General features: G+C 32.9%; 3 protein-coding genes, 1 non-coding gene and 1 pseudogene across 7 annotated transcripts; 2 read left to right on the top strand and 3 right to left on the bottom strand.

The window, feature by feature from the left end:
• The first annotated feature begins 1,789 nt into the window (after positions 1-1,789).
• LOC126709312 (DNA-directed RNA polymerase II subunit RPB7) lies at positions 1,790-6,276 on the top strand. Its single transcript, XM_050409506.1, has 6 exons — positions 1,790-2,183; positions 2,305-2,470; positions 2,555-2,605; positions 2,993-3,058; positions 3,159-3,227; positions 5,799-6,276. The coding sequence occupies exons 1-6, from the start codon at positions 2,068-2,070 to the stop codon at positions 5,859-5,861; spliced, it is 531 nt and encodes a 176-aa protein (XP_050265463.1). The 5' UTR covers positions 1,790-2,067; the 3' UTR covers positions 5,862-6,276.
• Positions 6,277-9,285: 3,009 nt separating this feature from the next.
• On the bottom strand, positions 9,286-14,545 carry LOC126709096 (uncharacterized). 4 transcript variants are annotated; one of them, XR_007649315.1, is made up of 5 exons: positions 13,553-14,545; positions 12,561-13,400; positions 12,143-12,475; positions 11,856-12,018; positions 9,286-9,821 (listed from the first exon to the last, which is right to left on the bottom strand). XR_007649315.1 is itself a non-coding variant. In XM_050409184.1 (4 exons), the coding sequence occupies exons 1-3, from the start codon at positions 14,471-14,473 to the stop codon at positions 12,173-12,175; spliced, it is 2,064 nt and encodes a 687-aa protein (XP_050265141.1). In that variant the 5' UTR covers positions 14,474-14,545; the 3' UTR covers positions 11,679-12,018; positions 12,143-12,172. The 4 variants fall into 4 exon arrangements, 1 of the variants encoding a protein (XP_050265141.1); XR_007649313.1 differs by lacking the exon at positions 9,286-9,821 and adding an exon at positions 10,713-11,168; XR_007649314.1 differs by lacking the exon at positions 9,286-9,821 and adding an exon at positions 10,713-11,161.
• Positions 14,546-23,729: 9,184 nt separating this feature from the next.
• Positions 23,730-23,802, bottom strand: TRNAE-CUC (transfer RNA glutamic acid (anticodon CUC)). The gene has a single exon. It is a non-coding gene; the product is annotated as a tRNA-Glu (tRNA).
• A 5,896-nt stretch (positions 23,803-29,698) lies between these two features.
• LOC126710383 (RGG repeats nuclear RNA binding protein A) lies at positions 29,699-36,136 on the bottom strand. The gene is made up of 7 exons (XM_050410808.1): positions 35,717-36,136; positions 33,157-33,475; positions 32,975-33,040; positions 32,719-32,854; positions 31,688-31,846; positions 31,541-31,597; positions 29,699-30,196 (listed from the first exon to the last, which is right to left on the bottom strand). The coding sequence occupies exons 1-7, from the start codon at positions 35,898-35,900 to the stop codon at positions 30,017-30,019; spliced, it is 1,101 nt and encodes a 366-aa protein (XP_050266765.1). The 5' UTR covers positions 35,901-36,136; the 3' UTR covers positions 29,699-30,016.
• A 16,521-nt stretch (positions 36,137-52,657) lies between these two features.
• LOC126710076 (gibberellin 20 oxidase 1-like) lies at positions 52,658-58,161 on the top strand (annotated as a pseudogene).
• Positions 58,162-72,089: the final 13,928 nt, after the last annotated feature.

The following is a 72,089-nucleotide window of genomic DNA, read 5'->3' as shown; positions in this document are numbered from 1 at the left end:
AAAAGACAACTAGCCTAATTCTCCAATATCTCACAGCCTAATGCTCAAATCATGTTAAAAAACCACTTTTTCAAATAATTTATCTTAATTTTAGGAAAGGATTTTTACTAAACTAGAGTATTAACACTCTATTTGTTTTGCTGGAAAACTTTCTATAAAGATAGTTTTCCACATTTTACAGTATTTGGTAGCATAATAAAATAAAATAAAATAACTGGTCAATGGAAAACCCTAATAAAAATAAGGCTTATTTTCTATAGATTGTCTTTCAAAAAAAAAATTTGGAAAACAATCTATTTCTCACGCATTGCATCTCCTATAAATATTATATTCGTCTGTAACCATGGGAAATATAATTTTTTAGTGTCTTCTCTCTCTCATGGTAAGTTTTCTCATTTTTTTCTCTCTTCTCTTTGCCTTTCAGCCTTTTCTCTTCACTTTTTCTCTTCTCACACCCTCACTGTCACTAACTTTGGTCTCTCCTCTTCCCATAGATCTCTCTCTCTAACTGTCTCTCTTCTCTCTTTTCTCCATGTTTCTCTTCCCCTCTGTAACACAATTCTCTGATTAGATTTTTTTTTTCCTTCATTGATCAATCAATAGCTCCGACTTGCAAAGGAGAAAAAATTTGCAGCAATAATTATTTCATTCCTCTCTACCAATATCCCAATTCTTTGCTTTGAATTTCAAGCTTGATTTTCTTTTTTCTCTAAGAATTTTTTGGTTTGATGGATTCCAGGTAGAAGTTATTTCTTTTTCGTACATAAAGTGCAAAAAAAAAAATAATAATAAAAAAAGAAGAAGAAGAAAGAATGAATGAAGTAAAAGATGAAAAATTTTAACATAGTACCTATATTGCACTAAATTGCTTTTACATGGGACAATCTTTACCGTGGACTAATAATATTATTATATATTTAATGATAATTATTTAGGGGAATTGCATTTGTTGGCAAATACTTTATGCAAATACTATGCAGTGATGATATAATATGCAAATATATTATGTAAATACATAATTTAGAGTAATATTGAAGACTTGTGATTGATTATAGTAGACAATTAGTATACCAACAAAAAAAGTAGACAATTAAAAGTTATTGTTATTTATACTTATTGAAAATGTATTCCCCTATCAAATTTATATATGTATTTGACGATTTTCAAATTTATAGGATTTCTATAGACTTATGGTATTATGTATTTGACGATTTTCAAAGGAAAAAAAAAAAATCTGGAAAAATATGGTATTGGGTTCAAGTGATAGTCCAAATTATAGTGATATTCTTTGTAATGCATGATATTTGTCGCTTGAACTTTGAACCTCATCTCTCCCCCTCCCTAGTCCCTATCTATAAAATAACATTAATAATAATAATAATAATAGGACATTTGTTTACAACTCTAGTTTACCTTTTTTTTCCCCTCCTTTATTAACTCTAGTTCTATTAGTATGAGTTTCAATTAGTTTAACTAGTAAAGTTTTTTATAATTGAATAAGAAATTTAAGGTTCAATCTCTACTTATACCAAAAACGGATCTGATTGGTACCTTAATTTGATGATAAAGAACTATTATCAGAAGCGGACGTCATTAGTTGAAATTTTCTAAAAAAAAATAAAAAAATAAAAAAATAAAAAACTCTAGTTCTGTTAAGGCTGGACCAAGAATTGGGCCCAGTTAACATCTTGGGCCATCAAGTCAGAAAGACAAGACATGGATACTGTCCACGCAGTGAATTTCAAACAAAAAGCAGCCGAAGCCCCAACCCGTCTCCTCTTCCAACCTTTTCGTCTATTTATATACGAAGCAGAGGATTTTTATTAAGCAAAAGAAAGCGATACAGAACTAAGCTTCGGTCAACAAAACAAAACTCCAAGGGATTGGAGTTAAAAACCAACCCAGTTGAAGGAGATTGAAGTAAACGACCCTAATCTGGGATTACAGTTGTAAAAGCAACATAACCCAGAAAGAAAGAAAGAAAGAAAAACCCTTGAATCCAGTAACCAAGAAAGCCCTCAATTTTGGAAAAAAGTTTTGAACTTTACAAAGAGAAAGAGAAAAAAGATGTTCTTCCACATAGTACTGGAGCGGAACATGCAGCTCCACCCTCGCCACTTCGGCCGCAACCTCCGTGACAACATTGTCGCCAAGCTCATGAAAGATGTCGAGGGCACCTGCAGGTTCTCTCTTTTTTCATTCTTAAATCCCAATTTCTTTATTTTGGTTTTTGGGTTTTCTCTGTTTTGGTTCCATGGTCTAAAATTTTGTTACTTTTTTAAAATTATAATTATATATATGCAGTGGTCGACATGGGTTTGTAGTGGCAATAACTGGAATAGAGAATATTGGGAAAGGGTTGATTCGTGATGGAACTGGGTTTGTGTCCTTTCCAGTGAAGTACCAATGTGTTGTTTTCAGACCCTTTAAAGGCGAGATTTTAGAGGCTGTTGTTACTATGGTCAACAAGGTATCTATATTAGAATTGCAAGTTTTATTTATTTATTTTTTAATAACTTTAGCATATATTTTGAACTATATTGAAATCTTACAGATGGGATTTTTTGCTGAAGCTGGGCCTGTTCAAATTTTTGTTTCAAACCATGTAAGTTTTGCTCTCCATTTATGTGACTAGGATGTGTATTCTGACAATCACCCTCTAAACCAGAGGACTTGATGTCGAATTTGTATTGGAGTGATGCTAGAGATACTACAAATTTACTACATAATCCAAAAATAATAACTAAAACTTCCATTTATTATTATGTTGAAGTGGCAACCAATAGTTTGTAAGCTTTAGTAGTAGCTCTAGCATTTTCCTTTGTATTGTATACGTGTGAATTTTCAAGATGTTCACAGTCTCTCTTCTTGTGTAAATTCTTGTTTGTTGGTTCCTAAAGCTCATTAGAGTTCCTGTTTCCATCATTTTTGAAAGTTTAATTATATCTGCTTTGGTTGTTGCACATATATAAATTATTACTTTTCATTTTAGTTGATACCGGATGATATGGAATTCCAATCTGGAGATATGCCAAATTATACAACTTCAGATGGATCAGTAAGTCTTAGTTCTAACTTCTTCTTCTTTTTCAGAAGAAATTTGATAAATTTCTAGTTTAAAATTGTATGCTTGAAATTGATATCTTGGTCTACTTCAGGTTAAGATACAAAAGGATAGTGAAGTCCGGCTGAAGATAATTGGAACTCGAGTTGATGCTACAGAAATTGTATGTCATTATTCCATTTTGTTACCACTATTTGAAAGCTTAACATAATGTTATCTTGTAATTGAATTGAAGTGAAATTCAGCTCAGTTAAATTTTGACCACAAATTTATTTTCAGAAAACACAATCTTAAAATAGAAGGCATGTAGTAGCTAGCATGGATACAAATTTGGTTAAACAATTAAGTAGGTGAAAAGGGTGGAGCCAATCAGGATGGTGGGTTATCAATTTGCTACAGAAGATTTCCTCTTTGTTTCAGGGCTGGGGTTGGATCCACTTAGGTTGTGTAATATATGCCATGACTGTGAACATTTTATGGCTACCTTTTATATATTGTGGATAGGATTAAAAAATCAAGTATAATTAGGACTACCATTCCATTATTTTTAAGAAGGTCTAGGGATTCTGAAGATAATTTTTTTAGTTGGTTTTTTGACCTTTAGCCATTCCTCATGTAGTTCAGTGACTTAAGTCCCCAATTAAGAGTATATCTTATGAATTCCTGTATTTGTTTTATATCCTTCTCTGTCGATACTTATATGAGCACATCCGTTCCTTCGTCCATCACCCGGCTCCTTCTCATCTTAAGTTGGCCTAAATAAAGGGATTTTGATTGGTTTGTGAAATTGCAAGCAGCCCCAGAGGATATCATGAATGAGATATAGTATAGGGTGATGATGGTTCCTATTTTAAATTTTCACTTTTTACTGTCAATAAGTGACCTTGGGTTCACTTTCACCTGCAATTCAAATAGAACAAAAGCACAGTCTAAACAGTTTAATACGAGTTGATTTAAGAAACCAACTCTAGAGTGGAACTCCTACAAGGAAAATCATCTAGGCGCACCTTCTTTAGAACCCCCATCTGTATGCATCTCAATTTGAGCCATGCAGAATAAACTGCTGAGGTTATATAGGCGTTGTTCAATATGGATCTTTCTATTTAGGCCCAAGGTTGGTTTTGATTTGTTGGTGTTTGGTTTTTTGAATTTGAGGGTTCACTGTCATTGAATTTGTAGGCTATTAGTAGCTTAGATTGATTTTTAAAAATATTAAAACAGTATTTTTTTTTTAATAGTCAACAAAAATTTTATGATGGAATGATTAACGGTGACAACAAATGTGTAAACTTCAATGACTAAACCAACAAAAACAAAACTTACATGACGTAAACGACAATGGACCAAACTTAAAGGGTGTAATTTGTGATTTTTGTCTCTTCTTTGTTTGTTTTTATGTTTTCTTCTTCCTAGGTGGATTCCTTATATGTATTATTGTTAATATATTTTTCAGCATAAATATTTAATGTGTCATAATTAATTAAGAGAATAGAAAGGTAAAAATAAAAATCTTTTCCTATTTCATCAATGTCTTCTAGGATTCAAAACGTATGAAAGGAAAGCAAAGGAAAGGGTAAAGGAAAGTAAGATAGCAATAGCTCAATTGGTTGGCATCTCCTAGTTTTTCCAATGAAGACATCTAGGGTTCAAATCCTCTCTTCCCCAACTATCGAATTATAAAAATAAGAAAAAAAGTTATCAGTAATTTTGATCTAAAAATAAAATAAGATACAGAATAAAGAATAGTACAGTTAGCTTTGAGAAATGATAAAATTTGTTTTTCTTCATGAAAATTTTTGTATAAACAATTATATGTAATTTACTATTATATATGTTTATTAATTTAGTTCTTTTTTATTTCTGTATATTAATGATCTTTGAATTTTATTTTATTTTTCTCATAATTTGATAGTTACAACAATTGGGGGAGGGGGATTTGAACCCTAGTTATCCTCATAAATGAGAACAGACAATGCCACTGAGTTACAAGACTTTTGGCAATTATTTTTAAATTCTTATATTGTGTGTATTTATGTCTACGTGTCCATATGTATAATACATGCATGTGTATGTATTATAAATTTTTCCCTCTCTAGAGTCAAATTCTAGCTCTGCCACTGTGTGTCTTATGGTTGTCTGGTCTGCATTAGTGTTGATGCAAGAAACTTTTCAAAGCATGCGCCATGAAGCATAAGTTTAGTTGTTTTTCAAAACAGCTTTTCATGAAAATTTATGTTTGCATGAATGAAAGTATTTCCTTGATTTTACATACCTGCCATAGTAATGTTTGCCCTATGGATTCTCATCATGAGGGAACTCTTATAATTTAATTTTTGGAGGAAGGAGGATCTTGTCATGCCTTAGGGCATAAGTTCCTGTGGTAAAAAAGCCTGAGGTAGGTTGGACCAGAGCATTTCTTCTCAAAAAAAAAAAAAAAAAGTTGGACCTGAGGATCACATATTGCCTATAAAAGCAAGGCTCTTGTCATTTTCATTTAGACTCACCTGTTTTCTTTTAGTTTTGGCATTGAAGTAAGTCTTGTTTCAGTCAAATTAGGTCTGAATTTGAATGTCATTGGTTATCGAGTATTTCTCATTGGACTTTGAAGTGGTTAAAGCTAATTATTTTTTAAGAGAACAAGACTTTAAATCTTTGGTGACTTTCTGAGCATATTATGAATCTGAAATTTAGCTTTTTATTTGTTTCTTATCTAATATATTTCTCTTTTTTACAGTTCTGCATTGGTACCATAAAAGATGATTTCTTGGGTGTGATCAATGATCCTGCAGCGGCTTAGCGAAGTGGCTAGATGATGTTTTCTTTGCTTGTGTTACCTGCTTGTCTTGTATTTTTAAAAATTCCTGTTGTATAATATTAATCAGGATTATTCGTACTACACTCTAGGGGGCTACTTAGTGATGCTGAATCATTGTTGGATAGAATTTTTTGTGTCTGCATTGCTGAATCGCTGAATTGGTTTTAGTTTCTGGTTTACTGAATTTAGAAATTTGTCAAAGGCTAGCGCCCTTAATTATGGACTCAGATCCTTTGGATGTACTACCTGCTTGACCTCAATGGCAACTGGGTAATGTTGCTTTGATGGTATAATCTGGTACCAAAAAAGAGAAAAACTACACCCAAATTCTGACTTTAATAGAGATTTCTCTATGTTGTGCTATATTTCCTCAATCAAAATGTACCCTTTGCTTTCCTGGCTATTGAGTATTGACTGATGATTGGGTAAGCACCAAAACTTGGGTTTTATTGTTTGTCATCCCACGAATTTGTGTCCATGAGGCCTATGTGCTTCGCAAGGAATGAAGTTACAATAAGCAGTTCAAAGAAATTAGTCATCCTCAATTAAGGTAGACACAGAATCTTACATCATTTTCTTGAGATTTGAGAGTGGTTATATATATATATTTATCATCACACAGAACAGCTATTATTCAAATCCCACATAGGAAAAAAAGTGTAAATTACATCAACTTTCCTTCAGGTTTTCTGAAATGACTCTCCCCTTAGTTTTTTTTAAAATTACTTGTAGCTTCACACTTGGAACAAGACCATAGAATACTTAAATAGCGTAAATATGTATCACTAAATAATTAGAATCAAAGAATTTGCAGAATAGAGTAACTGTACTTAGATTAAATTATGTCTAAAAAATACAAAAAGTAATTTACTCAAAATTTATTTTTGGTTTATTTTAGTAGAATAATTAGTTCTAATCAATTTTTTTTTTTTTAAATACATATTTTATTAGTATAATAAAATGTGAAAAAATGTTCAAGAACTTCAAATTTTCCCATCTTCCCCTAGATTCGTGAAAGTTGTAAGATTATATTCATGTACTTAACAGGAAGTTTGAAGTGTATAATGTTATGCTCGATGAATTCATAATCATAGTCTTAAAAAAAATGCTCAATTCTAGATTTGCAGAAGCAAATTTATGAATACCTCCACCTTGACAAGTTCTTTTTTTTTTTTTAGGCTACCCTTCTAATAATACTTTTTCCTTAAAACTGAATGTTACTCGAAAATTCAATTTGTTAAAAGCATAGTTAGTGCCGATTCTAATACAAATTTTTTATTTCTATTTTTTTAATGACGGGGAACCTCTTCAAGGTCCCTTTGAACCTACCCTTATTGAGAAAACCCTAGATACACGACTCGCCTGCAAAAACCTTTCATCGGGTTATCCCAAGCCTTTATCCCAGGACCTTGAGGGAGCATGCCCTAAGGCCTATAATCGAGCTAACCCGTGTGGGCTACTATTTAACACATTCTTATATGTATAGAAATGAATGTCACTTGAAAGAAAAGAGGAAAGGGAGAAGAAATTTGAGAATAAAAAAGGAGAATGATTTAGGATTACAAGAACATTTTCACCAAAACTTTAGTTGTATTATTATGTCTGTGACAAAGGTTAATTCAAATAGCATAAGACAAGGGCTTAGCCGCATGAGTTGTGATATTCAGATGTGATAAGGCTTGGCTTGGCTTGCAGAGCAAATGTGAAATCTGATATCCTCAAGAACAAAGGGTGGAGATTTTGGAAAGAATGTCAGAGAATTTCAACCACCAAATGTTAGACACTCTCAAGGCGGCAATGATGCAAGATTAGTAGGATCAAATTTCAGAGATCCTCAAGACCTTGATTGAAGAAAAAATACATATTCTAGAGTCAACAGTAACCAAGAAACAACGAATGAAATTTGGGAGATCAAAGAGTAGCCAAAAGTTCAAGAATCCTATGGAATTTTAATTCACATCAATTTGAATCCGACTAAAATATATTAGCATCAAGAGTTATGTAACTCAACTAGTTGGCACTTTTGGTATTTCCAAAAAATTCACAGTTCAAATCTGCCCTCATATTGTATTGAATTATCCAAAAAAAATAAAAGAAAACCTCGTATTAGCACGCTAAATCTCAAGTCCGGTTGTTACTCCAATTTCATGTTTTGGTCTTAAAATAAGCGCTTGCCAAACTCCGTCGAACCAAACAGGATTATCAAAAAGTGAAACGCCATATCTTATAACAAGTAGTGACTATACAAGAAGGAAACATGAGTCTAGCTCAACTACGTAAAATGCATGCAAAAGGTTAAGCTAATTCACTAACAATTGAAGGCTTGACAGTAGAAAAAGACTTCCCAATCTAGCAGGTCTGGGTTTCTTTTTAAATGTTCTCAAGAGTCAAGACAACAAATTGTCTTTACTGACAATGCAACAAGCTCTAAGCTCTTACTATGAAACGCATGAAGCTAAAAACTGAGAGCTCAACTCATACATAATTTTTTTTTAACATACCAAAAACAAAGTTCTAATACACGCCTAGAAAAGTCTTCATACAAAATTTAAGCACGCAATGGCAATTACATAGGGTATAGTGTGTCCACCTTGTCTACACAGGGAATAACATGTCAAACATAGAGTCAACTAGCTCCAATTAATAATCTTTAAAAGCTCTTGCTCTCATAAATCTGATATTCTATTAACAACTTTAGAGGTCTGAAGCAAGAGTATACCAGAAAACATCATCCTAAAGACACTAAACGAAAAAATCTCATAGACTGATTCTATAACCGACTGCTGTGAGAATCAACAAAAGACCCACACACCCAAACACAACCTTAAATCCTTAATTGTTATTCACTTACTGATTTAGTTCTGGTCAAGAATAAATTGCTACACCATTACTAGAACAATCAGCATAAAGCCGCAGAATGACAGATTTTTTTTTTTTTTTTTTGATGAGTGCCACAGAATGACAGTCAATATCAAATAAATCATCAAATTCTTATCAATGTTAATCTCCTTAAACCAAATCCTTCTTTTCAAGTTCAATTTATGCATTCCTTGGACTCCTAAACTTCTGCTTAGTAAATCAAAATGGGCATTAAACCTAGCATAACAAAAAGAAACAAAAATCCGAATATGATAAAAAAAAAGAAACGAAAGAAACAAACTATAAATTGAAATGAAAGATATTCATATATCCACTTCTGTTTCTACTTAAGCACAGATCAGTCATCAAGAAACTTAAGCAACGATAAGCCATTAAAATATCAAGAATTTTATATTGAATAACACTAAATTTCCATATAATTATGAGAAACCATGTACAAGAAATGTATAAATTTAATAAAAACAACAACAAAATAAAGAACAATACCATTTTGACCAAGATTGATCAGATCAGAAACTCGGGTTGCTTATGGATCAACTTCCACTTCATCAATGAATATTCAATTCAGATACAAGGTTTTTTTTTTAAAAATGAAAAATCCTTTATGACGCTACCAAATTCACATTTAAACACATTTAATAAATAAAACTCACATGCAAAGCTCAAATTTTGCATCGAACACAACCATTGTGCACCATATACCATTCCAAGGAAATTGCCTACCATTGGAACCTCAGCCTCACCATTCGAGAAGTTCGGAGAATAACATGTCAAACATAGAGTCAACTACTCCAATTAGTAATCTTTAAAAGCTGTTGCTCTCATAGATCTTTCATTAAGTGGTCCTTAGCAAGGGTGTACTGAAGCCCCGTTTCAATTGCAATTAAATGCAAGACTGGGAATAGTTTTTTCAAAAGAGTGAGCCTTGCACCATACCGCATGCTAGAATCATACTCTTTTACCATACCTAATAACATGGCCAATATATCTATCCCATATGAAGCTTCCCTATCCATTCCAATTAAGCACAAGTATGGGAATAACTCTTTCAAAACATGACTCCTGCATCAAACAATAGGGCAGAATCTTTCAACATAAAATTGAAAAAGGGCTCAAGGATTTATAAGCCCAACCTATTGAGGATTTGCTGAATCATACTCAACCTTAGTCATTAAGAGAGAGAAAATAATAACCTGCTATATTGATCAGTAAGTGTTTCTTCTTTTTTTCCCCCAAACATCAAATCCCCCTATTCTCCCACACTTCCACACCCTTTCTCACTCTCCATTAGACCTCTAATGCGCTCAACTTTATAACATTACTAAATCAAGTTTAACTGAAGCCTGGCTCACCTTGTATCAGTCAAATTCTCAAAACAAATACATCATACACAGAAGATAAAAGAACCCTTACATATAGCAAATACAACACACACAAAAAACAGCAACAAGGCTGCAAACATGCAACAATAAAAAATAAAAATAAAAACTTACATCAGTTTCTTGCAGGAATTACTTTATATGATTGCAATTTAAGAACAAAATTACTAAATTTCAGATTTTTTTTTTTAATTAAAAAAAAATTAAAATTAAAATTTAAAAAAAAAAAAAAAAAAAAAAAACACAAGCCCAACAAAACTTCATGAGAGCAAAAGCTTAGAAATCCATTACAAAAGCAACCAACAACAAAATTACAGCTTCCAGAGAGCAAAGCATTACAGGCCTATCACAGAATCAACCAACAAAAATAGTAAATTGCAGCACATAATCATAACAGAACCCAAAAACTTATAGACTTGAGAACAACTATAGTAAATTGGTTGAGCAGAATAATTCATGCAACATCAAGAAGTAAGACTTTGGTTTGTTTTCAGTCTTCATGGAGCAGTGCACAGAAAAATATTCCATGAAAGTATATTATATACACATATATATTAATTTTGTTTGATTTAAATACATCTAAAATAAATCCAGATTTTCTATAAAAATTGATTCAGTATATATAACATCAAAGAAATCTTTTCCTTCCATAAGTTTTTGACTCTAGTCTTCATCCCTTAGATGCCATGAGGCAATTATTCAAAGACAATAAGTATTTCAATAGAGATAACACATAATCAACTCTTTCTATCAAGGATCAAGCTTTGCGGATTAAACAATTTTGGTATTACATTTTTAATATAGAGATAACTAATAGTCAACACTTTACTCTATTTATGTAGAACAAAAAAATTGTTTAAATACTGTGCCATAGTCCAAGGAGCCTCCACTGCCAGTGGATCACCTTCGTCTCCTTTGCCACCACTGGTGACTATAGCTATGGCAGTGGTGGAGTCGCAAATAGTGTGGCTCGGACATGAGTGAGAAAGTGAGAGAGAAGGAAGAAGAGCAAGCTCCCTGCGTCTGTTTGCTGGGTCATGTAGTCATTGAGTTTTTTTGAGACAGTTGTTTATAGTCGTGAAATGAAGTTAAAAAATTAAATAAATCAATAAATCTCAATGATGTGGATGATGAAAGGTGGCAAAATATTAGGAAACCAACCAAAAATCTGGAAATCAACCAAAAATCTAACATCTTTGGTTTAATATATATCACAAGTCCCAGATACTTGTCAGTTATCATGCAGCCTCATTATAGTGTTCAGGCAAGTGAATGATGAAAGGTTATGCAATTAAGGTAACTCTTGCAAAGATGGAAGGTGGTGAGTTGGGAAATGGAGTTTCCTATTCCTGTTTTTGGGAAGCTATGTCACTATCTTATACAATTTTTTTTCCTTTAAAGAGAAACTTCATTAGAATGCAATCCTAAGGGACATATTGCTCATTATATAAAACTGTTGTGGTTTTATTATTTTACTACGACTTCAAAAGATTTTTTTTTTTTTTGCCCAAAATACTTGGGTTTTCATAAGTTACCAAACTTAAGAAACTGATTAATCTTTGTATATATATATTTTGCAACCACAATTTTAACAGCAATTTGTCTGGAGAAGAAAAATGAACAGTGTCAACTATCATGCCAAGAAAGAAAATGTAAAAAAAAAAAAGATAAGAAAGAGTAGCTTTTAAATTCTGTGTATTCACAACAATCATCTCACCCGCATATAACTAACCCCCTCTTCATTCCGTCCTGTAGATGACATTTCCTTCTCAAGATTTTCAGAGTGCTTGCTGCTATCATGTTCTTTTTCTGACAAATCTGTTTTGTTTTGTTTATAGATGACAAATCTGTTCATTGATATCAGTCTTCGTAAAAGGATTCTGCAGTACACAACAATTAAAATTTAGTTAATACACATATCATATGCATAGACCCATTCACAATTCCACGAAGACACATAATTGAATAAGTTAAAAAACGATAGATAGAAGTAACATTGCCTACCATTAATTGACAACACTATACTGATGAACCTCAAAAACCTTCTTTACCAATTGCATCGCTGTGATCACCATCAACAGAGACCATATTTTCACCACTATTACTATTACCATTAATAGAAAATGCTTTTTCACCATTACTGACAGTGATGACAGAGGTTGAATTTTCAAGTTGTTCAATACCATTGACAGAGGCTGCTGCGACTTCACCACTACTAGCAGCAACAGAAACGGCATTAGTTTCACCAATATTGCCATTCACACAGGCAGCTGCATTAACCTTTTTAACAACATCATCATCATCTTTACTATCATCAGCAATTTCCAGAGGGCCACCCTGCAATACCCATGACTTTCATTTTGTTTTGTTTCATAAAGATAATGTAAACAAATAAATATGAAGAAATGCAGAATTAAATCACCTGGAGCTGTGGAAGGCCAACACAATAGTGGGAAGCCGATGAAGAACCCAACCTAGTGGGAAGCCGATGAAGATCCCAACCTAGAACCTTACAAATAACCTGAGCAAAAGCCCTATGAGCATGCTTTCTCTTAGTCTTCAAAATAGATGTGGAATGCTGAAGAAGGCCAACACAACCCTTGAACTTTTTCCACACCGTCTTCCCTGTTCCACAACAAACAAGACAATAAAAATCCCCACTTTCATAGCACTTCTCATAGTAACTCCTCAACTCCCTGTCCTGTGAAAACAACTCCAGAAAGAAGCGCAATTCTTCTTCATCTTCTTCAGAATTCCCATCTTCGCTAGTTTTATCTTCGTCTTCATTTCTGGCGAGGAGAAATTCACGGCAGTGTTGTAATGCCTTGTACTGCATTTGGCCGGATTGGTCTTCAGCCGATAAGGGTTGAAGAGTGGAAACAGGTTTCTTCATGGAATGCCAACCAGATGATGTTTCAGGAGGCGGGTCTTGGGGGCAAGGACACTCGGGACCTGAATCCAGTGGCGGGTCAGACTCTCCAACTCTCTTTCTTGTTTGGGTGGGGGGTTGGGGTTGAGATTGTGGGACTGGGGCTAGGTGGTGATGGTGATGCAATGGATAATGGGGACTGGAGTTTGGATTAGGAATAGAAGTTGGAATGTGTTTGGGATGATTGGGGTTTGGATTTTCACCATTACTGACAGTGACAACGGAGATTGAATTGTCAAATTGTTCAATACCATTGACAGAGGCTGCTGCATTATCCTTTTTAACATCATCAGAGTCATCCTTACTATCATTAGCAATTCCCTCAGGGCCACCCTGCAATGCAATACCCATGACACAACACAACCCACCAGACCATTCACGAAGAATTTAGCAACTACTTTTTGTTCTGTTTTTGTTTTTGTTTTTGTTTTATGTAGATCATGTAAACAAATACTAAATATGAAGAAATAGAGAGTTTGAATCACCTGGAGCTGCAGAGGCTGAGGTTTGAAGACAATATTGGGAATCCGATGAAAATCCCAACCAAGAAGCTTACAAACAACCTGAGCAAAAGCCCTATGAGCCTGTTTTCTCTTAGTCTTCAAAATAGAAGTGGAATGGTGAAGAAGGCTAACACAACCCTTGAATTTTTTCCACGCCTTCTTTCCTATTGCACCACAAACAAGACAATAAAAATCTCCATTATCACGGTTTTTCAAATAGTAACCCCTCAACTCACTGTCCTCCGAAAACAACTTAAAAAAGAAACTCAATTCGTCGTCTTCTTCTTCTTCCTCTTCATCAACTTGTTCATTTTCCGAAGATGAAGAACTCCCATCTTGGCTAGCTTCATCTCCATCTTCATCCTTGACAAGGAGAAATGCACGGCAAGGTTGGAAAGCCTTGTGCTGAATTTGATAGGCCTGGCTTTCGGCCGATAAGGGTTGAGTTGTTGTCGTTGTCGCTGTTGTTGTTGCTGTTGGCAGTGTGCGCTTCTTCATGGGAGGCCAAGCAGACCCAGATGAAGTTTGGGGAGGTGGGTCTTTGAGGCATGCCCATTCGGGACCCGAATCAGGAGGCGGGTCGGACTCTCTGAATCTCTTTCCTGTTTGGGTGAACAAGCGTTGTTGTTGTGGTTGTGGTTGTGGTTGTGGGATAGGAGGGGGTTGGTGGTAATAGTGTTGATGGTGATACAATGGATAATGGGGAGTGGGGTTTGCATTAGGAATAGGAAGAGTTGGAGTTGGAGTGTGTTGTTGTTGGTAATAGAAAGTGGGGGTCGGAGTGTGATCCAAAGGTGGAGGTGTGGGTGTGGGTGTGGGTCTTGGTGGAGGGCCTTGGTGCCACAGAGAGTGAAGGTAGATTACCTCATCTCTCAGCCTTTCTTCACAATAACGAGGATCCATTGCTGGCTTTTCGTTTTCTTCTGTGCCCGGAGGAGCTGGAGGTGGAGGGGGAGGGGGAGGTGAGTTTTACTGTTCGATTAAACTGTCTTATATATCACTAGCAAATGGGTCAGGTTGGGCCGGGTTTGGATAAAAGCGGGTCGTTTTAAATAGATTGCGAGTGAATTGAGTTGATTGGATTGGGTAGACTTGAATTTTTTTACATGAAAAAATAATAATATTGTAGCTTTGGATTAGCTGGGGCTGGAACAAGCCCCTATTGGGGTGGCTAAAGCTTAATACGGATAGATATGCAATTGGCAGCTCTGGATTCGCAGGTGGTGACGGGCTAAATTGTAATGAGAATGATGAATGGGTTATAGGATATGCTAGATCTTTGGGCATAATTTCTCGAGTAATAGATGAGTAATGGGTGTTGATGCCCATTTTTTGGCAAAAAGTCCCAATGGTAGAAGAAACCCAACAATATAAAAGAGATGGAGAAAGAAAACAGCAAAGTAAAAACTATTGGATCAAAATGGTAGGAATAATGGTCCACAGGTCTACAAAATAGTAAAAATGTCCTAAAGAAAGCAAATGGGCCAAAGAGAACCCCAAAAAAGGAAGTAGTAAACTCATAGGAATCATAAGAAATTGAAAGAAAGCAAAAAGGGGCCCGAGGAGCCCAAAAAAAGGAGTTAGTAAATGGGATTGGTTTAAAGGCCAATAAACCCAAAAAGTAAAGGATGTGGTAATTAGGCTAGTGAAGCCCAAAAGATTTAGCAAAAGCCCATGAGAATATAAGAAGTAGGAAAGAATGAAATGAGCCAAGGATGCCCCAAAAAATGAAACGGGTCGAGGATGCCCAATGAATAAAATGGGCCAGGGAAGCCCAAGATGTTATATGGACTAATTCAGCAGGAATACTGGGCAATGTAAACTAAAGAAAGGAATAATATATGAAACTGGCATGGCAGGCATTTCAACCCGCAAGCCCAAAAGTGATACAGTAAACAAAGGTAAATAATATCATAGCAGGAACAATGCAGTGGCATGGCAGGAGCACTAGCAAGGCCACAGACCAGAAGTAAAAGGAGACATAGGTCAAATTAAAGAAGAGAAAGTCCACACTCAAGCAATGCTCAACCCAAAGAAGAAATGAGATGCAAAAAATGAAGACCCAAGAACTCATCCACGCCACAAGAGTTAAACAAACACCAAAACCTGCAACAGAGTTAGACAAATCTGTAGGCAATGGCAAACGCATGAATGCCAGAAAAGCAATGCACTCATATGGAAGTGGAGCACGCACAAGGCTCAGACACCACTTACCTGTACCTAAGGCCAGCTGAAGCTATAGGCCATTTAGGCCACCGCTTAAGGCCCCTTACTTGTAAAAGGCCCCCAAATAATAATAATATATTATATAATATTACTTTCTCAGCTAAAAAAAAAAAAAAAAAAAAAAAAAAAAGGCCCCTTGAACTGACATGAAGGCTAATCCCAATTCCCATCATCTGAAGAAAAAAAAAAGAGTCGTTTCTCACACTGAAGTGACACAATTCCCATCCCTAAATCTTTTGCTTGCAGAAGAAAAGATTGCAAAATAGCAGAAATCTTTAGCTTAAAGGCAAAACTACAAAAAGAAGAAACAAATAAGAAAAGGCAGGAAAAAAAAAAAAAAACACTCTTTTTATTTTTTATTTTTTATTTTTTTTTTTGGTAAACTGGAATTGATATTAAACTAGCAAGAAACAGAAAACTCAGGACAGAGCCTGTTACACCAAGTACCGATACGATCAGCCTCAACAGAGGAAATTAAGCTTACAGGAGGAGCGGAATGTAAAATAAAATCTAAAGATTGAGAATGGCCAGAATTAGCTAACCAATTTGCACATTTATTCGCCTCGTGGTAGACATGATTTATACGAACTTGAGGAATCTGTAGAATCAGCTGTTTGCAGTCATCAAAAATAGGAGAGATCACTGAGTTTCTATATGAAGGGCTGTTCAGAGCATCCACCAAAGCCTTTGCATCAATCTCAACAATAACAACAGAAAGTTTCCGTTGAAGACATAGCATCAGGCCATCACGGAGAGCCCAAACTTCAGCCGTGAAGCTGTTAGCACTTCCTAATTTTCTAGCAAAACCAACCACCCAATTACCCCAACTATCTCTGATCACACCTCCTCCTCCTGCTGACCCCAATGTTGCATTCCAAGACCCATCCGTATTGAGTTTCAGCCATCCCTGTTCTGGCTTCTCCCATCTGATTTGTTTAAATACCATCCGATTATGACGCCTTGGTTGGGCAGCACACAAGAAAAATTCCGAGGCTAGCAAAGCAATAGACTTGCCTAGGTTTGGATTTGGCCCCCTGTTTGTAAAGACAAATTGGTTTCGCTGCTTCCAAACCAAAATTCTGTGGGCATCCCCTAGAATGTTCTCTTTTCTTTTTAGTTGACTTACTCATCAATTGGTGTTGGCAATAAAGTGTTCACAGATCTTTATCTCAGGTTCTTTTTTGTTTTCTCTTCCTTTGCCTCTTTTGTCTTCTTCAGCTATTGGGTGTTTGAGTTTTTTTTTTTTGGAAGAGGAGCTGCTGGGTTTTTAGTTTAGTTGTACTCTTTACTCTTTTTTGTTTGTTGTTTTAAATTTAGAATTCTCTAGAAGGCTATCTGGCTATGGAATGGTCCGAATGGACCCCTTAAAGATTTAAAGTATGGATTCTAGACTTCTCTAGTCTTGCACTTTTTTTTTTTTTTTTAAGAAACCAGATTTAGTGGGATGGAACCATGGAGGGATAGTGGGCTCTAGGCTGGTCTTAGTCTTAGTGTGGATCAAGTTGAGTCCTACACATTTTGCTAGTGGGTTGGTCTTAGTGGATCCAATCAAGTTAAGTCCTACTCATTTTGCTAAAAAAAAAAAGGTTTAATGCTACACACAAAAAAGAGTATTGATAACAAAATTATAAATTTAGAATAATTTACTTTGTATTAATATTAATTTTAATTTTTTGGTGCAGGTTTAAAGTGTAAAGTGATCATATTAAGTAAAGCTGTAATTGTGCATTTGATAAACCAAGTTCTATTGTTTTATACATTAAATTTATATTATTCTAGTTAAATTGTATTTTTTTTATATTATAGATTGTGTTTCATTTATTCATAAATATTTTTTAATTACAAATGTCTACTTGAATGCAAAAATTTAATTAGTAATTTTGCCTCTCAAAAAGCAAGAAAAATAAATTTTAATTGAAAAAAATATATGAATTTATAATTAAATATAATAAAAGGCCTCATTTAAAGCTTTTGCCTAGGGCCCCCAAATTCGTTGAGCCGGCCCTACCTGTACCCAGCCAATACAGGGGAGGTGGGCCACAAGTCTGAGGTAAGACAGGGTGTGGTCTGGCAGTAGGGAGAAGGGGGAAGCCTATTTTGGGGTTTCCACTCAAGCTCTTTTGGGGGAAATGTCCTACTAGGATGACATACCACCCAAAAGAGGCAAACATGAGCTAGAATCACTAGGTGCATTCTATAAGAGTTGGTAAGAGAGAAACCTAGCCCTTATCCAAATGAGAGTGCAAGGGAAGTAGAAAACAAAACAAAAACTACTTTTGTCTGGGAATAAGGCATGGCATGGCCAACGCAGTGTAGTGTTGGTGGCTGTGCAGCCAACAAACCAGTGGACAATCCGGGAAGGACACCCACAACAGGCCAAAAATAGTTAAGGGGTAAAAATGGTAAATCTTATCACGGCAAGCAGTATAAAAGGCCATAGCCGTGCATAGTAAACAACAACAACGAACCACAGAGCACAGAAAACAGAGAAGAAAAAGAGAGAAAAAGGAAAAATAAATAAGAAAAACAAAGAAAACAAGGAAACTGAGAGTAAGGAAGAAAATATGAGTAATAGGAGTGAAAAACATGCACCAATAGGCTATCCACTTCTCTCCCTCTCAATAGCCCACTCTCTAGCAAGTTAAGAATTAGAGATTAAATCATTTAGGTTCATTTTCCAAAGTGAGTAACTTCTACGGCAGGATTCCCCTCTGAGATTACCCACATTAGAGATTGGTTCTCTTCTTGGACTTGAATTTGCCAAGGAGCCAAGTTTGTTCCTTTAGCAGGCTAATCCTCTTTTCTTTTGTTATGGTTGATTAAGGACTAATGCTATTTTCTTGTTATTAATCTATTCTTGCCATAATCACATCATCATATTTCTCCTTTGTGGAACTATTTAAGCATTATCATTGTCAACAGAAAATATTTTAATTAAAATATTTTAGTTATCCTGCTATATCATGTTTTTCCCATTATAATGTTTTTTTTTGTAGCAAGATTTCTTGCCGTGGGCACATGACACCCCCAAGATTCCTGCTAGGGCTCTAACTTGCGTACAAGCTGGCCTAAGGTGTGTTTCAATTAGGCCAATCCCGACTCTCCTACTTCAAAATCATAGGGCCACAGTACGACAGGAGCGATCCAACCCAAGACGCAAAAAAGGCCCACCATAATGGGCTCTAAAGGATTGCCTCAGCCCAAATACTCAACTTAGGATCTCCTTTATATGTGTGGAGCTTGATTTTGAACTTCTTGTTTTACTACTTAATAATTACTCGATAAATAATCTTATGCTGGAGCCTTTGCTCATTGATTGTAGAACCCTATTGAAGAAACTCCTTAGATCAACTGTACAACACATTTTCAGGGAGGCAAACCAATGTGCTAATGCATTGGCTAAATTTAGAGCCACCCAATCTTTTGACTATGCTAATTTTGTTAACCTGTCGGCTGTGGTGGACTTGCGGATTTTTGACAAGGCCGAGCTTTTTTGTAATAAACTTATTCGTAGTTAATATTATATCAACATTGGTTTACCAAAAACAAAATACTTCAAAAAAAATTCAAAAATAAGTAAATTGTTAAGTTTACTTTACAAGGTTCACTAATGATATCATCATCATAAAAGAATATATAAAAAATACTAAACGTTGTGAACCACATCAAGTGTGAGGCAACAACTTGTGAGAACTAAGATAATGAGATGATATCTGAGGGTGAGACGAAAGTACAGACAAAGACAATGACATTCCAAACGTTTAGGTTTAGGTTAAAGAGTTTTTTTTTTTTTTTTTTTTTTTTTTTTTTTTTTTTTTTTAAATAAATAATAATGGCGTGGCATACTAAATTATTAGGCTAGTGCATGAAAGAAATTACCCTTTACGAGTGTGATGTGAATTGTCCCATTTGGTCAAGAAAAAAAAAAAAAGGTCAACCCATCTTACTTGCAAGTTAACCCTATCTAACCTAGAAATTAAATAGATCGGGTTGAGTCAATCCAAAAAATAATATCTGTTTTTGGTTAGGTATTTTTCTTCAAGTTTGGATTGAGTTCATTGGTTTAGGTCCAATTTTTCTAGATCTGGTTTTTTGATGGTTTTAAAATTTAAAGTACTATTTCGATTAAAATTCTATTTAAAAATTGAAATAATTTACAGAATATAAATAAGACATTCAAATTAGGTAAGGATTAACACTGTTATAGTTTCGTAGGCTTGCATAAATTTATCATCGATATTTTAATCAGGCCTTGGTTGGGAGGATGGAATACTTCACCTTTATTCATTTAAAATCTTTCTTCTTTCTTCGTTGGTCCTTTAGATATATAGTCTAGAATTTAGTCAAATTGTTTTCTTAGATTTAGTTTATATAGATTTTCTTTTCTTAGATTTAGTCAATTTTTAGTGTTTATATAATCTTGAAATGTTGTATTAGAGTTGAAATGTTGAATATGTGCATTAGTTTTAAATGGATTTTGTATGAATGTAGTGAGTTTTGTAAGAATAATACGAGTGAATGCGTTTCATTACTTTTGTATGTATGTAATGTTATCAAAAAAGAAAAAGAAAAAGTATTTATGTACTGGATTTTGTATGAATGATTTGTTGAATATGTGCACGGAGTTGTATGTATATAATGAATTAAAGGGTGATGGGGTGTTGTTATTTGTAATAGGTAATGCCGTAATAGGGTGTTACTGCGGTTTGATAGATGAGATTGTAAGTAAGAGATACAATAGAATTTGTTCACCTTCATTCGGTATACATGAGTTAAACTTTGCTACCCACTATTTAAAAAAAAAAAAAAAAACAAAAAAACAAAGATTAAACCACAACTAATAAATATGCTTTGATTTACTCAAAAAAAATAAATAAATAAATATGCTTTGAAGTTAAGTAAAAGGTTTTATCTTTTGGATCACTTTGAAAAAAAAAATTATTTTGTTTTGAGAATTGCAATCACAATTAATAAAAATGCATATAAATTGGTTCTGTTGTTTGCTGATTGTTCCTATTTTGCTTGAATATAAATTTTTGTATTTGATATTGGAAGGACATAAATTTAATTTTTATTTGTCACTAATACTTTGTAAACTACATTTGATTTGAACAAATTTGTGATGGAACAAATTTATATCTATGTTTACTATGGTGGAGTAGGGCTATCCAGACCAACCCAGAACTCGACAAAACCAACCGACTTGAGACCAACTCGATCTGAGCAGCTGGCTATTGATGGCAGATCTCCAGCATCAAAACCCAAGGGGTGCAGGTTGAGTGGCGATTTTAGGTTTTGAAACCCAATAGAAACTGACTTGATTAAGCAAGCCTTGCAGAAACTACCATCCTCTAAACCTCGTCTCTCTCTCTCTCTCTCTCTCTCTCTCTCTCTCTCTCTCTCTGAGATTCGATGAGATCTCCTTGAGATTAGATGAGATATTTTCAAGATCCATTGAGACTAGACCAAATCTGTCGAGATCTAGACTACATCCTTTGAGATCCAGCGAAATCTCAACTAGATCTTAATGGATTTGGCAAAATCTCAACCTCGATAACAAACCTAAAACCAACCGATATTCAACCGACATCTGTGAGATCAGATCTAACAGATTCAATGTTTCTTCAGAGTTGGTTGTGGGTTATAATTTTCCCCACTCAAAGATGTCAGGTCAATCTAAGTTGGGCATAAACCCAACCCAAATAGACATGTGGACAGCCCTATGGTGGAGAATCATTTGATTATAAAAGAAATGAATTCTCATATCAAGGTCTTGGTAAAAATGCAAGCTTATTAAGGTAAAACATGGGATTCTTCTTAAAAGGTTGCAGATGAAAATAATGAACGCTCTAAACTTGAACCATCATTTACATGAATAAAATATGTAAATACTCACTAGTGAATCCACCAGTTTCTAAAGAAGCTAGCATATTCGATTGATTTTCATATTGGAGTTGGACTCAAAACAAAACCGGCTAATAACTTTTTTCAAAAGTGTTTTTCTGTATAAATAGGTTATTCTATTTGTACCAATATGCTAGAGGGGTGTACTCAATCCTTGAAAAAATTTCTTGCGTTGCTATTTAGTAAATCCAATCTTAATAGACCGTTTTGAGTTTACCCATAATCACTAGTTTACTCTATACTCACTAGAGAAATTGAATTTCTCGTTCGGGTATCTTATCAGTCTATAATGCTTATAGGAAATTCTCGGTGAATTATCCTACTAATTGGTGTACCTGAGATGCATTTCCTTTAGCTCTCGAAAAACCTAACTGACCTAGCAGATAAATCAGGAATACAGAAACAAAAACATCAATTGGAGCAGAGAATGCAATTGAAGTTGATCAGTTAATTCAATAATAATTCCATAATAAATGGGGTTTCGCACAGCACTAGATTTCGTTGGTACCATCCAATCCAAGAAGGATTTGTTTTGGCCTGTTTACTTTACCTATATATAAATAATATATATATATATATATATATAATTTACTAAACTTATCGAATGAACTTCTCATATTCCAGAAATACAGAAACAAAGAAATTCCACGATTGAACTACCCAAAAATAGAATGGGCTATGCCGCATTTCGCTCAAAGGGTTGAAGGGAGATAGTGCATCAAGCTATTCGCAAGGGCCAACTTAATCCTCTTCCCTAGGGATCCCTAATAGATCCAACTTTCTATTCAATTGTTCCAAATGTTCCTGGAAATTCTTGCTCCCATTGGACCATTTGTATCTATATGCATTAGGATCCCGATTCATGGATCTCTCGGTTCGAACAGCCCAATCCTTGGAACATACTACAACCCCAAGTGGCGAAGAGCCAACATCAAGGTGCCAAACCTTCCCGTCGATGTGAGCTCTTGGGGAAGATCAGCCTGTTATCCCTAGAATAACTTTTATCCAAAATATATATATAATATTGTGTGTGTGTGTGTGTGTGTGTGTGTGTGTAAAGAGTTTTTCAAAGATATTTTGTAGTCCAATAGAAATTATGAAATTAAGAAATTAAGGGTTACATAAGGTAGGAACACGACAATGATATTAATCCAGTCTTAGTGGCTTATGGGAATATAGTGTGGTAGAAGGACAAATATATAAAATTGTAAGTAATGGGACCTTACATGTAATTCTCTAATCTTCAGAGGTCAATTGCAATGTGTTAATGGACATTATTGCAATATGTAGAAATTTAAATATTTTCTTGATATTGTTGAGAAAATTAAGAAATAATTTTAAAAGAGTTTCAAGTTAAGTCAATAGCGTTCAAAAAGCTATTGATTGATCCTACAGTTGAAGATTAGGAACCCACGTCCCATCTCTCTCTTGGGCTTTACAAAAGTCTTAAAAAAATAAGATTTTTAATTTATAACGATCTTTGAATGATCCCGTAGTCATCTGAAAACCCAAAAAGAATAAAAAAGAGACGTGAATACCTTGGGAGGCAATACGCTTGGGTTGCTAAGAGAGATACGTAATTTTGTTCTATTCATAATCCATGGTTGTGTGGTACAACGATCTTTGAATGAAAATATAAATTTTTATTTCATATTGCTTCACAAAACTATCAGGTTTTGGATTGTGAAGATGGAAAGAGAAGAGGTTTGGTGTTTGTATAGTGAGAAAATTTTGAGGGAGGCCAAAGGGTTTTGGTTCCTTGTAGTAACTGTAATTCAAAAAAAAAATACATTTGTCATGAATGGAAAGCGTGGTAACTTGTTCAAGCCTTTACGAGTGAATGTTTTTGTTTGCCGGAGGTTGAACTTTCAACTTTCAAGTCATGGGGAATTGCGAGAATTCAAATTCCAACGTAAAAGGAATTATGAGAATCCCTTCCTTTTAAAGTTCTTCCAAGAAAAAGGACGGAAAAATTTTTCAAAAAGAATTTAGAAAAAGGACAGCAAAATATTTTCAAAAGGAATTTGTTTTCCGTTGCCGGGACTTGAACCCGGGTCTTTCGGGTGAGAGCCGAATATCCTGACCAACTAGACTACAACGGATTTGTGGAAGAGATGTCTAATTCATTCAATATAAAGTAATCACACTAAGTTGTAACTAGTGATGAGACCTTTGGTTTTAGGGGGTATTTTGCTCTTTTATGAGGTTTTAAAAGTGTTTCAGTCATTTAAAAGGTTTTTGGATATATTTTAGTTATTTTTCATTGATACTCTCTTTGAAGTATGTTTACAATTTACACACTTACACCTAAAAGAAAAATCAATTTAAATTTATTTAACTTTTTACACTCTTGGTGCAATGGTCACTCCACAAGTATAAATGATTATGGGGAGTGGAGGGTAAGAGCCGGGATTCAAGTTCTCCAGGAGAGAGCTTCACATATATATACACATAGATTAGCCTAAAGTGGAATTTTTAACTTGTATAAAAATATATATATTTTAAGCCGTTTATGGACTTTCAAAAAATGTTGAAGCACTATACTTTGTAACCAAGAAGTCGGATTGATATCGAAGCAATTTAAAACATCAAGAGTGAAATAAAATCTTTTTCAAGCCGTCATGCTGAAAAGTTGTGGAGGAATACTAAGGTTTTGCTGTCAACTAGAATACGTGTTGACTATGTTTAAAATGCCTACTATTTCCATAGCAAAAAATTAAAAATGACTGCTACTATGCTACTATTTTTATTGATTCTCCTCAAACACCAAGACATTCGAAATTAATGGGTTATGGGTGAATATCAGAATATCAAGTTGTGGTGCAATTGGCTGCAACTACAAACTATGGCCTATTAGATCCAGTAAATTGATGTTAGGGGGACAACACATTCGTTTAGGAATCATGTTTCATTAAGTAAAAGGCTTTGGTTCAACTCTCACCCTTTATCTTCCTTCGAAATCACTCATAAAAATAGCAGGTCGATATCCTACTAATAGTGTTGTGCACAAGTTTACATCAAATAAAACCGACTTCCATATCATTCGGCTGTATGTCGCCGGAGCAGAATCATCAAATGCATAGAGTGATGGAGAGGTAAGGCATGAAAGGGCAATGCTAAAAATACAATTTTTCATGAGATAAGAGACCTAGATAAACCTTTGGTTTCCCAATAACATCAAGTAATAACAATGAAATGAGAATTACTTGCCAAGCTTAAGAGGTTATCATATGTCATCTAGGTCTCTCATCTCCTGAAAAGTAGAATTTTCTTGCAATGACAAATCATTTATACAAGTCACATAACTATTAAGTCACATAACTATTAAGTAAATGTAAATAAAAGTTGTCGGGGACGTTTTTGCAACAAGGGCCAAAAATGCGAAAACGGCCCAAATCTCCCCTTGGGTTCTTTAGAAGTGTTTGTTTATGGAGAATCAAGCCCAAAATTCACAATGTATAAAAAACAAAGGCTAATGGTGCTTTGACAAGAGAGAATCAAAATGCTAACAACAAAAGTTCAGAAAAAGCATAAAAACATAACAGGTCTGAAATTTCGACCCATAGTTACACAGAAGAGGAAATTGAGAGAGGTCGTGAGGAAGAGAGTGAAGGTTCCCCTGTACCCATATTTCCATGTTTTTGCGACAAGGGCCAAAAATGCGAAAACGGCCCAAATCTCCCCTTGGGTTCTTTAGAAGTGTTTGTTTATGGAGAATCAAGCCCAAAATTCACAATGTATAAAAAACAAAGGCTAATGGTGCTTTGACAAGAGAGAATCAAAATGCTAACAACAAAAGTTCAAAAAAAGCATAAAAACATAACAGGTCTGAAATTTCGACCCATAGTCACACAGAAGAGAAAATTGAGGGAGGTCATGAGGAAGAGAGAGAAGGTTCCTCTGTACCCATATTTCCACCCCCCAATTTCGGAATTGTGAGAAATGTTTCCCGGTTCAGTGGGTTTTGGCTCTCAAGTTTCAGCTCTATGGGGAAAACGTGTTTCAATAGGTCTGAAACTTCGACCCACAGTCACACAAAAGAGGAAATTGAGGGAGGTCATGAGGAAGAGAGGGAAAGTTCCCCTATACCCATATTTCCACCCCTAAAGTTTAGAATTATGAGATTATTGACTGGCTAAATGGGTTTTTGCTCTAAAGTTTCAAGTCATAGGTAGAACGTGACTTCCCTATTTTGAATCTGATTGGGGGCTTTTGTATTGAACTTGGGGTGCTCTAAGTGACTGGTTTATGGTCAATAGAAGAGGCTTTGAACCCCAAGGTCTCAATCAAAGAGGTTATGGTCAAATTTGCTTTAATTGGGTAAGAGAGTTGGCTTGCTTTTTACATGATTTTGGAAATAAAGTGGCTGACTCCATTAGCTATTCTTTCCTTGTCATTGTAGGCTTTTGATAGCTACATTTGGGTGGCTGAGTGGGCTAGGCTGTTCAGCCTTTTTCTTAGGGTCAGCTGTGTTTTGGTGTGGAAAATGGAGATGGGCTGAAAATTAGGGGCACAGTCACCCAGAGCATCAAAGCTCTTTTGAGGTGGAAATTTTGGATACAAGACCTCCTCCATGAGCCTGAGGTGCTACCAGTGTCCCTTACCCACTTGGTAGCACGCATGGGCTAGGCTCATGCAAAAGGTCCGAAAGGAAATGACCCATACCCTCCAAATCACACTTCCTCAATTTCCCCAATAAGTCGCATGGGCTTGGGCCATGCTTTAAAAGAATAAAATAAAATATAATACATGTATCGAGTCCATAAGGAAGTCGAGCTTGGTTGAATCGGGCTTATACAAAATGTGTCGCGAAAATGGGTATCAACAAAAGTTAATGTGGATTAATAGAATTTTCTTTCAATCCACCCCATAGCAAATCAAATGATTATCTACATAAACTTTTCGTATTTATACTACTTAGTAGTCATGTGATTTGTGTTGGAGATTTCACCAAATCAAGGAGTAATAATGAAAGAACAAAATGAACACATCATGTAAATATAAATTAGTAATTAACTTAGAGGCACAATTGAATGTTATCCTTAGACAATATTTGTCCTCATATGCAAATTGCTAAATAATTTCTACAAATTTGTCCCCAAGATACAACCAAATTTATTGGGTTCTACAAATAGCAATTTTGGAGAATATCCATGGAATTTCTTGTGTTTCTTAGAAACTATTTTAGGGAGAAAAATGAATTAATTATCAAGTGAACATGAACCACTATTTATACCTATAGGGTTATAACCTTTCAAAAATTACCCATGGAGAGTTGCAATGCCTCATAAAACCGTTTACAAGATTTAAAACATTTCCCAACGTTCAAAATGGTTACCACAAATTCTACAAAAACATTTTTTACGAGGCTCGATCGATCGAAAGGAATCAAGTATCAATCGAAGGCTCTTTTCGATCGATCGAACAGGAATCGAGCATCAATCGAGTCAGACAGAAGCTTCAGATCAATTTTCTTGATCACTTTGATCGATCGAGCAAAAGCTTTGATCGATCAAGAAGCCTTTCTCATTGCTTCGATCAATTGATCTGAAGTCTCAACCAATTGAACATCTTGAAACTTCAATTTTTACAAAGAAAATTCGAGATCTCGAAATTCCATTTAATTCATTTTACAAATAAATATTCTCCAAATTTATATCATTATTACAACCTATCTTTGTATATACCTATATATACAACAATTTTTTTAAATAATTCAATAAATCATGTAATTTAATACACATGGATATTCTTATAAACCATAATTCAAATGATTTTATGAATCGTGTAATGAATTGAAATAAATCTCAAAAATTGATTTGGAGAAAATCTGTCTTCACATGAAAAAAATTAGGCATAGACATGACAAACGGTCGAGTCAGGTCATTCGGGTTGCGGGCTAAAAACAGGCCTTTTTAAACGGGTTAAAAATGGGTTAGATCAATCAAGTTACGGGTCGGGTCAGGTTGGCCCATATTTTCACATTAAAAATAATAATAAAAGAATGAATCAAATCAAATAGTTAGATGATTTGTTACTAATTTACTGTTATACATGTGATGTGAAGGAAAAAAAAAAAAACAAACCAAAAAACATAAAGATTTCCATATCCTTGCAATTCAAACAGTTTTTTCTTTTGAGTATGACTAAAATTCTTTACATACTTCAAATTCAAAGTTCACTAATGGTATTATTCCCACAAAAGAACCAAAAAAAAAAAAAAAAAAATTTACAAAACTAAATATTATGGACCATCTCAAGTTATCAGTCTTTTTAAGTGCACAAATCTCTGTTGAGATAAACTAAATATAAAATAAAACCTTTAAAAATGAATATAACAATTTAATTAAAGAAGAACAAGTAAATATTTTATAGTAACTATATCTCAGTCTACTCAATATTGGTAGTAGATTTAACACTACAAATATTCATACTTGCGAATTGAAGCTCAAGTTGGCCAATTGCATCAATATCTTCATCTACAGTACAATATTTTAATATAACGTAAGTGTATCATGAAAGAAAATCAAAGCTTATCAATAAAGAGTTAAAAATATATAATTTATCTGACTCTATTAATAAATTAAAGTACCTTCAAATCCATATAACCAACTTTTAGTACATAACATAGCTTCCCCATTCTTAAGCAAAAAACATGATCGATACAGAGTAAGATTTTTTTTTCTTGTGCTAAAACTTGATTCAAATGCATTTTTTTTCTTGTACTCATGAGATCTCGTGCCATTAAAGAGAACTTTGGAAATCGGTTGTAATGTTCTTTCCACCAAGGGAGAACTTCCAACTTTGGATTTTTCTTTTTACGAAGTCTATTCTCAAATTCTTAATCATTAAAAAAAATTACAATTATTTTGTTTGAGTCACTATTGAATTATTTTGTTTTGTTTACCGTTTGTTATTTTGTCAATTGTCACTGACTCACTGTGGTCGGGTTAGTGGCTTTGTGCTAGTTATATACTTAGATCAGATAGATATTAGAATATTACATTATTACTATTAATACTATATTAAAATTAAATAGACAAACTTGGATAAAAATAAATAATAATAATAAAAACTTGGGACATGTTGTTGATACTTAGATAGATATATTAGTATATAATTCCTTTTGTTTATTTTTTCTTTTCTCCCTTTCATTTAACTTTTTACCTTTTTTTTGGTAAATAGGAGGCAGAACTGCCAGAACACGAGTTCATTATATATTCTATAATAATGTTATGTACCTAGGAGTAATTTAACACACCTCGCCATAATGCCATATAGTTTTAAAAAAAAAAGGCGAGCCACAAGTTGGCCCATTTTTAATTCAAAACAAAATGGGCATTTTTGAGTCGGGCTAGCAAATCCCAGCCAGTTTTGCGATGTCCAATTTTAGGCATAATCGCATATTTTTTAGTGTCATTAGCATAAAAGTATTAAACTTAAGCCTCACCTAAACTTCGCCAATAAAGTTTGGGTTTTGAATAAACAAAAACAACTTTAACATCAGGCAACTTTGGCTGCATATCTATATTTATATATATATATATATATATATTAAAAAATACTCAAATTAGAATTTCAAATTAGAGTTCTAATTTTATACTGCGTCTTTAATTATTTATTCTTAAAGAATTTTATTTCTTAATTTTAGAATCAAATGTAAAACCAGATCATAAATATTCATCAAAATGAATTATCAAGTACAAAAATCAAAGAGTTTAGAATAAATGAATCAAAAAAAAAATTAAATGTTTCACTATAATTAAAATAAAAATGAACAATTTACATTTTATACCTAATAATATCTTTACAAAATTTTTTAAAAAATTAACAAAATATAAAAATGACTATGAATAGTATTTAAATTATATATATACATATATATATATATATAAATTATATTATGCATCTTATTATGTATATTTAAGTGTATCCATATATATGCATGGAGATAAAAGCTAGTTTTTGTAATGTTAAATTGAAAAGAAAATACAGCAATTAGCGCCAATTAGAGGATCTTCTATAGAGGCCTTCCCAGAATCAGTCCAACATTATAGCTCTTCCATTGGCTTGAAGCATAAGTAAACAAATACATGAAACAACGAGATATCCAAAAGTAACTAACTGGTTTCACCTATTTCAAAACAAAACTGATGCATGAGTCCTCGGTCCAGAAATAACATCTAAAATATACACTCAAACATAATATTAAAGATTAGTTTTAAATGTGCCCGTGCATAGCCTGCAACTCAAACTCCAGAAATGATAGCAGAACCCCAATGGAGAAGCCAAAGAGAAGAAACAAGTGGGAAATTCTCATTTACCACCCAAGGAGGGGAACTGCTGCTGATCTTCAATGGCAGGAGCATCTACATTGAAGCTCCTGTTGCTTCCACCAAATCCTCCTCTTGAACCACGGCCACGACCTCGACGACCACCAGGGTTATAAGACCTCTCCCCTTCAGTAGGCTTTAGAAACTCATTTATGCTAACAGACTACACACAAAAATCAGTCAATTAATAAAAGGAGACAGCTAGCAGATACATTCATGACCTGAGCAGCACTAAAATACTTCCCAGAGAACGAGTACTCAGGAGTCAGGATAATGTAGCACAATAGAGATTTAATAACAACTTTCATAATTAGACACCAAAAATATAAAAAGATAAAAGAATTTTCATAGAAAGATGCATAAAAAAAAGGGCAAATTACACAATTCCCCATATAATTTGGGGGTGGTTTTAAATTAAACCCTAGATTTTGACAAATTTCAGTTGAAACACTATATTAATTGACCCCTCAAAGAATCATGGTCAACTAGAACTAACAAAAAATCAAGTAAATTGCACACGAGTGATGAGACTTTTATAGGCACTAAAATATCCAGCACATGAATATCCTGTGGTATTTCATTATGAAAAAAATCAAGATCATCACATCTTCAACAAATTATATTTATGTTTTAGAATTTTTTTTAAATTATTTTGTACACTTTTTTGGTTCCACAATGCTATATGTCATTCACATAGAGACTTTTTTTTTTTTTTAATCTACATAGGTTATAAGCACAACTTATATGAATTTCCATTACTTTTTGTTAATAATAACTCAGTGAAGGGGCAAGTTGAAATATCTTAGAAAGTTAATAGTTTTAATTGAAACTTTTTAGAATCTATGGTCTAATCAGAAACCGCCCACAAACTATAAGGGGAATTACGTAATTTACCCAAAGATTTATTTCATTTGTTTAGCTTTAAACATCATGGTATAATAACTTATGGCCAAGTTACCGTTATTGATTCCAATTTATAAAAAAATTTTAAAAAAAATCTTCCGAACATCGCCAAAAACTTGTAGAATATATTCTCTGGCTAAACAATGATGATGATAAGATGATCATTGGAAAATCAGTAAATAAATAATCTTGGTCATTCACTGTCTGAAACAGTAGATCATCAGATATGACCAATGGAATTAATATAAGATAATCCATTGTGAGGCAAAGAGCGACACCCCATCCCAACAATGCTTCCAATCCCAGCTCTTCTGACACAGCAAATATTCCGCTGGCTCAACACAACATCAACATGCACACTTGCGAACATAGCACATGTATCATTTATCTCTAGAAAGTAAGAACAAAGAGCATGGAAGTAAATATTTTCTAGTTAATCATTGGGGAAATTAAAAAAAAAAACCTATTCTAGTCGCAGGATAAAGAGACGCAACACAAATAGCATCTCCGATATGGACAACTAAAACAACCATCATACTATGACTAAATACTGCTAAAAGTTGAAAACTAAATGCTAGTTCATGCATAAGAGAGACAGCCATACCTTCTTTGCTTTCTCTTCTTTGTCAGCTGCATCTTTACGCTTGTCCTTCTCAGAACCCTATCGACCAAATGGCAACAAGTCAACATACTTGCATAAGGCATATCAAAATGAATTAAGGTAGCTATTTAAAGAGTTCTAAAGTCTCACCAGTTTGATAAAGATTTCATCATTGCTCTTCTTAGTTGAAAGGGGCTGCATGGACTGAAATTCTTTGTCCACATCAACCTTCCTTTCCTCGGTCTTTAGTGTAAGCAGAGCCTTCCTCTTCTCTTCAACTACCTTCTCGTACTCTTCTAAAGTCATCTCCTATTACAAGAATAGAATGCAATTTTAGGATGATATCTTTAATCTGGATTACATAGAAGTAGAAAGAAGTTTCTTATACCATAAAATATAATATTCTTAAGAGTAGGAAAAGGATAAACTCATAATATTCAAGCTTCTTTTTTTTTTTTTTTTTGCGTCTCCAGTACAAGTATTAAGTATCTGATTAATGTGATTTTGCACCATGACTCTGAGTTAGTGGATTATGCTGTTTCCTGTTTACACCCATCCAGCACTCTCTAGGGTTGGCTAACTTATGCAACCCAAACTAGAAAATAAAACCACCCCAAGCATAATGCGCACACAGGTTGATACACCTGTAAAGTTGCATCTTAAATAATTGGTTAAAAACAAAAGGATTCTACATCCCCATGTTAGGCCTTCTCTATAAAAATCCACCATCACATCAAACAATAAGAAAAGTGCACACTGCCAATAATTAAGGCTTAAATTCTTTATTTTGAGAGATAATTACAACGTGCTACTAACCTTGCAGCTCAAACCCTTTTCCCCCTAGACCCCCATGCACTTTGTACATGGGGAGGTACCAGTTCAGCTACAACGCCCTTGGCATAAATAAGGCTTAGGTTCCTGCCTTGAATTTTCTTACTAATCCCAAAATAGTAATATCCCCCCCCCCCTCCCTCTTTTTAAGGGGCTAAAGAGCCTAAAATAGCAAATAAAATAAGCAATACACTACACTTCACATGATTGCAATAAAAATCAGAACCACCATTCCTGTGGCTGTTAGTTTTTTCTTTTTTAATTTTCTGGCTTCCAATTGGAGAAAATGTATATACTGGAGAACAAGCCAATCCAGTATATCCAACATCTTGAACAACAGGACAATTTACCTTATCCTCAGGCTCCTTCTCTTCCGGTTCATTAACAGGATTCTCTTTGTTAGCATCACCAACATTGTCCTCTCCTCCCAAGTGCTTCTCAGCACCAACATTCTTCTCATTTTCAGTTACAGGCTCCTCAACATCCCTTATTTTAGCAAAAAAGTGCAGATATGCACGCAAATAAGTAGGTGTCACATCACATTGAAGCATAATAGCCATATCATCACAAAGAGTTCTAATCTTAAGTGGCAGCAAAGATACTTACGGAGCAATTTCATCAGTTGGAGTTCCCCAATTACCACGACCAGATCCTTCACGTTTAAGCTCACTCCTGATTATAGAAAAAGATAGAATTAATCACTGCAATGATAAACTACAGGACTGTAAAGCACAGATCATGTCATCTATCATAATAATGAAAACAATTATCTCAACAAAAACACTAACCCACGTCCAGTCCCACTGCGGCGTTCATATGTCCTACGTGGACGTTCCCCTTCAGCATCCTCTCCATTGCTAAAACCACCACGACGACCACCTCGGAAGGGACCACGAGGTCCACCAGAGCCACGCCTCTCAGATGGCTTCCCTGCATCTCCCTCTTCAGTTGGCCTGTACCCCCCACCAGAGAATCCATTGTTGTTGCCAAAGGTGTTCTCATTGTTAACTGAATCTCGAGTAAATCCGCCCCCACCACGTCCACGTCCATACCCGCGTCCACCGCCACGGCCCCCTCCACGCCCCACTTCATTCTTTCCCTCCCTCACTACTCAACCAAAAAAAATAAGAAGAGAGAATATCAGATATGCAAGACACATGCATGAGTCACCCTATAAAAGGTGTCAGATTTTATGAGAAATATAACCTCAACATAGCATGCATAGAGAGAGAGAGAGAGATAACATTAGAACTAAACATGGTGATCTATTTTACATAACAGTTTCTTACCTTCCACTTTACTTTTTAGAAACAAACAATAAAAAGGTGTAATAAAAATGTGTCATACTTACTAACTTAATCAGCAATATTATGGTTTGTTTAAGGAAGTTAATATGAAACAACTTCTTGTCAGTTGCAGAGAGAACTAATGAAAAGAAAAGGATATGGTTTTTATTGGTAAGCAACTCACATAAACTCTGTGACTTGAACCCATGACATCACCTACCAGGTCCCTCAAGAAGAGGTGCCACCTGGCCAAGAGGCCATCAGCGAAGTAAAAAAATCATAATCACAGAATCTAAAGGCTATCATTTATGGTTTTTAGTCTACAAAAACACACTTAGCTCAAACAACAGTAACAGAGTTAGTTGGGTTGATACATTTCACTTCTTCACATGAAAAGAGAAAATGATTAGGTATAGCCTGTGTCAGGTTTTTAAAACAAATCAGGAATAGAAATATGCTTTAAGATTAAATTTATTTTCAACATTATTTGCAATAGAAAACATAAGGCATAAGAATTCTCATCCTTTTCTTTTTAACATTAATTTTAACTTATCAGGCAATTAAATATTAAAAATAAAAATGTCGTTTCATGATAAGTAAATAGGACAGCAGTTTAAAAATAAGAAGCACAAATTACTCAAACAATGAAATATATTTATTAGTTGGTTTATTATTAGTAGTAAAATCATTATTAGCAAACCACAAACGGGGAGAGCAACAATGAAACAAACATACAGGTAAAGCATATGTCCTTTTAGACACACAACATTGTAAATTAAGAATGCTACAACCGAAAGTAAAAGGGGAGGGACAAAAGAGGAGTGTCTAAACCCTGATTATATTAGAGAGTAACAAAAATAAAGAGCTAATCAACATATGAGACAAAATAAAGATCAACACAGCAAATATAGAGATCATATGGCACAGATTACATAATTAGAATGAGACATTGAACTAGGTACACAATACGAAAAGATTGCAACATCCTTAAATTTCCTCAACTTTACGAGCAACCAAGCAAAAAATAATATAATTTGCAAAAGTTCACTTGAGTCACAGAAAAATAGAAAACCAATTACATTTCCATTAAAAGATTACAGTAAATACAACCCATTAGGTCCCAATGAAGTAAAAACTCAATTGGAAAAACATCCTAATCAAACTAATCAAACCTTCATTCACCTTTCTTTCCCATACTTTCAACCTTTTTTTTTTGGGGTATAACTTTAAACAGCAAATATTGGAGGGTAAGAAAAAATATCATACAATCTATTCTCAAGGAAAGCACACAAGTGAATCAAGTTCTTAGACATCAAATATAGAACTAATTGATACATAACTTCACACTTTTGAATTATTCGAAGCTCAACCATTTGGAGCCACCTTCGAATATACACAAAAACGTGCACATCAAAATAAATACCAAGGAAAAGACAACAATTGAGCTCAAAATCAGAATAAAAGGTCATTCAGCTGAGCATTGTCCATTGTTTTATGAATATGACTTAAGTTATGTTTTGAATAAATTAATTAATTATAAAGTGCACCATTGTAGAGTGAAATGCTCATTTATCAAAATCTCAAATATCAGATGGATTTGCTCTCTCTATCTTGACCTTGCATTACACCCATCATGTGTTGTTTATTTAGAGAGTAAAGCATTTGATTTATTTCACTATAAACTTGATTATATAATATAAAAAAATTAGTGAATATGAAATGTAAAAATCGGATTTCCTTTTCTTGCCCAATGCCAATGAGTTGGATATCGTTTGGATTCAGTCAAAACATTTACTGCACACAAATACAAACAACAATCAATACCAATTTCAAAACAAGTCCAAAACCACATCATACAAATTCCAAGTTGCCAAATCTCTAACCCAAAATGCATAACAACAAAGAAAACCCACATCAAGCCACAAAATGCATATAACAAACACTGAATAAATTAACCCAAATGAAACCAACACAACATCAAAAACCCAAATATCCGAACCAAACAAAAGAATTTAAAAGAAGCATTAAAAACCCAGAATGGAAATGGAAGCTGAGAGCTCACCAGCTTGAGCAGGTGGGACAGGCTTGGATGGAAGCTTGGCTGGCTTAGCTGGCTGAACCGCTGGTTGAGCTTGGGGTTTCTTGGCAGCGAGAGGACCGAGCTTATGCTCCTGAGCCGCGAGGAGCTGACTCGGATCATCGTTATCGTCATCGCCCAAAAGATCAAATGGGTTCATGCTTGCCATTTCTTTCTCGCTCAAAACTCCGAAAAACCCTAACTTTACGAACCCTACACAGCAACCACGAAACCGTTCCTAGTGTTGTTTACTCAGCTCCATGAAAGAGAAAAAAAGAAAAACCGATCTGAGATTGAATGAAAAAGAAAGAGACGTTTGGGAGGAGAGAAAAAAAAAAATTTGGAACGAAAATTTTTGGAATAGCTCTGGAAAACCCTAATAGCCAATGCGGCAGGAGAGAAATGAGAGAGTGGCTATACCTAATCTTAAAAACCCTAGTTTTAAGTGATTCAGTACGGTACGGTTCATTTTAAGGACCGTGGGTTGCGTACCTCTCAGCCGGACGATGAGCGAGGCTGTGAGAGTCAAATCAAAATGACAACGGTTTTGCTAATAGGAATTTTTTTTTTTTTTTTTGGACTCAATTTTAATTCATACCCTTATGGTGCGTTTGAATAGCAAATTTTGGATTTTTTTTTTTTTTTTTTGAGAAACTCAAATTTTGGATTTGAGTGATAAGAATTTAAATACTTTGTTTGGATAGTTTTAAAATATCCAAAATTTGAATTTTGACAGAATCCAATAAGGATTTTAAGGGCCTATTTGGTTTGAGCATAAAAAGGGTGTATTCAGAAAAATAGAATTTGAATATAAAAACTGAATACAACTTTTTGGTGTTTTCATTCTCTTGAAAATGAATACAATTTTTTAGATTCAAAATGATTTCTAAAATCAGTTGATTCAAAATCAAGAGATTTAAAATTCAAATTCAAGATTCCAAACAAAACTTAAAGTGTGAGGGCAATGTGATTTTGCCACCTACAAGGAATTCGCTACTTATTTTATCTAAAAGGAAAAATAAGAAAACTTTCATAAGACACCTCTTCATTGAACAATTTTGAAAATAATCATCGAAAATGCTAAAAAAGCAAAATATTACTTGACTTTTGTCTAGACATGAAAAACAAGTCGATTTAAGTCAAAAAACAAGTCATTCTTAACGGGTTAGATCTATTAGGTTACTAGTTAGATTGGATTACTGGCCAACTCGTACTTTTTTACATTATTTTTTTGTTTGATATGTTGTCATCATAGGTTATAAACCTTTTTTGTTCAGTTAACAATAGAACTGGTGCATAGTCACAAATGAAGAGGGAAATCTCTTATGTACACGCGATTTTGCAATGTTAAATCATAAAAGTCTTTTGGAAATTTTGAAAAATGGGGGACTTGAACCCTGTATGTCTCAAAACATCAAAAATTGCTAACTAATTGAGATATAAGGTTATTAGTTGTGGCTTACGTATTTTGTTATATACTTTTAGATAGAAAAGGTTCGGTTTTGCAATATCTTGTTAATGTTATTCACTTTCATTGTATACATATATTGGAATAAAATGGATATTGATATTGTTATTTGTACTGTTTTGCTACAGGTAAGGCTTATGAATAAATAGCTACCATTATTAGGATATGAAACACAAATGATAAAAATTACATTAAGAGCTTAGGTCTAGCGATTTTGGTGTTTGTTTGTGTGTGTGTATATGTATATAAAATAGGCACAATTGCACTTTTAGTTCCTACATTTCGACGTTTTTCCATTTTAGTCTCTACATTTTATTTTTTCCACTTTTAGTCCCTAAAACCAATTTACGCTTTCCGTTTTCGTCCTTTCCGTCAGTCAACCAACGGAAATAGCTGAGGTGGCAGTCGGAGGGATTAAAATAATAATAAGAATACCACATCACCAATGACACATCAGCATATAAATTTAAAAAATTAATTTATTAATTTTAACAAAATTTAAAAACATAAAAACAAAATTTAAAACATAAAAATACATCAGAAAATCAAACCAAGAACACAAATTCAAAATTAAACCCATTGAATCAAACTAAACCCATTGAATTAAATTAAACCCAAGAACATCCGTCATTAGTCATCAGCTTACAACCCAAAAAATCATCTTCTCTCACTCTTCTCTCTTCTTTATTCTTTCTTGGACTCTCTCTCTCTCTCGATTTTTTGGCAGTGGATTGGAGGGGCTGTGGATTAGTGGGTCTTGTGATTTGGGTGTAGTGGGTTAAGATTTTGGTCAGTGGGTAGCGATTTGGGTTTCAATGGGGGTGGCTGGCCGATTTGGGTGGTAGTTGGGTTGGTGATTTTCAGTTTGCGATCTGGGTTTCGGTGTGTTAGTCTTGTGTTTCAGTGGTTGCAATCTGGGTTGGTGGTTTTCGGTTTGCTCGCCGTTTGCATGTATTTTGCTCGTCGTTTGCTCACTGTTGGTTTGTTGTGGGTTTGCTCGCCGTGGGTCTGGGTTTGCTTGCCGTGGGTCTGGGTTTTGTTTGTTGTGGGTTTGGATTTTGCTTGGTGGAGACCATGGGTTGCTTTTTCAGAAACTACCAACCAAACCCAGAAACTGCCACGCCACCGCCACACAACCCACCTCTACCATATGACCCACACATCCTAAAACTTCCACCACACGACCCACACGGCCCATAACCTCCACAACCCGCCGATCTCCACCATGCCGACGCTGATCTGCACGCCCCATAGAAACCCTAAACGCCGATCTCCACTACGGCAAAGGCCGATCTCCATGCCCCAAATGCCGATCTTCAAACAACCAAAACCTAAACACCAATCTTGACACCATCCGCTGATCTGTAATGAGAGGGAGAAGGAAGAGAGGGAAGAGAAATAATAAGAGTGGGTGGTGGCTTGCAGTGGACTGTGACAGTGGGTCCGGCCATGGGTGGCTCTAGTGATGGTGTTCATGACCATGGGTTTTAGCCTTGAAGAGAATGGGTTTGAAGAGAAGGAGAGCAACACGAGAGAGAGAGAGAGAGAGAATGAAGAGAGAGAAAAAAAAGTCACCACAATTCTGGGTTTTTTGTGTGTTTGATTCAAATTGATGTATTTTTATGTTTTAAAATTTGTTTTTATGTTTTTTAAATTTGTTAAAATTAATAAATTAATTTTTTAAATTTATATGCTGATTTGTCAGGGTGATGTGGCATTTTTTATAATATTTTAATCCCTCCGACTGCCACCTCAGCTATTTCCGTTGGTTGACTGACGGAAAGGACGAAAATGGAAAGCGTAAATTGGTTTTAGGGACTAAAAGTGGAAAAAATAAAATGTAGGGACTAAAATGGAAAAACGTCAAAATGTAGGGACTAAAAGTGCAATTGTGCCTATAAAATAATAATAATAATTAGTCTTTGAATACTCACGTGAGGCTCTTCTAATTTTTTTTCTTTCTAAAGATTAATAATTTTCAACCTATAAAGTAATCAAATATATACAAAGTGCATACACAAACGAGTAAATTGCAAAAATGTGTTAAAAAAAGACTGCAAAATTTCCTATGAAAAAAAGTCTGAAAAGACTTTGAAGATGAATTTTTTTATTACATTAACATTGTAAAATAGAAAGAATAAGCAAACCTAACCAAAAATATATATATCAACAAAAAAATTCAAAAGTCTTGAAACTCACACGGTAAAGTAATAATAAAATTTGATGCAGCCACCCACAAAAATTCTTGGATCCCATTGCTTTTCTTTTTTTTCTCATTTGACATAATTTATCACTTTCTTCTCATAGAGTGCCTTACTTCTCTTTGTTAGAAGTCTATGGTAGTTATCGGCTTATTGTTAATCATTATCACAATTTTTTTTTTTTTTTTTGTAATTTTTATAGCACATGATCATGGGAAGTTTTAAGAATAACACGTACATGATATAACTGATAAATAGTTTATTTGTTTTTAACTCTGAAAAAGTAAGTGGGTAAGATTCGTGAGTTAGTGAGATTTTAAAAGATTTAAATTTTTTTTTTTTTTTTTTTGTTTACAAAGACGTAAACATGTATTTGTTTTGATTTTTTATATAATTTTTTTTAGAATTTAATTTATAAGTGGATAAAGCAATTCCAAAAAAAAAACACAAAAGTGTTCCAGTTTTGTAGGCAATATTTTAGTAAGAGTTAAGGATGTATTTTTACAATGTTATTCTCCAATTTTGTCTCCCCTTAAACTTAAGGCATAGGGGTATTTTTGAATCAATGAAAAGTCCATCCCAAATAGGAAAGCACCTTAAATAGTAGTATAAATAATAGCATGGCATGTATAGTACCGTGTTCATTGTGTAGCCGAAAGCTTAATCATATTTTTATTTATTAAAAAAAAAGTATAAGTATGAAAAACAAGTTGAGTCACAGGTCAATTGTGTTTCCAAGTTGAGTCATAGGTCAATCTGTTTTTATTCCAGGTCAAAAAAATTGGGTTCATATCAAGTTACATTTACCTCTTTTCGGGGAGAAACCTACTATTATGAAAGATGATGAATGAACTTTTTTTGATAAACAGGTGTTTGGTGTTATTCAATTAAAAGGTGTTCTTAAACAAACAATAATAATGATAATAAAATTAAATAAAAACTCCCTCTTGAATAATTTCTTTTGAGGTGATTTATGCGTGTTTCGGAAAATGAGCTTATGAGGCTTTTATAATGCTCAACAAAGGGTGTAGGGTCATTCCCAAGTGACGTGGAATCAATTCTACATGAATATTTGTCAAAAACTTTTTGTACATAGCTTACTAGCTTTAACCTATGTATGGAGGGTAATATTTATGTGTACACAAAGTTAGGGCTCCAAACATATTTTAATGCATAAGTTATCTGTATGAGTATGATCTCGGGCCCATTAAGCTTTGGGCCCTAACCTTATTGTATAGTACTTGATCCTATACCCATTGAGCCTTTGACCTTGGTTTGAGCATGCCTTAAAGCCCAAATTGGGCCCAAATGACATAATAGGTCCATATTGTCACGAACATATCAGAAACAAGCCCATGCCGGTCAAGTATAACCTAATCAGGAATGTAGTTGCCGAGAACATCCAATGTTCTCGGCATCCTGGTATTGTCGTGGGGAGTATCGCTGCCAAACCGTCTTTTGGAGGTAGAAACCAGTTCCAATGCCATTACCACCATTCCCAAATGAGCGTCCACTTAGAAATGATGGAATTGGACCCCCATCCACACGAGTGAGATCAGAAAGTAATCATAACTCCTCCACTCATCTCAAGCTATAAATAGGAGAATAGAGTGAGAAGTGGGAGTTGGCAATTCTGGAGAGAAAACAGAGAGTGAAGGGTATTAATATCAGTAGTGAGGAGAGCAACCCAAAAAGGAAAATTAGAGGAGTTCGCGAAAACTAGAGCTTGCATCTGGGTCTCCGAGCAAGGGACTACCCATAGTAGGAAACTCAAAGCCCACTATACAAATAAGTTGTGAGCCCAAATATAGGTTGTGGCTGTAAAGATATTTTGGGCACGCACATTATCATTCTAGTTAAATAACTTTTTTAGCAAGAACCATCACTAGTCATAGGCCATCTAGTGATATCATAAATAGGGAACAAAAGATTAAGTCATAAGGGGTACAAAATGAAATGTCAACATAGTCCATACTAAAAGGAAAAATTACCAGGATACACATGTCTTGACATGCTGTTGCTCTTTCCTTGATTTTTGAGGCAATTACCCAACTGAACTCCAATTCCCCTTGTTTTATTTCATAGTTATTATTATAACTATTTGGTCAGCCAATTCCTAGCTACCACATAATACACATATTTGGGGCCGTTTGGCCACCCATTTTAAACATTAGTGTTCAGTGTTTAAACATTGAACACTGGTGTAAAAAAAAAAAAAAAAAAAACACGCTTGGTGCTCCATTCCTATTCAAGGGTTGTTTGGAAAACATTGTTCAAAAATCTATGTTTAAAATGATGGTTTTGAAATCACCTTCGGCCTGTTTTCAATCAACAAACACTAGTGTTCAGTGGCAATTGGGTAATTATTTTGAACACGGTACGGGCCCACTTGGTCAAACGATGCTCTGTGTATTGTCTCCTCTCTTCCTCTCATCTCTTCATGTCGAATCCATCTACAAAGATCTCCTCATCTCACCCATACAGTCAGAGCACCCAGCGGCATTAATCTCACCCACCTCCATAACTCCCCTCACCGACCCATCTGACCTTTCTACACACTCTAGCTTACACTGCATCACCAACCTCAGTCAATCACATTAACCCCTTGCTCAGAATCATAACTCCATGCCCAACTACCCCTGATCCTCGTAGAGATCCCACCCTTACCGACAAAGCTTTGGTGCTAACCAAAAGCCCTCCGCTCTAAAGTCAAACTCACACAGTGCGAAGTGCTTGGTCAGGTAAATATTTGTAATTTTCTTAATTTCTTGTTGCAATTTTCTTTCACATCCTAATCTAACTCAAATCAATTGACATTAATCCAGCTTAGGGCTCATTTAGTCCCACATTTTCATTCAGATGGAAGTTACATCTTCATCTTCATCCTCTTCCACCTCTCTCGTGCTATACAGAGCATCAGTGCCCTTCTCTGCTTCCTTCTCTCATCATGTTCCCTTATTGGTAGGTCTGCCTAAATGTAATATGTTATAATTTCGTAGGTAGTGAATCATTTGTTTACTTGTTCTGTTATAATTTCGTACCTAGGTCATGCATTTTGTCTTCATTTTGTGGCCTCCGTGTTGTTGCCTTTAAATCCTTGAGATCAATAAGTGTAAGTGTAACTGTAAACTGTAAACATGTATATAAGTGTAACTGTAATTGATGCACTATATATGTAAACATGATCTACTTAATAACCCCTTTCATTTGACAAAATTTTAAGGTATGACGGAGTGAATAATACACTAACTATCTATAAGTTGAAACTGTGGACTGAATAATCTTAGCTTTTGTCTACTATAAAATTAAATAATATGAGTCCTGCCAAGGAATTATAATAACGATTGTTGTTGATATGAGTTACTAAAAAATGATTGTTGTTGATATGTAATTTATGTCTGTATTGTTCCATTATAATTACTAGACTTTTTGTATGTTATTCAAATGTGCAAATTCTTGTTAATCCACTTTGTTAGCAACCTTGCAGTCACTTAAATTATTGGGTTCTCATATCATATATAATTATTTATGGTCCTTGGCCTTGCTTATATTAAAATTCAGAAAATCTATCTTAAAATTTCCAGATTTAGACCTTAGTTTCTCTTATATGCCTGCAGCTTGGTACTTTTAGTGAGTAGGAAGTTAATGTTTTTTAATCTGTATCATACAATTTCAAATGACAAGTCTATGTAAGTATACCAAAATTTATTTAGATGAAAAATGCCACAACTGATGCCGAGGAGGGGAAGTACTTACACAAAAATATCAACGAATGAAAGGTCGACACCACACATTCTCCCAGCTCATCGGATATACGGGAATGGGATGGGACCCCGTTGCAAATACAGTAACGGGCAGTGAGGAAGCATGGGCTGCTACAATTGCGGCAAATCCTTTAACATATTCCAAACAAAATTTATTACAATTAGCTATATGCATAGTTTATGGTTGTAATTAAAATGACGCTAAAACCTACCTTGTGTTCATAATAACATGGCCCATCTTTTAAACAGTGAATGTATTCACAACTAAAAAAGAGAAGAAAATAAAAAACAAAAATGTTTATATGGACCAGCACTATGTTGTAAGTTTATACGTATCAAAAAAGCAGTTTGCTAGATCTTTGTTTACCTTTCCCTGCATATCAAGCATATGGGGTTTATTAAATAGTGTGCTGAAATAGTTTTTTGTAGAATTTTCTCATGATGATGCTTTTAGAAATGGAATGAAATCTGATCTAAGAGGTTTATTATTGTAGAATATATGTGTGATTTTGGTATAAAGTTAAATTTTGATGAAATGCCGTTACTCTTTTTGTTTTTGGCATCTAAGAGTTGATGATTATTATAGGGTTATTATAATTACTCATCTGATTTGTATTGGATTTTATATGAATAAGTCATCTAACCTAATATATATGGTTGTTAACAGGTCAATCATAAAGTCAAGGACTTCAAAAAAAAGGGGCTGCAACACTACGAGTTGTTAGGCAAGCTTTTCAATTCAAACACAGCCACGGGTTTCCTCTAAATATCCTCTGCCCAACCAGCTCCCAACAATGACGAAGAGAGAGAGCTGGATGCAGTCTTCCTATCATTGGGGGTACATGTTAATGTTGACGCCGATAGTGTAGATGATGTGGAGGAGCTACCCACATTGGGTGAAGCCCAGAGCCGAAGGAGAACAGAAAAGCAGCCAGCTGAACCGTCTTATTCAAGCTGAAAAAGGAAGAAAGGGCACTTCCTTGAAACCATGACCGAGGCAATTTGGGGGTTTACTGACATGAGGAACTGGAGGGGGAAAAAGTCCACCGACATCGGAGAGTTTGGGGTGGGGGGTGACATTGAGTCAATTACGCAAGCTGTAACACTACTCAACTAGCACACCGATGTGGATAATGTCACATATTGTAAGGTCGTGCAGAAGCTTCATAACCCCAAGAGTAGAGCTGTTTTTTTTTTTTTTTTTTGCAATGACGGTCGATAGAAGAAGGGCTTGGATTAAGTTCATTGGGGGTGGATTGCAGTAGTAGTGGGGGTGGTTGAGATGAGTATGGTTTAGATAGCCTAGGAAGTTAATTAGTACTCTTATTTTGCTTTAATATCAATAGGCAAAGTTTGTATTATGTTAGTATTTTAGACAATGTTTGCATGTTGCCTTCTTTTATTATGTTGAATGCTTTGAACATCTATGCTACTTATGTAAGAAATATGTTTTGTGATTGTCGTCTCTTCTATGAATTGCTTTGTTTGGTGACATATATTTTAGAAATCCTAATGTCTTCTTTATGGAACTTCTGTGGTACACACAGTAACATCTATATATATATATATAGTACTTCTAGCAACATATAGACTCACTTATATATAAATGCAGAATTATATATACTCACTTATGCAGAATTATATTTTTTGACTTATACAAAAATATATATACTGACTTATATATACATACAGCAATATATACTCATTTATATATATACTAACTTATATATACAACAATATAGATATATATATACATATAGCAATATATATATGTACTTCTTTATAGTGGCTGATGTGAACTTATTGGCTGCCCACAGGTGTGATTCAGTTATGGCCGACGCCAATTCAGATCGTGATTTAGTCATGGCTGACCCCGATTTAGATGAGTAGGATAGTAAGGTGGAGCTTGAGATTGCCACAGCCTACGTTCAGCTATGTATAGAGTACGTGCAAAAGTACTACATGAAGCAACATATGTGCACTAGTATCCTGAGTGGGAGGTCATATGTCCAAGAAGTACTAGAAGGAAATCCCCAAGTATGTTACAACATCTTTCGCATGGATAAGACCATTTTTAGGCACTTATGTAATGAGTAATGTGGTTGCAACTATTAGAGGAGGACACTGGTATTGTTTCAGTTAAGGAGGTCGTTGGAGTAGTGTTATTTATCATTGGACACAACGCTGACTACTGGCTAACTGCCAACCACTTCCAACATTCTCTCAAGACCATTCAAAGGCGGTTCCGGCGTGCCTTGCGTGCTATCCATGCTTTGGGATGTCTCATCATCCGGCCCGACACGGATGCAACTGAGCTTCCTCATTCACTTCGAGGGAATGAGAAATATTATTCATGGTTTGAGGTATGCTTTGATTTTTCTTTTTTTAGTTCTTAGATAAATTATCACTTTGATTCATTAAAATGTAAAAGATCTGGGTAGAGGTTTTCATTGTGTTAATGTTGTTGAAAATGTATCATACTTATACATTCAAAAGCTAAACTGAAGAATTCACTATGCTTGACATTAAATACATTAAGCAAGAATGAACAATGACACTGCCAATTCTTACTTGATTGACATTGTTTTGAAGAAGTTTGCACCAATGGTGGATCCAATCTATCCAGACATTGGAAGTCCCCAAGTTTAATTTACCTAATTAGAGCTATCTATTTTCTTAACAGAAATATGTAGGGGCCATCGATGGGATGCACATAAGTGCTTTTGCCCTATCCGGTAGGACCACCGCATTTAGAGATAGATGAAGTGACATCACCCAAAACGTGATGTGTGCATGCAACTTCGACATGCGATTTACGTATGTGCATTCCGAATGGGAAAGGAGTGCAAATGATTCACGAGTCATACAAGACACACTTGGACATGCCGAGTATGAGTTCCCTTGGCCGCCTAGAGGTAAAAAAATTTTTTGGTGCATTTGGTTTTGGAGTTGTTCTTTGGGATTGAGATCTGTTGGGTATTTTTGGTAAGTAATTTGGTTAAAAAGTTTAGTGGGTTTTAGCCACTTGTCATCCACTTTTTTAATTTAGAGTTATTTCAAATAATTCATTTGGATTTGAAATATGGATTACCATAGATGGTTCCCTTATTTGAGTTGAATAATTAAAGTTTCTCACCTCTTTATTAACTTCATCTTTATTTGTAGTTTATGAATTTAGATTCTGTATTTGCATCATCACTTCTATAAATGGTAACTATGTTTCTGTGTATTTTTATTAATGCTTCCAGAATCTTCATTGTGGTAGTGGAGTTTTGTGATTAAAGTTTTGCTGGTAGTGGAGTTTTAGATATGTATAGATTTGGATGAATTTTGTAATATCTTCACCTATAATCTACCAACTTGTTTGATAAAAATATGCATGAAACTTATAAGGTTTTGAAGCTTTAAAAGCTCCCGTGCTAAATTCCATTTTAGGGTGGATTTCTTCTGGGGATGGAAGCTGGGCCAAGGATTTTTGAAAATCTACTACCGCTAGAGATTCAAATGACCATGGCTTTGGGTGTGTGAGGGATGCACTAGTGTTATTTAGAGAGCTAAAAAGGTTTTGAAAGTGGTTAGGAATGAGGTTAGAGAGTTGGGGCTCAATAGCCACTGCCCATTGTCATATTTAAGAGTGGTTACTTTATTTCGAGCTTTGCGTTGGACGGTGGTTAGGTAAAAGTATTTTGTATTGGCGTTCCCATAAGAGAGCCAAGTAACCCTAGACTTCATATGCCAAATTCCTGGTATAACACCTGGTTATGATGTTGCATCAGTTCCTTCTCTAGTTGTATGAGTGATGGGGAAGAACGAATGGACAACACCTGTCGAATACCCTTAAGAGTGTTAATACAAAATCTACACTTTGTTAATACAAAATCTACATATTGGCATTTTCCAATGTGCACATTGGTTGGAAACCTCAAGTTTGGAATTCAAATAATCTTCAGGATATTAACAATGTGCAGATTAACAATCTTGAGGATATTAACAATGTGTGAGTTATGCATTTTAGCCTAAATTTAAACATATAAGTGCATTGAATTTAATTATCATTTGAAATGCATGTTGTCTTAAAAAAACCTTAGAGATGATAACACTATTTGTTAATTCAGTTATATATTTGGATTTAATTTGATAGCCAAAACTATATAGCTAAAATCATGTCATATTGGGGTTAAAGTAGTCAAAGTGCAGTTTTAGAATTGGAAAGAAGGAAGGAGATTCACATGTACTAACCTGTCGGAAGCTACTAACATTTCATCCTATACTCTTTACTTTAAATCTGTCATTGGTAATAAGGAAGCATCAAAAGCTGTCTTTTGCTACTTGGGTCTTAGTGGCTGTATGGTGATTCTTTTGCAATTTTTACTTTATTATCACTTAAAAATACTTGTGTTGGGTAACATTAATTGTCAATGGTTATCACTCTTATTGTAAGATCATACTATCTCGTTGACTCGGGGTACATAATAGGCAATGCATTCCCCCCCCCCCCCCCCAAGTCCATATGCTACCATGCCCAGGAGTTTCGGGGTGCAAACCGGCAACCTACTACCCCACAAGAGTTGTTCAATTATAGGCATTCGTCATTACAGATGGCGATTGAACGATGCTTTGGCGTGTTGAAGGAGAGGTTCCCGATCCTAACTGAAATGCACTCCTTCTCCATCTCTAGACAATGGCTGATTATGATCGCTTACTATGCACTGCACAATTGTATTCGCATGTATAACCGAGCGGATGAAATGTTTCATGTGTGGGAAGGATCATTTGTGCGTGAAGGATCATTTGTGCGTAACAGCGACACAAGCATAGCAGGAGCTGTACGCGTAGGCAGCAGGGGCACTGAAGAAGCTTTTAATGCTCGGGCACAACGAGCGATATCGGAGTATCGTGATGCAATTACTGCTGCTATGTAGGCAGATTACACAGGCAACCGTGATTGAGCTTTTTGGGAATAGATTGTAAATGTGGATAACATGGAATTGTAACTGTTGTTGACATTGTTGGCTTGTTTTCCTTGCTTTTTAGTTCAGATTCAAAACAAAATCCCCTATTTTTTGTTTGGTCTTTAAAATGGTTGTCATCACTGGGAACATTTTTCTTTTTGTTTTTGTCATTTCCTAAAAAAAAAAAAAAAAAAAATTACATGGTCTTGTATTTTCATTTTTGGATTTGGCTCCTAACATTGATTGGCATTATTAAACTAGCGAAGTCAAAACATTTGGACGGATGCATTATCCATCCATAGTGTAGCAATTGATCATGTTGGTTTTCTTTTATTTATAGGTATTGTGGCAATTAAGACTTGAAACTTTTTTTGGACTAAAATTGTTGGTAAATGATAGTAAATGTATTATTTTCCATGGAAAATGTAGTGGCAAAGGAATGAAAGGCATAGAAGAAACAATTCATAAGAGTCATTGTGCACTCTGTTGCACTTAAATTTCTTCAAAGTGCGGTTTCGACCAAATTAGTGACTATGACTTGATTTATAGGTCTGTCTAATTTTGTGTAAAGTTGATAATTTTCTCGCAAAATAATGTAAGATGTACTATAGCCAAACTTTGGATACATCAATTTCAAGTGAATATAAAACATTTTCAACTTCAAGAAAAATATCAATGAAAATTGAAGTATTGATGGAGTAACTTACAAACTATTAATCCAATAACATACTATTGTAAAAGTACTATTAAGCCAATAACATACTATTGTAGGAGTCAAGAGTCAGCCCCATACATATACTTAGCACTAGCAAAATGGATGACTCAAGATTGTCTAAAAATAGTACACAACGCATCAAGGGAACGAGAGTCGGTAGTACATAATAAGTAATATGGTTACACAGCAAGAACGAACACATCATCATAACAGTTGGTTTACACCATTGTCATAGTTAGCAATAGTGCAAGCGCGGTGCATAACAAACACCATCCAGTGAACATAATCTTGACCATTTTTTTTTTGTTTGATCTAAGGGGTGGACCTTGTCATGCATGACCCTCAATTCCTCTCGCAATACACACAGCTTTTCTTGTAGTTGTTAGAAATCCTCCGCATATGACAATGGCGTCTTCAATGGAATACACCATTGAAAAAACCCACATGCATCCTTTGGGCAACATTGGAAAAGCCTGTACCGGTTCTCATTTCGCTTATCCGAAATCCTCACGCTTGCTCTCAAGCCACAGAAACAGTTGGAATTTCAGAACCGAAGGCCATCATCAATATCCTCATGCATTGCATCCGACATCTGCAAGAAGAAGCCACAAATGTACTCACTTACGCATTACAAAACTTAATAACCACTACTAAACAACCATTTGAACATGCTATCAATTCGTGCAACAAAAGCTATAGCAACATATCCAAGCAGATCCTATGGCTATGCAATTTACTATAACTGTTTTCAATTTTCGATGCAAGATTAATACAAACTTTCAAAATTTTGAATTAGAAAACCATCATTCACAGAACCAGAACAGAGAAAACCAAAAGTACTCCTAAACCTCATAAAACCTTTCTTTTGATCTATAATTGAGGAATTGGTCTCAACAGCACCACATTATATCCATCATATCCAAATTGAATTCAACAAAATTCAGTCAAACCTACCGCAAAATCATCAAATTCACCAAGCTTAAATTCATGAATAATTAAACTAAACCCAATCAACTAAAACTAATAGTAAAAATTCACTAATGAAACTAATAATCAACTACAAAGAATTTCATATTAGCTTAAAAATCACACTCAAAAGATCCTCAAATTTCAAACAGCAAGCAAGCAACATTGGAGTTTGGTAGTTGAGAAACCCTAGGAAAAACCACAAGAAATATTAATTTAGAGTTCAAAAGATTTGTTAGCCTTTTTATTTATTTTTTATTTATTTTAATCTTGCGACGCTTTCTTGACAACCAAATAGAGTGTTAAGAAAAATGAAAAATCGAATGGGTTGTAAATCAAATATTGTTTCAACAGCAAAAGATTTCGAGAATGTAGGGCGTGTATGTTTGGATTGTAAATCAAATATTGTTTCAATAGCAAACAAAGAACAGAAAAAATGGGTTTTCCTGATTGGTGAGGAAAAAAAAAAAACAAAAAATTGAGAAATCTGTGAGTGAAGACGGAACTGTTCAGTCTTTAGACAAAAACCCATTGACAAGCAAGGTGAAAGTGAGATTCAAACCTGGATCTTGGAGTGATGGGTCGGCGGCGACAAAAGCTCAATTAGTTGCTGGGTCTTGGAGTGCTGATAGTGGAGATGAGATCCGAGGAACGTGAAGCCCAGCCGTGTTCTCTTTTAAGGCGTCGATGGAGATGAGGACTGTGCGTGGGTTTGGTTTTCTGCTCTCAGGGAAGAGAAGGGGTAAAGAAGGAAAGAGAGGAGCAACAGGAATAGATGTATTCTCACTCCCAATTTAAAAAATGTTTATTTCATACTTTGGTCAACTTTTTTTTTTAAATTCAACACATACATACCAAACACAATTTTATGTTTTGGAACACTGAAACATGTTATTTAAACCATCATACCAAACACATTTTTTTGTTTTATAAACACTAAAAACACGTTTTTCAACAACACTTTTTGAACTATAGTTTTCACACCTTTTTAAACAACAATTTTTGAACTCCATGACCAAACGGGTTCTTTATGTTATGTGAGATTGGTTTTAAATCACTAGACATGAGCATCATCGTTGTGCCACATGTCGATTCATGATTAGTCGATATTAAAATTACTTCTAAACACATGAGTTTATACACTGAGCACCACAAAAGATGCGAATACAATTGGATTAATATTTGAATATTGCAAGTTACAAGCTAAGATATAATGATTATACATGTCTTATTTTCATAATCTTTGGACATTTTATTTTATGGTATATTGGTGATTTATCAATTAAATAAAGGTTAGACCATTTTGTAGTGGTATTTTGGTTATGTAATATATTATAAGTCTGTTTAAAAAAACTTTATATATTACTTTCGTGTTTGTGTGTTCTAATAAGCATTACTGTTTCCTCAAAAAAAATATAGGAATGTTTATCCCACATCGGTTGTGTGTGTTAGAGTTTCAGTCTTTATAACTCAAGACTATTACTATAAAATGTTAGATCCTTTTGTAGTGGTACTTTAGTTATGTAATGTATTGGTTTCAAAAAAAAAAAAAAAATAGTTATGTAATGTATTATAAGTCTATTTTAAAAACTTAATATATTACTCATTACATGATAATGAGATTCATCCATATATATATATATTTTTGAGAATATAAGATTTTACCAATTGTGATTGAAACGGACAAGTTAAATAAAAAAAAGTTAAGAGTTTTGTAACTTAATAATATTGTTTCTTTTTCTATACCTTTACATCCTTAATCGATGTAACTCATAATTAAATAAAAAAAGAACTAAACAACGAAAGTCCTAATTCAATTGAATGATAGGCGATAAAAAACAAGTTTGATCGAATGTTCCTGACATGCATGTGGGGGCAAAACGTGATGAAAGGCCATCTTGTATCAAATACCAGTTCATTTAAAAAAAAAAATTTCTGAGGACAAATAACAGTTCATGTTTTTCTAATTATTATTATTTGGGTAAGAGAGTAGAATGTGTAACTCTTTGCAGAGTAGCCCATTGGCCGACTAATTATTATGCTAATATTGTTGTTTTGAGCATTCATTGGCGGCTGCTAGAGCCAAACATCTTGTATGGGATCCTAGTTGTTTTTTAGAGTGAGAGTTGTGCATCCATAGAATCTTAGGTTTCTTCACTAAATATTTGAATTATTTAATCGGTCATCTAACTGTTCATTAAAATTCTTCATGTTGTCAACTTAATTCATCAACTTTCAAAATTATATTGATTCATTCTTAAATTTGTTTCCCTTTAAATTTTAACAAAATTAATTAATGTGTCAAATGGAACAAATGTTTAAGGTTATTACAGAAAATGCAAAGATTTTAAAATCAAGTTAATTTTATTATTAATTCCATCAAAAATTGACATGAAGAGGAAACTAAAGAATCAAAATTATTTAATTTCGAAACTTGAAACACTAAATTGATACAATTTAATAGTTGAGATGCCAAATTAATCTTTATCTAGTAATTATATTATCAAATTAATAATTTAACTTTAAAAAACCACTTCAAGACAATATCTATTCTAGACTCTATGAATACTACACTATAATCCATTAAATTCCTCAAAATTTCCAACAAATACTCATGAATCATGATCCACTTCAAGACAATAGTTATATTAGAATCCAAGAGAATCATTACTATAATCCACTATATTCCTCGAAATTTCCAACAAATATTCAATTGATTATAACAAAGAATAGGATTAGGCATACAGGGTAAAAAGGCTATGGGACCAAATCATTTCGTACTATATATATATATATATATATATATATATATATGCTCCCATTGATTGAGAGGAAATGCCTCAAAAGTCAAAACCTTGTAATGGCTCTAGAAATTGAAGAACGACATGTTGAGTCACTCTCCTCCATGGATCACAATTTGTGTCAAAAATATCATATGGTCCAAGGAAGAATGGCCAGCAATAAATTATGATGAATTTGCAGATGGGGATGACATTCCTATTATAAGCCTCCAGGGAATTTTAGATGAGAAAAAGAAAAAGAGCCAAGATTATGAGATTTTGTGCCAAGCCATGGTAAATGCTAGCTCCAGCTGGGGATTCTTCAAATTAGTAGATCATGGGGTTGATTTGAAAGTCATAGAGAACGTGAAATTAAGTTTGAATGAGCTTTTTGATCTTCCTATGGAGCAGAAGCTAAAGGGTGCAAGATCTGCCAGTTTACCATTGGGCTACAGTGCCACAAATCCTGATTATGGGAAAAATTTACCTTGGGCTGAGATCTTACAACTACTTCAGTCACCCAAACATGTTGTTGCATTTGCAACAAAGGTGTTTGGTGATCAACACCAGCCATTTAGGTAATCTTTCTTTCTCATAAGAGGTAAAAAAAAGGGGGGGGGGGGGGGGGTGGGGAATAATGGAAGTTATAGAGTGACAAACATGGATTCCAACTTACACTACTGCTTATAGTATGTGTTTGGATTAGTTTTATTCTGATTTGTTTAAAGCGGATAAAGATATTTTTGGATCTTAAAAAAGTAAAATTAAAAAAAATTATGTATAAGCAAATAAATTAATAAGCTTAAAGAGAAAAACTAATCCAAAAAACATCTTGAGCAGCTTAAGTTGTGATTTGATCATGCGTATAGTAGAGCTCTTGAATCCTGATCATAGTTGGAGAATGCAAAAATTATAATTGATGATAACCTAACTAGAGATACCAGTAACTACTATGTCAAAAATAAATAAATAGACTTAGTAACTACTAAACATGTGTTACTGTAAACATATTGACATAGTAGTTATAGCAATTTTTATTTGTGTGTTTAATTATCCATATGGAAAGACTAAATACACACTTAATCCTTCAAGTTTGAGATTTTTTTCATTTTGGAACTTTATATTTATTTGTTTTCATATTAGCCTTTTATATTTCAAACTTTTCATTTTGACTTTTAATGTTTGATTCAGCTTTACATTTCAAAATTTTTCTTTTTCACGAAAGGTTAAATGAAAATTTTGAAACATAATAGGCCAATATGAAAATGAAATCAAACATAAAACTTCAAAATAAAAATTTTAAAATATAAAGGGTCAAAATGAATATAATCCTGAATTTTTAAGGACCAAAGACCCAAAACTATAATTTAGTCTATGAAAAAATATATACGTGTATATATATATATATATATAGATGGGTTCAAGTTACATCTGATGTAACTCTAAAAAGTTACACCTTTTCTAAACCATTGGATTTGAGTAAATCCAACGGTCAAAAAAGATATTAATTAATGCTAATATTCTGATTAAGATCTCATTTATTATCCCTTATTTATGACATTCTATACTTATCTCTAAACCCAAAAAAAGTTATATGTTTCTCTCTCTCCTCCATCACTCTTCCACCTCCACGGCTTGGACATTATCATGTCTTTTTCTGTCAAAAATGGTACGATCTAATATCCTGCGTGTCCAGCCCATCTATCCTCATACTGAATTTTTTTCTTTCCCATTCTTGAGGCCAGACAAGTTGTTAAGAGGAGCGGACAAAAGCAAAAGTTTATCAACATCCACAGAATAAAATAATTAAAAAAATCCAGACCAAAAGATGACTCCAAGAACATCCACAAAACCAAGGAAAAACCAAATGCTTTCATGTACTCAAGCCTTTAAGGATCTATAAAAGTGTTGGCCGAAATTTATTTCATCACCTAAAAATAATTATTTTCAAATTAAACTTAATCTATGTTACGCTTGTAATTCCCAACGTTGTTGTTATCAGCTTCACAGCTTGCCTTCATTATCTTGTAATTTTTTTTTGAAGGAAAGGAACTAAAAAGGAACTAAATCATGTACATATTAATACACCATAGTCTTGCAGCAAATAAGTAATCTGGTCTTAGACGCTGGTGTTTAAAATGTGATCCCCAATAAGATCTAATGTAACATTTTTCCCATTTAAGACTTGGAAAGATTTTACAGATTTTAATTCGCATGTATCACTTTTCCTTCTTCAACTCAGCTTTCCAAAATTTCAACTGCATCTTTGAGGGATTTGAGTGATGGAGGAGAAAGAGAGAGCAGAGAAAAACGTGAATTATGGAGGAGAGAGAAAGAGAGAGAGAGAGAGAAAAACGTAAACCTTGTTTTTTTGGTTTAAAGATAGGTATGGAAGGTAATAAATAAAGGGTAATTAATGAGATTATAGTCAGAATATTATCATTAATGAGTGTTTTTTTTAACTGTTGGATCTATTTAAATCCAATGGTATAGAAAAGGTGTAACTCTAAAGAGTTACACCAGATGTAACTTGAACCCATCTCATATATAGATGGGTTCAAGTTACATCTGATGTAACTCTAAAAAGTTACACCTTTTCTAAACCATTGGATTTGAGTAAATCCAACGGTCAAAAAAGATATTAATTAATGCTAATATTCTGATTAAGATCTCATTTATTATCCCTTATTTATGACATTCTATACTTATCTCTAAACCCAAAAAAAGTTATATGTTTCTCTCTCTCCTCCATCACTCTTCCACCTCCACGGCTTGGACATTATCATGTCTTTTTCTGTCAAAAATGGTACGATCTAATATCCTGCGTGTCCAGCCCATCTATCCTCATACTGAATTTTTTTCTTTCCCATTCTTGAGGCCAGACAAGTTGTTAAGAGGAGCGGACAAAAGCAAAAGTTTATCAACATCCACAGAATAAAATAATTAAAAAAATCCAGACCAAAAGATGACTCCAAGAACATCCACAAAACCAAGGAAAAACCAAATGCTTTCCTGTACTCAAGCCTTTAAGGATCTATAAAAGTGTTGGCCGAAATTTATTTCATCACCTAAAAATAATTATTTTCAAATTAAACTTAATCTATGTTACGCTTGTAATTCCCAACGTTGTTGTTATCAGCTTCACAGCTTGCCTTCATTATCTTGTAATTTTTTTTTGAAGGAAAGGAACTAAAAAGGAACTAAATCATGTACATATTAATACACCATAGTCTTGCAGCAAATAAGTAATCTGGTCTTGGACGCTGGTGTTTAAAATGTGATCCCCAATAAGATCTAATGTAACATTTTTCCCATTTAAGACTTGGAAAGATTTTACAGATTTTAATTCGCATGTATCACTTTTCCTTCTTCAACTCAGCTTTCCAAAATTTCAACTGCATCTTTGAGGGATTTGAGTGATGGAGGAGAAAGAGAGAGCAGAGAAAAACGTGAATTATGGAGGAGAGAGAAAGAGAGAGAGAGAGAAAAACGTAAACCTTGTTTTTTTGGTTTAAAGATAGGTATGGAAGGTAATAAATAAAGGGTAATTAATGAGATTATAGTCAGAATATTATCATTAATGAGTGTTTTTTTTAACCGTTGGATCTATTTAAATCCAATGGTATAGAAAAGGTGTAACTCTAAAGAGTTACACCAGATGTAACTTGAACCCATCTCATATATATATATATATATATATATATGCATGAATGCGCCTTCACATGAACACCGATGGAAGTGTGTGTGCACACACATGTTACTAGGTTAGAGTACTCTTGATATTTTGACACCGACACACAAAAACACACCAGATTTTTTTTAATCACTATTCTTACTCTCTTGTTTACCATATTGGGTGCTGCTTTTACGTTTACATTAACTTTAGTTTCATAATATTTCAGTGATGCAATGATTGAGTACATGCATGAGTTGGACAAACTAGGAATGAAAATTTTTGAGATGTTGGCATATGGATTGGGCCTTGAAGATGACTTCTTTACAAAGAGCTTTGAAGAGAAAGAGGCTATACCATGATCAGAATCAACAGATATCCTCCTTGTCCCCTTCCAGAAAAATGTCTAGGACTTGGGAGCCATTCAGACCCCCATGCTCTCACAATATTGTTACAAGACCATGTTGGTGGACTTCAAGTCTTAAAGACTGACCACCAATGGGTTGGAATCCGACCTATCCCCAATTCTTTTGTCATCAACATTGGTGACACCCTTGAGGTAATCCCCCCATTTTTTGAAATGGTTCAAATGACTTTGTAAGAGTCGGCTCGATGCAATTTAAGAACTAAGGGTCAAAAGTATATTTTAGTTATCTGAAAAAAAAAGTATTGCGTTAACCTTAGAAGAATAAGTTTAGGTGTAACATAAATGGAAAGAAGAAAAAAAGAAAGCGATTTGATATAAGGGTGCTTGTAGAGAGACTCAAAGAAAGATGCTTGATGGGAAAGCTTAAGGAGAGAGAGATTGATTCCATTTTCAGCTATACATGAACTGCTTCACAAAAAATAAAGAAAAAAAAATCTTAAAGTTTGCTTCTTTTTAAAATTTTTATTTTACATCGAATATAGAGTAAGAGGATTTAAAATCTGAATGATGCATATATTAGTATGGTAAATTAAGGGGAAAAAAAAAACTATTTTAGGTCTTCATTCACTTGGGCCATAGACAATTGTCTAAATAACCTCATGAAAGAGCCAACGTGGACTTCATTATGGATGCTGGGCCTAGATCAAGACCCAAAAGAGAATGACAGAAACTCACTCTCATGACCTGCACGTCGGGTGTTCTGCTTAATAATATTTGATCTAGGATTTAAGTTCTACCACTCGTTCTTATTGGCAACAAATACCAAATAGTATTTGGATGTTAGAAAATTTGAATATTTGTTTGTTAAAACTAATAATCTTAATGAGTTTAACAGATAATATTGTTACAGATATATTAACCAATTAGTATAGGTTCAAGTCTAATTCTACTTTGTATGTAAATCAAGTCTCCTACTTGTATTAGAAGTCTATTAGTCTAAGGTTTAGTTTACTATATATACCAATGTTATGGTTCATTATAACACATGTTTTGTACTACACTCTTATATAATAAAGATGTAGTCTTTAAGGATGTCTTCCATGGATGTAGCCCATAAGGTTGAATATTCAACCTAACCCTACTGTTCTTGCGTTCCTATTTTATACTTCACTCTTCCATATCTATTCAAGCATATTCAACCTGGAATAGATCATAGCTAATATTTAACAAATACTAACAATTTAGTGTATTTATTTCCATCAATTAATGCACACTTATAGTCACTACCAACTTTGTAGGCATGGACTAATGGGAGGCTAAAGAGTGTTGTACACAGAGCAGTGGTAAACAAAGAGAAACAGAGGCTATCAGCTGCATATTTTCTCAGCCCATCAAGTTCTGCAATCATAGTCTGCCCTCCTCAGCTCATGGTGACGGACCCAAGCACCAACCCAAGAAAGTATATCCCTTTCACTTGGGAAGATTTCAAGAAGGAACTTCTGGTTCACAAAAGGGTAGTAGGTAAAACTGCCCTCAATAGATAACTCATTTCTAATTGAAAAGCCAATATAGTCAAGGTTATTTACTTTTCTAATAAAATGGAGGTCTTGAATCCATGGAGGCTGGTCCTCCATCGTGTAACCTACATTTAGTGAAAAAGAAAAAAATTTCATGAAATATATGTAATCATTATTATGCAGTGGAAAGCATTCTAGATTTAGAATTTAACACTCAACTAATAACGCGTCCCAAATTATATTGTGGGAACATACATATAGATCAAGACAGTTTTAGAATAGTATTATGTCAACTATAAGCTAGTTGTCAAGCATTATATGCTTTGACTTTTTGAATTTGTAATCTTCAAAATGCATAACTGTCAACTAACTAATAAACTCGACATTCAATATAATTGAATCAATAAATTTAGACTCGAGACTAAGACACATTCAAAGAGCTAGAAAATCTATCACAGTCTCGATCTGAAATCTGTACTTTTGGGTACTCGATCAATAAATCTGTCTAATTCAATTACACGTGAGGCAGACACGACTAATCTTCTTGTTGTCGATTCAACCTAAAAATAGAATGGGAACTGAGAAGTAATATGGTTCATTGGTTATAAACTTATAATTAAATATAAACATACAAGCTAGCATAATGTATTAATTAATGTCTGTAACAATTGTAGGGAATATATAACAAGAAAAAAGCCATACGTAATTCATGTCTTCTCTAAATGAAACATTATATATTTCAAACTCGGAAGAATCCTAGAACTTGCTTCACCCTTAACCAAAATAATGGGCCAAGTTGAAGTTTATGTAACACTTCTTTTTTCAACGACAAAACCCCCCACCAGTCCTTTTCTTTTTTTGTTCAATTAATACCGACTCCAACCAAACCGATTGAAATGTGGAAGTGACCCTCAAGCATTTGGACAATGGCAAATATAAACTTTGAATTTCCAATTACGTTTGCTGGACCTTATCCATTGGATTTCTTTGATTGCTAGCTAATTGCATACTAATTTGGTACTTAAATTAGTCACCACGGACTTAGTTTGGCCCACCATTGCTTGATTTGTTTGGAATAAATTTGAATAATTCACATCTACTTATTTAATAGAGATGATTTTGTATACTTGCTTTGTACCACCCCACGTAATAGTCTTATGGGTAAGTTTAAAGATTTGGAATCTAAAATATCCATAAAATAGTTAGAGGGTATTTTATGAGATAGTCTCATAAAACCATCCTCCACAATATGTGATACCCACACGAGTAAAACCTATATATATTATGAGAGAATAGTCTTATAATCAAGAACGCCTCGTAAGATACTTTTTCCTTCCATATGGTTAAATAGTGTCTCTACATCCCAAAACTTACTCTCAAATTCATCCCTAGTTGATGTAGACCAAAGTGTCTTAAAATAAGTGAATACTCCAAACTTTCCAAAAAAAAAAATCACAAATTTTCTACATAAAAAATAAAAATTCTTTAAAAAGCAAATAAAAAATATCTGTGGGCTTCTCGAAGCAATGTCTATAAATTCTTATATAATATTAATTATATTGTTAATGTTCTAATGACAATAAATAAACTACTTATTATTATATAATTTCACAAATCTCATATATTGCAAAATATGTTTTAAAATTTAAAATTTAAAATTTCAGAACTTTTACTTTTAAATAAGTTTTAGTAACAATTTATATGAATTTATGTTAGGCCATGAATTGAATCGCTTTAAATGGTTCTCAATATTAGTTTTTTGTAAAATAGTTTGTATCTTTAGCATTATTCTTTTAATATTTAGGATTGAATTTGAAACTAATAATGAAAATTCTTTTGAATTTCTAAAAACACTTGGTAGTAGAATTTTAATTGGAGTTATATATATATATATATATTTATTTAAACTTTGTTCAAAATTTTGGAAATGGAGTTTTACTCACATCAAATATGTTAATTATTTTTAATGTATAATAAAAAATGAGAGGTCGTGTACTTGACGCTACCACAACGTGTAGAACACAACTTTTATTATATAGTAATTATATGGTGTAATGATATGAACTTATAATGAAAATTCTTTTAAAATTCTAAAAACTTTTGAAAGTAGAATTTTAATTGAAGTATTTAAAAAAAAAAAAAAAAAAACTTTTTTTTGTTTGAAATTTTGGCAATGAAGTTTCAATTAGAACATCTTTGTTAGTTATTTTTTAATGTATGAAAAAAAAAGGAGAGGAAACCTACTTGGCACAACCTGACAATCATAGTGTGTAGGAGTAACTAATTGACAGATAGTGTATCAAAAGTTTTATAATATATTACATGAAATGGTTTTTTTTTTTTTTTTTTTGTGTGTTTGGTAAGTTTTAGTCATAGCTTAATTACATGAACTTCTATTATATTTAGGTAACAATGACTCGTTGAGGGCATAAATTGAAAAGATTTAAGAAGTTCATTATTTTAATTAAAACACTTCAAATTTTAGGGTTTTATTTAAAACCACTACAAATTATTGAAGAATTAAAAATTTTACTAAAGCCTTTAATGAAGGATAACCTTTTGGTCTAAGGAGAGTGAAGTCACTTGGAAAATTATTAAGTATTTTCAACTCTCAAGTATAATAACTTGGTACTTCATCTTTTCACATGAATGTTATTAAATTTCACCATATATATTTAATTGATGATCACATGAATATTAGAATTCATTGTGAATTTAATTAGCAGAACATATTATTATGTGAGGATAATCATTCCATCATTTTTTTTTTTTTAAGTCAATTACTTAACCACTTAACACAACAACTTCTAATATCAAACTTTTATTTGTAGTCCACATATATACATTCCATTGGATTAATCAAAGGGTTCAGACATCTGCATCGCTATGTTTGCATAGGACTAGGCACCAAAGTCAATGTTATCTAGATTCTCACTAAGACTAGTTTATTACCGAAAGTTGTACTGAGAATGAAGCTTCCGCGACATGACTTGCATCGAACTCCATGTAAATTATAGACATCAAAATTTTCAAACTACATTCTCACAGGCCGACAAATTAACACTTAATTTTTTAGGTTTTGTCTCTAACTTTAGATTGATATTTAAACAAAATCAAAATTTTCATTCAAGCAATATATATATATATACACGTCTAAAGTCATTATGTTCAAAAAAGAGAAGCATATCAGTGGCTTGCTCCACAAGTTCTCTGACATGATAAGGCTTACCTGAGCTGATGACCCAAGCACCGACGTAAAAAAAGGAGATTGTACGTACAAGGAAATATCAATGCAATAATATATAATAGTTGTTGTAAACTTGTAAAAGGATAATTTTATAGTAGTTTGGTTGTATCACTGAAAGTAGACCATAAATTCATTTTAATATGATTTTATTTCAATCACCTCTCTAGAAATATTCTTTCTTTAAAAAAAAATTATATTTACACTTTTTTGTAGGTCTCTCAACCAACATCCTGTTACATCTTTTTAGCTCTTGGATGGTTTATTTGGTTTTTGAAAAATAGTAGAATAAAAAAATAAAAATAAAAAGTATCTCTATGCCGCGTAGATGTTTGGATTGTAATGGATGATGTAAAAAAGGTTCAACCTTTCTTTATTTTAATATGATTTCTTGCCAATTATATATAGATATGACTGGTTGTTGAGAAATAAGAACTTGTAGAATCTTATGTACGAAGGGTTTGAAATGGATATTTTATGATTCATACATATCATTTTCTCCTTTTTCTAATTTGACTTGTGTGAAGATAATTAAGGACATGGTAGGTTTGTTGATTTTTTATTTATAAGATAAAAAGTATACTCTAGCCTAATCTAAGTTTATATATATGTGAAACTCCTTCCTAGAGACTTGAATCTCGGTCCTTGTTCTCCCACACTCTACAGATACTTATATTTGTAGAGTGATTATCGTATCAAAGGTGTACGGTAGTTCGTTGATTCTTGATTGCTAAGAAATTTAAAAAGATAAAAATAGTGCATTAATAATTCGACCAGTGTTTGATAAGTATGGTAATTGGTTTTCTCTTGTTTCTGCTTACTATTTTAAAGAAAGTATATACAACTCGTTTGAGAGTTTATTTTTTTATATTGGTTGGGCTTAAAAAACAAGGTGGGTAAAGTAAAGTTGTATACTTGTATCTGGCAAAAGTAAAGTTTTAAAAATAAACCTTATTTTATTTTCAGTTTCAGCCACCATTAACTTAATTATTGGATATTTTGAGATTATTACACTAGGGGAGGTTTAAGTTATGGGACATTTTTTATGCTTGATAAAGTGTCATCTAATTAAGATATAAATTTTACAGGAAAAAACTTAGGTGTTCTAGGAGCAATACTTCCTTCTTTCACATAAGGAGTGGGCCCCACGCGTGGGTCTCACCATGGGGCCCACTGCTCATGTGAGAGAAGGGAGCATTACTTCTGAAGCATGTAAGAATTATCCAATTTTATAACCTAGTGAGAGATTGTTGTATTTGTAGATATATAGAAGTGTAGGCTGTAATATATATATATATATATATATGTGATATCATACTTAATTTAATAAGTAAAAGAATGAAGGGGAATTAAATATGAAAAACTAAATTTTAGTTGCTTGCTTGAGCAAGTCACAGTGGCAACACAAGTGCCGAATGAGAAACAAAGTTCCCAGCTGATTGGTAAACAGAGGAATGATAACAATATTTTGTCAAGCCCGCTCAAGCAAGACTCGAGCGAGTATGGGCGAAAAGGCAAGTGAGTACATGGGAGCTTGAGCGGAGTCTCGAAAAGGCTTGATTAAGCAAAGACAGTTGCAGAAATAGGATTCTATGAAAGAATTTCTTAGAAAACTAGGGAAATGAGATTTTTTTATTTATTTTTTATTCTCTAATGGCTAGTAACAGTTAAGCGGCTTTTTTAAAAGGAAACTCTTCATTATTTATAATTAGGCTTCTATATTCAGTTTTTAATAGATTTTAACACCATTAGAGTTTTCCGAGTTTGCTACTTAAATAATTCCAACTTAGTTGTATCTTGGAACCCTTTAACAAACTCTTTAAGTGGGGAAAATTATGTTATGTATATTAAAATTGAAGCACAATTAGAATCCAATTTAGTTTCTAATTATTGTTTAATTTTGTGCAATGTGTCCAATTAAATTTTCTTAATTTTTTTTTTCTCAAGTGGTCTATTCATAATTTTCAACATGAAAATTAAGATGATCATCTCACTCGCCTAGGTAAGTATAAGACCACTTCATCCTCACTATTGTTGAATGCTTTACAATCTAATATTTCCTCAAAGACAACAATATAATCATGCTAAGCTTTTAGCCTTTTTTTTTTGCCCAATAGCCTCATTGCTGAACTGGTTAGCACCTCTTAGTATTTCTAACGAAAACATCTATAATTCAAATCCCTTCACCCCAACTATCCATGTATAAAAAAGAAAAAAAAAAAGGCTTTATTCTTTATAGTGTACTTTTCAATGTTTTTCACATTTTTCCCAACATCTACAAAAGTACCTACATTTCAATTATGCGACAGTAATATTTGGAAAGATCAGTCCAACAAAAGCAGAGGCATGCTAGACTGGACTGGACTGGACTAATTAGCTAAAAACTACAAAATTAATTACAGAAAGAACAAAATTCAAAGTACAACAGCGTGGGGACCGGGGGGGAAAGGAATGCCGCATGCATGCGGCATGCCTAGACTTTAGTGGAAAAGATCGAACATCCGTTTACATTTAATTTTGCTTGAATCTTCTCCATTATGAAATGTCTTGGGCTCCAGTCTTCATCTTAGCAACAACATATAAAAAAGAAGTATACTATTGACCAACAAGTTTTTTTGCTTAGAAATTAATAATGGTCAACAGTTACACAGTTTACAAATTATTTTTATAGTTTATAGTCACCTTTTATACAATATAAATGCGAAGAAAAAATTGGTGTCCTTAATGTTAATCGCCAGTGGGTGGGATTGAGATGAATTGAGATCCTCTAGAGTTCCTAGGGTACTCTACCATGTAGAATTCTTTTAATTTGAACCTTTCATTTATAATAAATGGTCTAAATTTTGTCATATCATTAATCCACTACAAATCTACAAAAATAATAATTTTAAAAAATAACTGTTCATAAATAATAGTTATTACCTTAAATGCAAATAGTGGCTATGACATTGCAGCATTAAATGCAAAAGAAATTTGCTTATTTATAAAATTGATTATTATGCACATAGACCAAGAAGCATATATATATATATATATATATGTGATATATGAATGGTAGAGACACCTGGGTTTTCATTCCAATTTTTTTAGTCTTCTATTAATTTTATTAAAATTAAGCATATACATGTTTTTTTTTTTTTTTCAAGTACATGATTGGCACTTAGGATCATAAAATATGATTTTTCTATGTCCCATTTCAGTCGAACCTATGCTTTAAAATTAACAACCAAAACGATTTGTGGAACAAATTGAAAAATGAAGAGGGAAAGGAAAAGATGACTTCACGTTTTTTTTTTTTTTTTTAGAAAGACTTCATGTTTTCTTAGAGACTTGATTTAGGTAAAAGAGGTAAGGCAATAATTATCATTTATGAGTAGTTATTTTTTAAACCATTATTTTAGGGGATTTATTAGTGGATTAATGATATGGAAAAATCTGGACCTTTTATTATGTATAAATGGTTAAGATTAATAGAACTTTATACAGTAGAATACCCTAGGAACTCTAGAAGATCTCAATCGAATTGAGATCCTCTAGAGTTCCTAGGGTACTCTACCACGTAGAATTCTTTTAATCTGAACCTTTCATTTATAATAAATGGTCTAGATTTTGCCATATCATCAAAAGAATTCTACGTGGTAGAGTACCCTAGAAACTCTAGAAGATCTCAATTCCAGTGGGAAAGGGATAGTTAACATTTGAAAAATGGATAATTAATTTTAGGCTTTTGTTAACAAAGTTGTAACTTGTAAGTAAGAGTAGTGATTAAGATGTATTTACTATTTTATTAAATAATATTTTTAATATATATTTTTTAATAAAATAAAGTCAAATTGTATAGCTTTCCTTGTTTGGAATCCTTATTTTTTTTGTCAAAAAATAACTCTGTATCCCTATGTTTAAGTAGAGACAAAACTAAGGCTCCGCTTGGGAGGAGAGAATGGAATGGAAAGAAATGAAAAGAATCATTTTAGAATATTCTTCCATTCCCTTGTTTGGGAGTTTTAATGGAGAGAATGGAAAACTCATTCCCTTATTTGAGAGTTTAAGTAAGAGGAAATAGAATGGGTAGGAGGGAACACTCATTCCTCTCTATTCCCTTAAAACATCAAATTTTCATTCCCCTCGAAATTGGGAGGAATGGGAGGGAATGAAATTAGATTTAATAATTTTTTTACTAAAACTCTCAAAATACCCCTGTATATTCAATTCTTTATTTAAAAATAGGGGTCTAATAGTAATATTGTCATAAAATGATTCAATTTCATTCCTTCCATGTTGCTCCCAAACAAGATTGCTTACGTTCCATTCATTTCCATTCGTTTATTTTAAAACATCTAATCAAGGTTACTTAATTCCATTCCATTATATTCTTTTCCATTCATTTCCCTTACTTTATGATCATTCCATTACATTTCATTCCCTCCCCTTATGAACTCCCAAGTGGACCTTAAAGGATAATCCAGTGAAAATACAACTCTAACTCCTACTAAAACATTGCCTAAAAATAAGGACATTCTCCGGTTGATTTTTAAATTTCTTTATCCACTTATAAATTAAATTATCAAAATAAAAATTATATATATAAAATAAAAACACAGGTTTTATTAACAACAAAATAAGACCACTAAACCCAATGTTTTCACTTTTCTTTTTCTTTTATCAAGACTTAAACGTTTCTCTTTTTTTTTTTTTTTTTTTTTTTACTAAGCTTCCCAAAAGTAAGGTATATAAGTAAACTTCTAAGTTAAATTTATTAGAAATTGATAAAAATTCAAATCCCGCGTACAATTTTACAACCCCTCTACCAAGTCTACCAACTGCCAATAAGAGAGAATTGTGGAAATCATTCAAATGCATTCCATTTTTGTATAAATCTATCAGTTTAATTTTCAAACTCTAAGAATAAAAAAAACCTATCTTTATCAACAAAAAAAAAAAAAATTATCAAAAAAGAAACTGTAGAAAAAAATATTATATGTTGCTTTCAACGTTTTCTTTAAAAAAAAGAACAAGAAAAACCAATGCACAAATTCAAAATTTCATACTTCCCTAATAATTTCTTTTGTTAAACTTCTTCTTTTTTTGGGAGAAATGTTAAAAACTTTTTTCTTTTGTTATCAAACAATTGCCTTATAAATCAGGTAAACTATGCATCCAAAATCAGGTAAACTATGCAAGTTTAAAATTCCCTCTAACCCTATCTAATAAATTTAAAATTTCCATTAATTTTTTTTTTTTAAATCTTTCATCCTTCACCTCATTCAATGGCCACTACAACAGATCTTTTTTTTTTTTTTTTTTTTTCAAATATTAATTTTATATTTTAATACATGAGTTTTTGTTGGGCATACACGTAACACCCAATAGTATTTTTTTTTCTTCGAACTCATATTCACACTACCAAAAAAAAAAAAAAAAATCAGTTTATACAGGCACTTCAATAACGCACTATAGATCATTTGATATTCAATACACTGAGTATGCTATTGTTTTGGGTGGTGATGATGATTGTTTTGCTGTTCTGTTCTCATGACTTCCTTATTGGAATTTGAAATGTTAGATTTTGTTTTTTTTTTTTTTTTTTTTTTTTTTTTTTTTTTTTTTTTTTTTTTTTTTCTAAAAAAAAGTGAATAAATCCATTACATTAAGACCTTTAATTTTAGTTTCACTTTGTTTCTTTTTTGGATTAATAATCTTAAGAAAGTCTTTATGAGATTCTCAAAAAAAAAGAAAAAGAAAGTCTTATATGAAGACAAATTTCTTTTTTAAAAAAAATTATATGGATGAATTGTTTTCTATTTTATTTTGTACATTTTTCTATGTATTCTAAGCAATTGGAACATTTTTCTACCTTTGCTCCCAAAGATGATACCTTTGATGTTAAAAACATATATAAAAAACCTAGCCTCATCAGTCACCGCACGCACGAATGAGGCCTTTTTTTTTTTAGTGTCATAATTTTTCATTTATTCAAATTTGAGGTTTATACGTTTTCTCATTAATATTATGTATTTAAAACTACTAATACAACTAAGAGTGTTATGAGGCTAGCTTCAAAAAATGAACTCTAAAAGCTTCAAAAAATGAACAAATATGATTTTTTAGAGTTCATTTTTTGGAGTTAGTCTCATAACACTCTTGATTGTATTAGTAGTTCTAAATGCGTAATATTAATGAGAAAATGTGTAAATCTCAAATTGGAATAAATGAAAAATTATGACACTAAAAAAAAAAAGCCTCATCGCACACACGAAGGGTGTGTGATGAGGTTAGTATGTCTTAAAAAAATACACAATTAAAATAAATTTATGCATATAATTCAATAAATTATTAACAAGTGTATTTTCTTCTTTTGAATAATTGCATTGCACTTGTGCCTTTGAGTCGTGTTAACAATACCTAAATTTTATGGGAATGAACTATCTTAATTTCAAGTCAAAAGAAGATACCACCGCACTCTTAGCATGATTGTCAATTCAAATACAAATGTTTGTTTGGTGGGAATGCAAGGATCGAGAGTTTAAGTTTTTAGGAGGAAATCTCACACACATACACTTAGATTATGTGGATTTCTATCTTAGATAAAAATAACAAAAAAACTAAAACTAAAAGTCAAAAGAAGATATGTTCAACATTTTCCCCCTCTTAAAGGAGGGACTCTGTCCTCAGTGGATTTCATCTCCGAACTCACCCAGAAAGAAGCCAAGTATGCCCAATAAAATCAAACTAAAGGTTGTTATTGTGATGGATACAATTTTCTTTGGTTGCTTCGAAAGAATAAAGACCTCCAAATTGATAAATTGAGTATTTTAAGGAGACTAACTACAGTTTATAACTTAGAAATTTATGACTCTTCTTTATTAAATATTAAAATTTAAATTTATATAAGACAGACTACCAAATAGATAAAGACAACTATTAACTTCCTATAATCAATATATACATACATACATATACATATATATCATATCATATCATATTATATATAATAAAAGTAGAGCTTAGACGCCATGGTTGCGCCAAGTGGCTTCACCAAATTGCAAAAATTTTAATAAAGTTTTAGATTTTAAGAATAGATATATACATATTTTTTGGATAAATATGACAAATCAAGTAATGAAAGAAAGTAGCATTTGATTTACAATTATAGCAGTTGTGTTTATCTAAAATGTTATCAACAAAGTCTAAAATCAATAGACTCTTCATCTAATCCTTTTTTTTTTTATTTAAATTATATTATCATGTGTAACAAAAAAGCAACATAGTACACGTAAAAATAAAGTATTAGATGAAGATTTTTGATAAACATACATCCTATGTTAATTCTTCTTCTCTTATAATTCCTAAAATGATTAGAAATCTAATTTCCACACAATTGAAAATTCTCTCACTCTCCATCAAATTGCGGAAATTTTGTTAGATTTTTTTTAAAAATAGACATATTTTTTTTGTTCTTATTTTCTTCTCCTATAATTTCTAAGTTGATAATTTGATTGCAATCCAAATTCTTCATCTAATCATTTTCTTATTATAATTTATAAGTTGATAAACAATATCAATTTGATTACAATCCAAAATCTTCAACTTATCCTTATTTTTTAATTTAAATTATATTATTACACGTAAATAAAAAATAAAATAAAATAAAATAAGCAACGTTGTACACTTTAAAAAATCAGCAAGGTAGTACATGTAAAAAAAAAAAAAAAAAAAAAACAGCAACTACTCTTAGTATTTAAATAAAACACTAAATTCTTTGAATTTCCTCTTGCCACTTTTTTTAAGATTTAGACTTCAACTTTACACTCCCACAAATTAGACTAACATTAGACTTTTTATTCATATCAATTTCTTCAATGTGGAGTGTATATATACTAAATAATTTATAATGAATGTGTACTATACGGTTCTTTTTCTTTAAACTTCTCTTCTTCTACCTACAACCTTTTAGGTATGTATTTGTTTGCTCTAATTTTTTTTCATTAAATTGAATAGGTTTTGTGTATTTTTTTTTTTTGTTTTTTGTTTAACCTAATTTGCCTATAATTTATACAATTTATATGATTATGGTTTGAGAATTAATCAGTAAATATATTTCGGCATATTTTATAAATTATTTTTTGTTTTATGACATTGGTTCTAATGGTGATATGTTTCTTTCGTCCTCTCAATTTTGATTTGGAGAAAAATCTTCTTTTTAGCTTACAATTAAGCATGTTTTGATATAAATTTGATTATAAATTGTTCATAACAATTTGATTTTTATTTTTCCTAATTGAAATAGCTTTGGCTAACTATTAGAGTTGTACACTTTGATCTATAAAAGAAGTCAATCTATCCATTTAGTTTTTATTTTTATTTTTTTATCAATCATTAAATATGGTTTGACATGATTTTTTATCAATCATAAAATTTTATAATAAAGAACAATGACAAACAAGAACAAGGATATAGTGAACAAAGAAGTATTCAACAATCTCCCAAAGATACAAAATTCTCAATAGATGAGCACAATTGGTAGGTTACAAAATAATAATTTTATTAGGTGTTATCATTTTATATTTGATAATTATTATACCAAATTTTTTTCCTTTTTTTATTATAATAATTATTTGAGAGATTATTGTTTATCAAATAAAATGTATATTCTATAAGTTTATGATAAAATCGTGCAACGCACGGGCCTTTAACTAAAAAAGAATTAAATTTTTAGAATTTTAAAGAACTAAAAAAAAATAGTATACTACCAGGACTCTAATTTATTCTTAGATTAACATTATTTTTTATTTTTTAGGATATATTTCTTAAATTAAGGGATAATATTTAACATACAAAAATTTAATTTAGAAATATTTATCATCTAATTAACATTATTTTTTATTTGTTAGGATATATTTCTTAAATTAGGGGATAATATTTAACATACAAAAATTTAATTTAGATAATATTTATTATCTAAATTTTCCAAAATTTAATATTATTAAATTAATATTATTTTATCACAATATAAAGCTACAAAACTTTATTATTAAGGGATAAGCACAATCCAAATTCTTAAAGAGGTGATTAATATAATCTATCCCAAGGAACAATATATATCTCCAATAATTTGATAATCTCTATCTATCCCAAAAAAAACATGTATCTCCATTAATTTGATAATCTCTAAGTTGATGGCATTTAAAAATATTTATAAATATATATATAAATTCCTTATAGCTATCAATCACTTTCTCCTTCTCTTTTTTTTTTTAATTATTTTATTTTAAATTTTTTATATGTTATGTTATGTTGAATCAACTTTTTTTTTTCCATTCTATTCATGACCTTTTTTTAATTCCAATTTTTATGGGATAAAAACAAACACAATGATTAGATATCTTTAATTTCAATATGGTTTAAATGAATTATATTTCAAGTGGAACTCTACCAATATATATAACCCTATATATCCTTTTTGAAGTAAAGCTTATTTCAATATGTGAATGCCTAAATCCCATGACAATGTAGGTATGCATTCTTTCTTCTTTTATTATTACTATTTTCATTTTGTTTATTTTCTTTAGTGTTATGATTGGTTTTTTGTCTTCATGTGATTTTAATTAATGAATTCAAAACATTTAAAAACATTGTCAAGTTTCTAAAGGCTCCTTCTTTGTTTTTGTATTTTGTTTTTATTAAATTGATTAGGTTTTGTGTATTGGTTGCCTTTTGTTTAAATTAATTTTCTTAGCTTTGATATAATTTATACGCTTAGGGTTAGGGTCTTAGAATTAATGATTAAATATGGTTAGAATTAATAGATTAATTTTAACAATTTTCTTATTTGATTTTTATGTTACATCAAATGATCAAGATGTTCTACACATGTATTCTTGAATTATCAATTTTAATTTTAATTTATAATATTATCAAGATTATATTAATTATAGATTTATCAATTTTTAGTACATTTTTTTAAAAATAATTATCAATTTAACAATTTGGAATTATCAATTTAATTTAGTTTTAGAAAGAAACCCTTATTTTAGTAAGATAATTATTTACACTTGATAATTTTTTCTTTTAAGTTTATTGAATCTATTAAAATATATAATTATTTATACATTTATTTTATAAGTTTTTTCATAAAACCGTGCAACGCACGAGCCTATAACTAGTATATATATATAACCGAAACATCTGAAACTCCCACAATTTTTCACGTCATCACTATTTTATTTTTCTTTTTATTTTAGATTATTTCTATTTTAGGTTTTATATCTTATATATTTATTATCTCTCTTCAACATGTAATTATCTTATCAAGTATTACAATAGTTTATTTTAAGTAAAACTCTATTAGATATATGTTATTATCAAGTGTTACAATAGTTTAGTTTAAGTAAAACTCTATTAGATATATGTTTTGCAAAGATAATTTAATACAGTCTCATACTGTTTCATGATAAGTAGAAGAATTTCATTGAGCATGAAGCGGAAAAAGTAATTATTAGGTTGGGGATGTTCATAGCTAGAGACAGTGGTACAATCTCCGCCCTTCTTCCAATTGCAATGTACTGATGGCACACGTTAATCCTTTTGGTTTATGTTTCATAATATATGTTCAACAAATTTACACCTCATTAATATTTTTTTTAAAGTTTTATTTTTAAAAAACTTTTAGGGTTTCTTCCTTTCTTGCATAAGAACCCTGTATGGCACCAAC

This window comes from Quercus robur, chromosome 12 (assembly GCF_932294415.1).
Source record: "Quercus robur chromosome 12, dhQueRobu3.1, whole genome shotgun sequence".
NCBI lineage: Eukaryota > Viridiplantae > Streptophyta > Magnoliopsida > Fagales > Fagaceae > Quercus > Quercus robur.
This window is presented reverse-complemented; position numbering and strand designations above follow the sequence as displayed.

Bases quoted from the DNA above. Each gene is read 5' to 3' on its own strand.
- LOC126709096 (XM_050409184.1), bottom strand. From the start codon at position 14,473: ATGGATCCTCGTTATTGTGAAGAAAGGCTGAGAGATGAGGTAATCTAC. The intron at 13,401-13,552 runs GTGATTCAAACT...ATTGCATTGCAG, and splicing joins CTCAGCCTCTGCAGCTCCAG to GGTGGCCCTGAGGGAATTGC. The intron at 12,476-12,560 runs GTGATTTAATTC...TGGGTATTGCAG, and splicing joins TTGGCCTTCCACAGCTCCAG to GGTGGCCCTCTGGAAATTGC.
- LOC126709312 (XM_050409506.1), top strand. From the start codon at position 2,068: ATGTTCTTCCACATAGTACTGGAGCGGAACATGCAGCTCCACCCTCGC. The intron at 2,606-2,992 runs GTAAGTTTTGCT...TTTTCATTTTAG, and splicing joins AAATTTTTGTTTCAAACCAT to TTGATACCGGATGATATGGA. The intron at 3,059-3,158 runs GTAAGTCTTAGT...GGTCTACTTCAG, and splicing joins ATACAACTTCAGATGGATCA to GTTAAGATACAAAAGGATAG.
- LOC126710383 (XM_050410808.1), bottom strand. From the start codon at position 35,900: ATGGCAAGCATGAACCCATTTGATCTTTTGGGCGATGACGATAACGAT. The intron at 33,476-35,716 runs GTGAGCTCTCAG...TTGGTTGAGTAG, and splicing joins TGTCCCACCTGCTCAAGCTG to TGAGGGAGGGAAAGAATGAA. The intron at 30,197-31,540 runs GTATGGCTGTCT...TTTTGTGTGTAG, and splicing joins AAGAAGAGAAAGCAAAGAAG to TCTGTTAGCATAAATGAGTT.